This window comes from Clytia hemisphaerica, unplaced genomic scaffold, assembly GCF_902728285.1.
Source record: "Clytia hemisphaerica strain Z4C2 unplaced genomic scaffold, Clytia hemisphaerica genome assembly, whole genome shotgun sequence".
NCBI lineage: Eukaryota > Metazoa > Cnidaria > Hydrozoa > Leptothecata > Clytiidae > Clytia > Clytia hemisphaerica.
The window spans coordinates 104,130-176,218 of NW_027104528.1; the positions used below are offsets into that span (position 1 = coordinate 104,130).

Below are 72,089 nucleotides of genomic sequence, written 5' to 3' on the forward strand. Positions count from 1 at the left end.
CGTCAGTGTAATTAGAGACTTATTCCTTAAGAGTGGTTTCTCCATGGTAGCAAAGAAGAGTTCACACTTAAAGGCAATGGGCTTTAATTGGCCCTGCAAAGCATTTTCTCTACGCACATGGTATACACAAGTACTTTAACCACTTGTAAAATATTGGTGATAAGGTCAACATGATAAGTCTATCGTGTGAGTTTTATTGTATTTACATACTATATCTAAAAGGGTAAGAAACTTTATCAGGTCATCGAGTTTACTGCTATTGAAATAATTAAGAGTTTATGCGATGCTTATGCGAATAATAGACCTGCTTGGCCACACGACCTTTAAAGATGAAGCTTAAAAAATTGATGTCTCACAATGGTGCTTACTACGTGCGAATGGGACCTCCGAAAGCCGACCTTTAGAGGGAACAAATCCTTAGAATCCTTAGAGATTTCTTTGAGAAATTTTCTTCGATTTTGAAAATGTCTTACCCTTTGAGAGATTTTTTTCTCCAATTTCTTCTCTCGAAATCAAAAACATTTCCTAAAAATCATAAAATTTTCTAATTTTGTATCCCTTAAAAAGGCTTTGAAAGGTGAAAAAACCAACCTTTATCTCTACACATAGGAAGCACCTATTTTCGCATAGGCATCTCCCCGGAATACCAAGTAAACATCCGGTCAAATTCTCGAAAACTGCATATCCTTAACCACGAATAAATCAATCACTACATTACAGTAATGTCTGCTTTCGGTGAAACACATCAGAACCAACTGAAAAGACCAGCATATTTTGTTTTATGGGTAGGTAATGTAATGAGAAGTAAGCTAAGTAGTAAAGTCAATAGAGGAAAATGAGACGCTACTGTCAAGAATAAGAGAAACACTTGAATAAAAAATTTTGAGAATCATTTTTTCTCGAGACATTAAGGAATGTGTTAGTAGAAGGAACCAAAAAGAACTGTGTATTTGAACAGTTGCACTGTTATTTGCCAACATTCTAAATACCACCGATCCGAAATATTTATGATTTGTATGGCTTTTTGGCGAGGTTTTTGTTGCCCATTGTTACAGTCGCAGCTATAAGTTATTTCAAGTAATTTAGGTAGGCTAATAATCTCTCATAGAAGAAATATTTGGATTTATCTACTCTCTCAATGAAATCATATTTGAACTAAAGAGCTGTCAGCATTGTAAGACCTCCCACCAGATCTAACTGCAATTACGGTCGGTACATTTGACTACTAGTATATCCCAATATCTACTAGTATATCCGAATATCCCAGATTCTAAAAACTACACCCCTGACTCAAAAGCCCAGGTGGAACTTCTTCCCATAATGGGGATGGAAGTTGATTTGTTCCCAGCCCAAAAATCCAGTGGGATGGTTTCATTGTTCAATTTTCTAGGGTCAATAGGGCAATTTTCCCACTGGGGAACAAAATTTTAGCCAAATCTCCCCCTTACACTCTTGGCCTTAAGGTGTCTAAATCATAAAATGTTTCATTGACAGAACAATGAAAGTTAAGAAAAGAAAATAATTACTTGCTTAGATATTCTTGTTTTAATCTTCTTAATGACTTGGTTGCATCATGTAAAGAACTAAAAAGGTATATCTTTATTTTGCTTCAATTCCTCTTTTCTGTTTGCCAATTTTGTATTGCTGTTTTGGGTTGGATTTTGAAGAAAATTTTTCTCCAAAATTCACTATTGCACTTTCTGTCTAACAGACTTTCCACCACACTGTCTATATTTTATGGTCAAGGCTGCCATTCTAAACTGATTTATCACTGCTGGGGTACCATCTTGAAATTATGCATGTCATTATGTGCATACATTTATTTGCAGCCATGGGATTCATGCAGGAAAATCTGTCAACAGGGGTTCACCTGATTTCTAGGTGAACCAAGCTCTATAATTTTAGAACTTGTCTGGCTGAGGTAAAACTTATTTTTTCTAAAATTTTGAGATTGGATATCCAGGCTAGCTTGAAGCACGATCACTCGATCGTGCAAACTTAGCTAATAAGAGACTAAAGGAGAAGATCGCACAATAGACCTTTTCAAAAATTACGTCACGAGCAAAGCTTACATCGTTCTCAAAAGATTGCTATGGTAATTGATTCCCAGAGGAGTTCATAGAAGTTTACTCTATTTATAACACTCCAAAGCTCAAGGGAGTTAATCACCCTGGTAGTGGTTTCAAAACGTAGTCGTTGCACTCAAAATAATTTGTTAAAAGGCCTATTCTTTGTTCCCATTTTTTCAAGTATCTTTCAAGCAACAGTATGAATACACCAACGATTCTCTATCGGTGACTCTTATTTAAAAACGTTGATGACATTTTTGAGTTGTGTTTTCAACGATGCGAATAAAAATATTAACTTTGAACTTACAAAGATATTGGATTGTCGTAAAATTTTCTTTTCTCTGTGTTTATTACGCGCTCAATAAAATCGCGATTGGTCGTCAGAGGTCGTATGTGATTTTCACGGTAGGTGAATGGAATTTGGCATGGCAGAGCTTTGTACATTACTTAGACCATGTTCAGACGTTACGGTTTCTTATCGCTCCGGTATGGTTTCCGCTACGGATCGAGAGTATTCATATTAGTTTCGGAGCGTTTCGGAGCAAGAAAACGGAGGAGTTCCGTTTCGATGGAAATAGTGGAGCGAAACCGTTGCAATCTGTTTTGCTTTACAACGTCTTCTTTTTTGACGTTTCGAATTTTGACGCTCACACTTGTTTCGGAACCGTTTAGTTTCGGAACGATACAAAACCGGAACGTCTGAAAATGGTAATAACTTCTGAAGCCTATAGAAACGCAAGTAGTCTTTAATTAGCTCATAATAACAACAATAACTCCTACATACTCACCAGTCATCAAAATTAATCCAGTGCAAATCCACCTAAATATATACAAGTGTGATTTAAGAGACTTCACTGGTGTAATCCCTCTATTTAAAAGGTACCGTCTCTTAAGTACATCATCAATTGCCTTGTTCAGTCTACGTGACAACCCCAATAGAACTTAATGATGAGTACTTGTTAAAAAGCAACATTTCTACATGAGACAAACTTGATATATCCTGAAAAAGAGCATTTGGTTTCCGCCGACGGAGAGTGCTTGTTTGAGGCATGTTCTTATAAGGAGATGACCAACCTCCATCCTATGTGTTTTTACCTTATCTCTTTTATTCGTCAGTAATAAGTGTCTTGATCGAGAATTCCTCTTTGGTTTTTCGATTGTCAAACTTTGTGGCTTTTTTCCATCCTGTCCGAAAGTCCTTTAGGCATTAATCTATTTGCCGACATGATACTGGACTTCTACTTAATTAGCAATCTTTTGATTCCTTTTACATTGTTTACACCTGCCATGCTACTTAGTCGACATAACCCTTCCTTTCCCATCCGGAGAGTTTCATTTTCTAGCTCCAGTTGGGTTTTAAACTCAATGGATATTAGTACAACCCCTTCTCACAGACCCGGTGGGATTTTTTCAGCCAGTGGGGGTAAAAATAACAGACATAAACTCGATGGGGATTGATATTCCCATATTCTTTTGTGGCTGGAGAGTTCCATTGTTTTCAAGCCAGAAAATTCAGTGGGGATGGAAAAACTAGGACGATATTTTGCAGTGAGGATTTATTTCCTTATCTAATTATTTTCAGTGGGGTTAACAATTGGAGTATCATTTTCCACTGGTGACGATATTTTGGCCGATTTTACCAGTGAGAAGGGACGGTCCCAGTGGATCTGTGAGAAGGGGGTGTATTAGTGTACACCGTTGTAGTCGGTACTCAGAAAATTAACCTATGGATAAAATCATGACATTCTAACTGTTTATACTGTAGTAGTATTAAAAATCAATACTTTGTACACAAAGATAGTGTTCAGTCATAGAAATGGGACACCACAAAATTTGACACATCCGCCTTTATGGTCACTTAAAAAATGAGGAATAATTTTAAAGTGATGATTTCCTTAAAACTTAAGATTATTTATTGTACCCCTTTGATAGTGATTTGAAAACATGACTAATAGACAGAAGAGTAAAACCACATCTCAGAGAGTGCGCTCTATCTATCAAAATTTGTGGATTTTTCACACGACATGTCATTATTTTCTAGACGATCGCAAAATACTTTCTTTCGACGTTTAGCGGATGTTATGTTGTTACCAATAGCGATTTGAGAGAAGTAAAAAATTCCGGAGTACTTTGCGAATTGAACTGAAAAGTACCACAGGTACAAAAGATAGTACGGAAAATTCAATCCCGTTGAACGAGCCTCAAAATTCAACCGATTGAATTTTTCAACTTTGGAACATCATTTTCTAAAGAAAGTGGAATATGCTGTGGGGTAAGATTTAGTTTCATTGAGTTGTTTTCTCTATCAGGAAAAACATGTTCCGCATCACTCACATAAGGTTTTCGACATTTTTGGAACAGTTCTTCTGGCAGAATGAGTGAAAAATTTGCGAAATAATTTGAAACATCTCTTTAAAATTTTCAATTATCCTCAAAAAGTTCTACAAGAAATAAATATATCAAAAAAAAATTATAAACCAAATTATCTGAAAACAAAAAATTCAAAAAAAAAAAACAATAATACAATTAGTAATTTCCAAATATTCAAATAATACAAAAAATATATCCAGAACGTAACTAAACAGAAAAAAGTTTTCTAAAATTACCGAAAAAGGTAAACTATCTATCATTTTCACTTAAAAAATAAGGAGTAGGCACAAGTATATATCGACATGTTTACGGCTCTTGTTACTCGCATCTGCCGTGGTGATTAACTAGGAAGGAGAAAGTCACTTTCCTGAGGGATAAGAGTTTCTTAGAAAGATTTTGGTGGAGTGGCGTCGAAAATTAAGACGGAATTGAGAGAAGGAAAAACCAACTAAACTCAAGAAAGAAAATATTATAAAAATAAAATATATTTTTTAAAAAGCGTACATTGAGCAAACCAAAGACCACCCTCTCTAACAATTATGATACCTAATCAAAATATTAAATTTTCCTTCCTTTACTTTGGTTTACTCTTTTAGACGAATTATCCTTGCTCTAACTGGCTGAATAAAAAGTGACATAAAAAATTGTTACATCTAGCTTGTAGAATTCCAGAACACGTAACCCGTGTGTTTTTCAAACAAAATTTCTAAACGAGGGGCAAACTTAAGGCTTCACTTTTTATTGCTTGAGAAAGGTTGAAAATTCCTCTCTAGCCCCTTCTAAACTTCAAACTCTATCCTTCGTATCCAAACAAGGACAAGCTAAGGCACTACTCTTTCCCTGGATTCCCCGACTTAGGTTCACATATCTACTGGCTAAATATCAATAGTAGCAATCACCTGATTTATGAAATATATACATTCATTCATTGTTACATGGAGTTTTCAAAAAGTACCCAAAAGTGTGTCAAGAACCTCTGGACCAATACATTTGTAATAGCGAATGAATTAATATGAACATTAAAACCATGATACAGTCACGTGGTTGAATCCAAGCGTTCTCATTGGCTCTTGAAATATCTAAACATTTTCTTAACTCGTGACGCATAGCTGTTATTTGTTTATTAGTTTCCTTTTGTTCAGTTTCGATAGGTTTCATGTATTTCTCGAGGGCGGATTCGATAGCGTGTATAGCACTCTTTCTGCTTTGTGTATCCATTTCTTCGTCACTTCGGTTTGACTCAAGTGAGGACCTGAAAAACAAGGAAAAGTCACGTTCATTAAACATGTCTTAATTTTCTTGGGTATTTTTCCTAGTTTTGACTAATTGGTCAGCCTAAGCTGAGCATTCAAATAGGTAAGATTTTCTTCTTCTACTACTTCTTCTTCCATAAGACGGCAAAAAAAAAATCCGATTTCCCGATCTCACTTTGATTTCTAAACTTTCTTCCGATATCGGGTTAACTTTTTGGGTACTTTTAGCGTGCGTTGTTTTTACAGATCATAATGTGGTGTTTCGAGATGGCGGCTCAATAAGTCAGATGTGATAAGTCAGTGTTGTGCCAAAGTATTTCCAGTGTAAATCTGTTGCAAGCTTCAATTTCTGTCATTTATTTTTTTAACTCGGCAAATCAAACACATGATTTTCATCAAGGGGATTCTTTTTCTACATCTTTTGAAGGTTTGAAGCCTTTTGCTCAAGTTTTTGTTTATGTTGAATTTTCTGATACTTTTTATTGCTGCTTTTTATTATAGTTTTTGCAATAAAAACATATTTTTCTTGTTTGCCTCTAGGTGGGATTGATGGTGTTATAATGTTATTGGAATTTGATAAAGTTTACAAAAGTACAGCTACTGTCTAAATTTGATAAAGACTGGATGCAATCGTGCTTTTTTGGACTTGGTTTGGACGTGTTTGATAAGGCGAATCGCCAAAAATTGTTTGGTTCCCGTCATTTCTACTTTAAAAAGTGGTGGTCATTCGGTCGGTCGGTCGAAAATATTTTTCTTTTAAGAAGCAGCTGCATCTTGTTGAAAGGGAATCCGTGTGAACTGATCCGAATTAAGAAATTGAGAAACCGTGGATATACTGGTTTTCGGTTTACTCCATTAGCATGCGGCTCGCTACTTCGATTTGAAAACTTGTAAACACAGAGCGTGCAGAGGTTGACAGTGGAAATCCAGCAAAGCAGCCGAAAAGCTTTCCGACTCTCCAACTCTACCTGCTGACCGTAAATCAGGGTCGGTCAGATGACGGGAACCAAATAATGACATCACATCTCCTATTATTGGACTTGCAAAATTATGACAAATGGTCTTTGGAATTTGATCAATTATATTAATATTAATATAAACAGTTCTTGTTGAAATTGATCAAACTATTTTTCACGCAGTTCCGGACGCAGATTGTGTTTTTCTAACCTTTTCTAACCTTGGCGCACGTTTTGACTGAATGATGGAATGGAATAAATGGCGATAACAGTTTATACATATCTCTTATCAGACTCGCAGAAAGCGGACTGCAGAAAGTTATGAAAAACACTCTCATCACAACTTGCACAGCCATAACAAACAGATCCATCTGGTCTTCATTTAACATTGTTTTAAAGTTTAAAAAACACTGCCAGTGCTTGGCACAGAAGAGAGGACTCCCAGTTGAAATTAATTGCTACTCCGCTGCCCTGTTGAATTTATTTATTATGGCCGTGTGTTTATTCCGCCAAGGCGGTAAAGCAATCACCCGAATTCATAGACCAATCAAAAGCGAGTTTAAAGCAAAACGGGGGGAAAATGAGCTTCCTCGCATAGCTATGAATTTTAAATTTTGCTTTCGATTATCATTTGCGACCAGCAAACTCTTCAAGATGGTTGTGTGCATGTTGTGTAACTTGACGGTACTAAACTACCAAAAAAATTTACGCAGACTGGATGCAAATTGTGTTTTTCAAGATTTTGTCATTTTGCCAAATTAGGCCCAAAAATAGGGTTTTTGTAGAAAATCTGTTCATGACAATGAGATTCTCCGGAATTTTTTATGCAAATTATGTTTTTCTGGAGTTTGTGCTTTGTGACTTAAAGTTTGTAGCTTGTTGGTTTAAAGTGTTATTGGAGTTTTATCAAGTAAAACAAAAAGTACAGTTTCTATGTATATTTGATGGATATCTTTATTTTGGTACTGACGTTTTGGCAATTTTCTTATTTTTTTCTAGTATAAATAACACTTTGGTCAGATAATGGATATTGTCTCTGATTGTCTACATCCAACAGAAAAAATGTATCATAACTGACTGGAATGAAATTAACAAAAAGTTTAATTACACTATGTTTCTCTTTTATTTTATAGTAATGAACTATAGCTTAATTGTTTGATGTCATAGAAACAGTGCTACAATGCTAAAGAGAAGTATACTTTGAGCTTCTCGTGGGGGGGGGGGGGGGGGTTGGAGGAGCTCTCAGGCTTGTTTTAAATAATTTTAAATCAAGTTATCAAATGTTTCACAATTTGTACATTATTCAACATTTTTAGTCTACTCTGTTTCAGTACATCTCTTACATCTGTTAACCCACTTATTAAAGCTATCTAGCTAAGCTCTATGGCTGACCTTCCAGCCTCGGCTGGTTTATTCTTCATCAAATTTGATTTTTCATGTATGAATTCCGAAAAAAGGGGATTAATAATACCGAAATTTCGAAGCAAAAATTCATGGATTTCCGATACCGAAGCAATTTCAGAATTCCAAAAAACCGAAGGAATTTTACCCGATTTCCGAAATTCCGAAGAAAAAAGGGTCGATTTCCGCAATTCCATAATACCGTACGCCCCCACCTCGCATGGCCTTAAATTTTAATTTAAAAAGGAGATCTTGCTGAACAGAATCCACACGACGTCATAACAAGGCCCATCTAACGCTCATAATGTTCAAACTAATGACGATAAAAGAACGTTGATTTGTTTACCTATCATAAGAATTTCTTCTGGACGAATCAGAAAATTGCGATTGTGGTTCTTTGATTGAAGGTAACCGCACACCACCGTCCATGGATCGGTTGAGTGGGGTATTGGAACTAGGCGTGATGTTCAACTGACTCATGGTGCGTTTGACCATGGGTACACGGTGACGCGTCCGTGACTTAATGACACCGTTGTGCTCAAACTGTTGCATATCCGTGACTGGATCCCAGGCCCTCAAACTATTATAAGAAAACACAAATTAGCACTATTTTATTAGATTGTTGCAAAAATAATTATGGTCCCATCCGTCTGACAAAGTCCTCGAATAAAAAATGGATTTACAAAAGTTTACAGCTTGACCAAACCATTTTGGATGAATATACTACTGCTACATTTTAAATGAAACTGTACAAAATTAATGAAAAAGAATTTTCAAACGATTCATTTTATGCGCCATTGCAAAGTCTTCTGACACTATAACGAACCCAACAGCCGATTGATTGTAAGTGAAGTATTGGCTGATCTTACGTCAGTTACAACCCAATCAGCTGATGGGTCCGTGGAGAACATTGCAATGGCGCACAACATGAATAGGACAAAATTGGGTTGAAAATAAAGATTAATGAAAATTATGGAAAAATGATAAGTTCAACTTACTCCTTATACTTGTAAACCCAGGCGTGCTCAAAAGCCACAGACGTATCACGTTCGAAATATTTGGGAACCCATGACGTATCTTTTTCCTTCATCTCTTTATGAACACGCCTCTGTTCGTCCTCCAAAACTAACTTTTCGCGCGTTGCACCACTCTAAGAAAAGAAACTTAAGTATTTAGGTAGGCAGGAAATGCTGGTTATCATATTTCAGTAGTTTCAGTTACTTTCGATCAAAAGCTTTTAAGACAGTTAAGGTCCAGGGCCACTTGAAACATTTGAAACTGAAACACGAAAAGTGTTAAGATTTCATGAAAAAATCCCTAGTAATTTATTAACAGTTTCTATCTAGACAGAAACACGTGCATCTTTATAATTACGTGACAGTAGACAAAAATTGTTTTATTTAGATTTCTCTGAGGCGGTTGGGGCACTCTAAACAAAATTTAGCAATTAAACTGCAACTTGTTTAAGTTTTATTTTGATAAAATTTTGGGCCTCAGACCTTTAAACATTCATGGAGTAAAATAGTATAAGCAACAATCTTTACCTGGTCGGCTTGTTGTATAGCTTCAGAGACTTTCGCCCAGAGCTTTTCAGATTCGAATTCCTCTTGCGATTCAAGATCGATATTGTATCGTTTTAAACGTGCTTTCTTGACGTCCGCAGTGGGAGCAAAGAAGAGTTCCGGTAAAACTTCTTCTCCGGATGACTTGCGGTACTCTGTGCTGTAAATTTCACCATCCTAGAATATGAATCAAATTAAAAAGATTAAAATATGCCTCAAAAGTATATGGACACTTTAGTTTTTCAAGGTTTAAATTTTCTAAATAGCCTGATGTCATGATTTTTGAACCAGTAGAAAAATTTTCATTTTTTTTCTTCATTTTTTTCGAAAATCTTTTATCCTTTATAGATCTTTCTCCTTAGAAATATCTTTCCAACGGTGTATAACTTTCGAATATAGCATAAATGGATGCTGAAAAATGCTCAAAAACTAAGTGTACCCATACTTTTGAGACGGAATTTAGGTAAAGTTGGCTATTTTTTTCGACGACTATTCCACTCCGGAACATCTTTTTTTTAAACGAGTACTGAACCGCTATCTAATTCGAATTATATAGCCTTTTTTGCCTCCGTTGCATATCATATTGAGACAGCCTAAAGTAATAATGTATTTTCGACCTTTCTTTCGGAATTCTAAACCATTGAAAATCGGTTCAAAATCACGCAAAGCAATAAAAAACCATCAATTACAATTAGTGATTTTTTACAGAAGTCTTAGTTACAAGCTCAAAAATTTGCACACTATATCACACAAAGTACAGGGTGTCCCTAATTAAAGTATCGAGTCGAAACACAACTATGAGTAGAAAGTTTTATGTGCGTGTTCACAAAATTGTATTTTAAGCTCTCCCTCTTTTTTCTTTGTCACTACGATTAATTTATACGCTGTAACTACCTTTTGTAATAAGCCTGTGTGATGGAGAACGTTCTTATATTTTAGCGATAACACACATTAACTTTCTACTCAATCGCATGTTCAAACTCGATACTTTAATTAGGGACAGACACACTGTATATCAGAATCAAGAAAATACTTACCCAACGGCCATCGATTTTACACAACACATCATTACCCATACGTATTTTACCAGAAACAAAATTGCATTCGCCACTCTTCTTCCAGAATGGCTGCAATGTAAACAAAAACTGATGAACCTAAAGCGACACTTGAACAAATGAAGACTTAGCCTGTAAAAACAAGTCATAGCGGGACCAGACGGAACTTTCTATGTAACGCCGATGCAGTTTTCTTGTGTTTCAAGAAAATCGAAAAAATAGGTTCGCTAGCTTCTCTGAGGCGAAAATAAAAAAAGGTAGTGTTTCCGGAAACCGGCCGGTGAATAAAAAAATTCTTCCGACCCGGCCGCAGATTATGGGTTCATCTGTATAGTTCATTAAGAAAATCAAGTTGATCGTTCAAGCTATCAACCAACTATCAAGCTTTTTTCCGGCCGGCCGCATGAGAGCTTTTTTCCTTCACCCGCATTCCGGAAATACTACATTTTTTTATTTTCGCCTGAGCCTTAATCAAATCATTCCATTCATCCACTGGGAAGTTTTTCTAAATGGCAAGCTGTACATAAAGCCCTCCTCGACATTACAAACCCAACTATGAACAGCTACATTAAAGTAGTAGCAGTAGCACTAGATTTGGTATAGGCTAATGCAAAAACGAGTGCGTCCATATGGCATTCAAAACCAAAAGAAGAATGCTATTGTATAAGTGATTCAGGACCTCATATGATTTGGCAGTATTTTTATTGTCTTCTATTAATAGAAACATCATTTTAGCCATCCATAAAAATAATGTACCTTTAACTTGAACTCAATTTCGGCATTATAACCAGTCTTCTCACATCGAATGTTGACCACACCACCAAGTTCCATTGTGATGGAACCAATCAAGAGTCCTGCATATAAATAAGGATGTCATTTTGTAAAAAAGTATTTGTTCAGATTTAAGGTAAACACCCCTGTGTCATAGACCCGCTGGGACCCCAGCCCCACTGGAATTTTGGCAAAAATTTAACGTCTCCGGTACTAGAAAAACACCCTGGAATTTCAGCCCCACTGGAAAATTGACTTTGATTTCATCCTGATTCAAAATTCAATGTTAACCCATCCCCACTGGATTTTTAACCTTGGGACAGTAGAATTACTATCCCCATTGGGTTTTCAATAAGAATTTTTATCCCCACTGGGAAAGACAAGTTCCAGCGGGACTGTGGTAACAGGGGTGTATTTTAGTTATCCGCATAAGGAGAAAGAAGAAAAATCTGCAAGAAATTCTCAAAGGCGGTGGTCCAAAATCTAGATGTACTTGCTTAAGACACTTTAACAAAATCATAAAAACAAAATCTTTTCAAATACAAAAAAGTTCGAGTCAAGTCAAGTCAGGTTTGGTTCTACGTTTTCTTCCCGGGTCTGCTAGGTAATTATTGTTTTAAAGTTAACCTTTGACATGTGCATAGGGCATTGTGACTGTGTAATCCTCTCCCAATTTCAATAATGTTAATGTTGCTGTCCCATCTAAGATGGCTGATGTTGAGTTGCCTGTTGCGTTAAAAGGAAATTCGTTTATACAGTATTACAATGACAATGTTAACAATCAACAAATCTCACTTTCCCTTTAGTTTTTGTCCGCAGTGTGAATCAGGACCCCTCTTGAATTTTTTTTGACTTTGTTATCTTGACGTCCCATCCTATCAGGACAGAATGCTCTAACTTAGTCGGCCCATAGATTTATAAAGCCCGAAAGGCTAGATGTCGTGCTTTAATCCATCGCAGGCAAAAAGAATTGAATATCGGAAAAAATATTGTTACTATTGTTTTTGAAAACCCGCGAAGCTTCTGATTGGTCACGCGCTGAAATTCTATTGTAATGTCACGTGACTTAGGAAGGATTTCCTACCTAACTACGGCACACTTTTCAGCAAAAGTCCGACATCTAGCCCTTCGGGCTTTTTAAATCTATGAGTCGGCCATAGCCCTGTTGTGCACAATTTATCATCTGTTCAAAAACTAGGCGAGATATAGTGGCTTTTGTTTTAAAATCAGAGGAATAAACACCTTTAGATTTGATCACATCAACTCCAAGGTACAAAGAGTATTCACAACTGGCCCACAACGTTTATAAAACGTTGCACGAATGTTATGGATGTCAGATGGACGATATTTTGACGTTATGGTTGGGCTATCATATAGAACTTCCAGCTTACTCACCATAGAACTTGGATTTGGCGAGTATAGATCCACCAATAACATAACCGTCTTTTCGATTTGAACAATAGAATGCTGAGACGGGAGGATGATGGGATACTTGTTCCGCCAAAAAGAACGTTTTTGATTGGTTCTTTTCATTTGGCCACATGCATCGGAATACTTCACCGATGATCGGGTTATAAGGCTTCTTTAAACCCTGTAAACAGAATACCGAAAAAATTAAATTAAAATAAAAGAAAGTCAACAAAAACTTTTCTATTCAGTAAAAGCTTTTCGGTATACCACCACGTTTCAAATTAAATATACGATAGTGTCAACCAGCTTTATATCAGAATATCAACACTGGTAAAAAGTGAAAAGTCAAACCTTTGGTTTTTTGTAGAATCCAGAGAGATACCATTTCACAATTTCTTTGATTCGATGATACGGATTTTCTTCTTTTGCAGCGCTGATAGAAAATGGAAAATGATTGAATTATTGAAAAAAAAGCTTGTAAATTGCATGGCTTAATTCTCATTGCTTTTGGGCACTATAATTATGTATCGTATTATTTTACTCATCATCTTATTGAAAATTCATAAAAACAAAGACGTTTATTCGCTTGAAAGAATCTTGGGGTACTTTTGCCTATTAAAGGTTTTATTTTTTAAATAAGAGTGATATCGTTTGCTTACTCGTCGATTTTAATTTACAAGCTCTTTCACATTGGATTGACACGGATGTGAAGCAAGATTGGTCAGAAAGAGGAAAAGAAAAACATGTTTTTGTTTATCCAGCACAATATAACAAAAGGGAGACACCGTCCTGGTATGAAACATGTGCCTGATATGAAACGAAAAAGCAAATATTGGTGGGAATTTAATTTCTAAAAAGCTGTACTTACTTCGCAAGGAAATCTGCATGGTAGTAATAATCAGCAAGTTTGTCCAAAAATGAGCGCGGTTCCAATATAAAGGTAGGTAGTGTGACCTTGGAAAGATCCATGCCTGGTCGAACCTGTCAAAAATAAAGAAGCAAAGGGTTAGATACAACTAATAAGATTTTTTAAGATAATTTTGATGGTCGCACTTTTTACAAATTTTAGAGGAAGAATCTTTTGCGGGAAAAACTTTCGCTTATCAGCCTTAATGGTTAAAAATTTTTGCAAATTGGCCTAAAATCGCTCAAAAAAACGTCCGATACTGTTCAATAAAAATTAATTAAACTTTTTCATAACTCTAATAAATGGAAAAGCTTTTACTAAAAGTTGATTTAAATTATGATACCACTCTGCCATTTACGACATTGAGCACTCTGTTGAATTTAAAGTCAGATGTATAATATTCAAAATTTTGATGGAATCGCATTTATAATTGACAAACCTGTTTCAACAAAGCCCAAAGAATACTTTTATTTTCTTCTTCCATTTCTTCCGTCGTTTCCCCACTCTGTGAAAAAAACAACAACAGAAAATTCAGGATATTAGAGAGAACAATCCGTTACTCGTTATTTAGCGCACACCAAGAGTAGTTGCCAACTGCCAGAAAGTAGATAGCATATCATGCCTACTTTTTATGACAATATCTATATTGAAGAGGAATCCTGGGGATTAATAAAAAAGTATCCGAATTTTTTAGGGCTGCAAGCTGGAATTTCGACTGAAAATCTAAACTCCAAACAAATTCTAGTTAAATTTGAACAATATTAGACTCACTTCGCCAAACTCTTCACATTCCGACGGTGTTCCATAAGGACTTTCTTCGATTGGTTCATCGAGGCTGGCTGACGTCCCAAAAACTACGGAAGTAAAATGTTGTAAAATGAAGTAAAATCGATGTTTATCATGTTCAGAAATAAAAATAAAACGTCGTTTGTATAAGTAGGAACTACTAGTAGCAAACCGGAACGAGCCAGAACAACCCGGAGCAACCCAGAATGAGCCATAACGACCCAGAATTCGAGAGAAATTGTAGACTGGATGGGACCACTTTGAGCGCCGTCGTAGTGACTCCTTAGAATTAAGCTATTTTGAGATTTTGACACACCCTTGTCTTTGAAAGGACTTTTATAATATTTGTCGCATGGTCAAACTGAGTTCCATTATCTATAGCGAGTGCTGAAGATTTTCCTACAGTCAGAAATGTGCCGAAAAAGTCCTTTCAAGATCCTTAATTCAGTCATGTGATGAGTGTTCCCCTCTATGAGTAAGTCTGGTAATGTATTTTAACTCTCAGCTTCCAACTCTCTGATCGGAACTGATAATATTCAAACCCGTATTCCGATCAGAATGAATTTTAGCGATTGAGGGGACATTACTTATGATGATGATCCGATATGAGTTCTTTCTCTTGTAAGCAAATGGAGCAATACAAAATAAAATTCAAACTTGTAACAGTGCACTTATAAATTGTTCAAAAATATTAGCAGTCTTATCTTACTTACTTCGAGTGTCAACATTTCACTGCCACCACTGCAAACCGAACTTAGTGGCGTCATCCAAAAACCTATTCGCCGAAACCTGGTTTGTTCTGGGTTGTTCCGGCTTGTCAAGGGTCGTTACTACTAGTCCTTACTTTTACAAAGTTTCATCTAGAACAATGACATGCACAATGGGCTATTCTAGAAATAGTCTGTACCTCCTATGTTGAGGAGGTGTGACGTCCAGGGTGGTATGGAAAATAAAAAATCAAGGGTGGTCTGTTTTTTGAGTGTAAAAATCCAGGGTGGTTACCATATGTTGAGGAGGAAAAATTCAGGGTGGTCGTGTTTTCAGAGGGAAAATATCCAGGGTGGTCCAGTTTATCATAGGAAAAAAATCCAGGGTGGTCGGGTTTTCATAGGGAAAAAATCCAGGGTGTTACCTTTCCCGAAAAAGACCTCCTCAACATAGGGGGTACAAATTTTTCCTGGAATAGCCCATTGCTTTCTTTCAGGCTGTTGATTCTATTTTTGTGTTTTTTTTTCTGTGAAAAGTTACTTTTCCAGATGAAGTAAACTAACCTTCTTCTTCATGAGGTTCTTCACCGCTTGAATAATCCGATTTATCCTTAAAAAAGTTGAAAGTAGAAAATTTATCAGCCTATCCTAAGTAGAGCTTTAAGTGGTAAACAAAAAATGTTGCACATTCTACAGAACTTTCAGTAAACCTCAACACAAATTTCGCAAATACCCTTGACAGTAGTCGTCTACTTCTGACTGAACTTTGCTTTTTGATAATTCTTTATGACGCTGAGTCCAGTTAAGTAATCTTAATCGCGCCATCCAGTAGAAATAGCGAGTTTATGTATTCGAGATAAATCGATGGGGACGGTATAAAGCATACTTGACATATCTCCAAAATCACCGTCCACCTTGCTCGACGACGGTAAAAACACCAAAATACCGTCGTCTATTTAGGTGAGCAAAGGCGATATAGAGCCGTACATCAACTATCGACTTTGTTTTGTATCATTTCACTTACCGTCGCCCTCGATATCATCCGATACATAAACTCGGTAATAGCTTTAAGTGGACTCCGGGCGACAAATACCCTCAATCTTCTCATTTAAACCCGTTTGAAACAAAGGATTTAAATAAAATTTCAAGCGAAATCTTTTAAAAACTTACCCCGTTAAATTCACTGTACATTCCCATATTTTCTTCATGTTGAAGTTTTTCATCTTCATCGCCGTAAATATCACTTTCGCTGTCAAGAAAAAATACGTGATAATCATCATACACTTCAGGTCTTTTGTCTTTAAAGCTGTTGTAATTATAAGAATATAATATTAAGTATAAAGAAATATTTTAAAAACCTAAAAAACAATTTCAAATATACAGTGCTAGAAAACCATTATGATCAAATTTCCTTTGGATTTTATGTAATACATCTGTTTTTAGTCATGCATACCCAATAAAAAAAGTTTTGCAGAATGAGATCATAAGGAAATGAAAAGTGGAAAAAGGTTACATTTTCAAGGTACTATCAGTGACGTCTTGTTCATGTTCAGTTTGAACGAGAGATGAACGTTGCGCAACTTCAATCGCATCTAACCAGCAACGACCTGTGATGAAAGGAAAGCAAAGAAATGTTTAATTACTAAAGCTACAACAGCACGAATGAAAGCTTTGAATTCTACGAGTTAAGGTCCGAAACAAAAATGCAGGTCTCAAAATTTAAAGGCTACAATATGTTTTCCCAGTACAGGTTTACTATCTAATTATGTAGTAATCGAAAAAATGCGATAATTTTCTCTTTTTTTCGTTGAAGATTATCAAAGGTCTTGAAGTATTCATTGAATTCTAAATTGAATATTGCGCTATTGAAAACTATATTGACACTACATGATAGCTTTTTGTCGATAATAAGAGGGAGACTATAGCAGCATTGGGCTTTACAGAAAAAGATTTCACCCCCACTGTTGAGGATATCAATTTTTCGAAGTATCGAACCCCCTGGATATCCACTGTTAAAAATATGGTCAACCCCCTGGATATCCTCTCTTATGAAGATGCTTACCCCTGGATATCGTATTTTTACTTGAAAAGACACTTAACTCCCTGGATATCAGCTCCCTTGTAGATATTTAACCCCCTGGATATCTACTTTTGAACAAAAATTGTTAACCCCCTGCATATCCGATATCCTCAACAGGGGGCACGGACTATTTCTGGAAAAGCAGCATTACGTGATAACTCGGATTCGAGAGAAGAAAACTGTGCTATCTTACGTGCCACCTTTCCATTCTCCATTTCAGACGAAAAACAACCCAGGAGAAAAATTTGAAACAAACTTCTTTAAATTAGAATGAGTCGGATTGACTTCAGCATTTTTTAAAATTGGATATGAAGATAGTAGAGTTTCACTTGGTCAAAATATTGAGCTCTTAAAGGTCTGTGTAAGCTAAACATTGGAAACTGTTTATGTATCCAAAATATGATATTGACAAGATAAATAAAAGGAGAAAAATCTGTGATCGATTTATTAAAATCGTCGAAATTTAAGCTTTTTCATTACGAAAAACTTTGGTTGGAATTCTCACGTATCCGACTTCATGTGAACCATATTGTGTTATTCCAACTGATTCCATAAATAATAACAATTCAAAGTTCAACCTTTAACGTATGAACATGTCAACTGTTTTTTTTAAGAAATGACACCATTAATCTAGAGACACAGTGGATGGAGCTTGAGAAAGAAAGGAAAGCAACTTACCGACTTCCTCATTAGATGCTCGGAGAATCAAATGATCTTTCGGCATCGGTTGTACCAAGTAACCAGTCACTTCACCCTTTGGACCCTGAATAATAGCAATGAATGGATATACAGTTAACACTCTTTAGTTCGATTTTAGATAGGATATATCTTATATTTACATCGTATAAAGGGAGCAAGCGTATCGAATAGTAGGTTGTCGAATTAGAGAGCGTCAACTGAACATTAGCATTGGGGTAACATAAGTAACCAAGATGCAGGTTCTTACCTTAGTGGCCCAAATGCTTTGTCCGTAAGGTTGGAAAATCTTGAAACAGAAGCCATCTTTGGACGAAGGGCGTTCAATGTATTCACAGGTGTTGATGAGGATGGTGCCAACCCAATGATGTAACTGGGAACGAGAAAAGGGGATGAATGAATGGAGGAATGGATGAATGAATGCTGTCAAAAGAGTTGTCTGACATTTGATGTAGAAATTTTCTTCCGACACGCTAACGCTCTAATGAAGGTCAGGAAAAATTTTCAATATCTGGAAGACCACGTCAAGGGTTTTGCATTGGGAGGCCTGAACCTCAGCCCTCGTTTTCGGGGATCGTCGGGTCCCATCAAAATATTTTCAGGCTCACGCATATGGATTGTTGAACCCGACTGGAGATGCGGTTCATCAAAGGCCGACTATCATTTCTCTCTGATGGGAAATTGGCCTGCTCCTTTAGAGCTTTAGCGTGGGCGACTGCCAATCTATCATCGGAATATTAGGTAATCAAAAGAAAAACAATGTTCGTGGTTATGTGCTCATGAAACTTTAGGCCTTAAAGAGCTGTTCTTTTAGGTTATAGGAATTGTGCGCGTAAGGTTACTTTTAACGAGACTTACACTGTTGCTCTTATAAATGATGATGACTTCGGGTTTGACCACGCACCAATACTTAGCCCAACTTTTCAACGTTCCTCTGATCTGTGTAGGAAGAAAACAAAATAATAATTTATGGACAATTATGAGGGACAGTCTCATTGCATTTTTTTTTTCAATTTTTGCTTGTGTTTTTCCCAGTTCATTATTGGATATTCTCAACTTTTGAGGGAAAATTATCCTAAATTCTTACGGTATTCTTTGGTTAGAAATTCAAATTCAACTGGAATTTGACATGTAATACGTACCTGAAGCATAAAACGGCATTTGTGAATACTTTGAGACTTTCAGGGGGACGGTTGGCGATTTACAGTTAAAACGGTTAAAATTCTCTAAAAATGACATTCTTAGCTTCTGTAGTCTAATTCCATGATCGATTTGTTCTCAATATTCTTAATTTTTTGGCCAATTTCATCTTTCAAGAATATTAAAAAAAGACACTGTATTTTTAAGTTAGGTTCTCTAAAGAAGCTCTTATTACTAAGGTACCTCGAAAGCTAAACTGAAGAAAAGAAAACTGGGTTTGGGTATTTTTTCAAATTTCTTCAAAGCGAATAAAAAATACCTTGAGCCAGGACGAAAGAATGGTGACAGATTTATCTTTGAGTGCAGTGGAAAATTCTTTGGCCACCTTCTTCTTTTTGATCTTGTACGTCTGTTTACGAGCCTAAAAAATGTGAACATTGAAAAGAAAGATTTCTAGAAAGAAAAGACGTCACCATGGTTAACTTAGCTCTAGTTTAGACGGCCCACTTTTCGCCCTGCCTATTTTAATTGTGAATTAAAGTGGGCATGAGGTTGGCTGTCTAAAGTCAATGCATCGCCCTCTTTTGACGTCAATGCAATGACTTCTTTCAATCTTTCCCAAGCAAATGTTTTAGCTGGCAACTTTGTACCCACTTTCTGCCTACTCTAACAATTAGAATAGTCAGAAGGTCGGCCGTCTAAACTAGAGCTTAATTGAAAGGTTACATTCTAAAGAATTCAAGAGATAACGGTTATCTATCCGTTTCAAACCTTTCCCCGACCCTTCAAACTTCACCTATGATGAGCTCATTTTGCAGCACTATTAGAATTCCAGTCTTTCGAATAGAGTGGAGTCTCGACAACTCGGGAATCCGCACGGGGAACACGAATTTGTTCAAGTTAAGAAGATTTCGAGTTATAGAGTAAGGAGACATTGCTAACTGAAGGGACAATAAAACTTGTTCGAGATAAGGAAACATTCAAGTTAAAAGAGACTCCACCGTACCTACAATGTAATATATTTCGTATCTGGTACGAATATTTCATGCTATGATATTTACGGTGTGAAGTTGGTCATTTTTTTTAATAAAAAAAAACAAAACGGTGTTGCGAGTCGTTGATAAGTTAAGAGTTGACAGTTTATGAAAAGTGAAAGAAGACAGAAAAATCGCGTACTGATAGTCTCCTACGGTTCGACACTCGATTGATCGCGCTCTCCGAATTTGATGCATACATCTTCTTTCAAAAACCAAAATTATAAGCAAACCAAAAGGAGTTTCAACGAAAAGCTTGGTGCCCGAGGCTCTCAATAAAATTCAATAGAGTGTAAATATTGAGAACAAGTTATACTCTCAGATGAAATATTATATCAAGTATTTCAAACTAGAAGAGACAACCTTTTTTTTTTAATTGAATAAAACAAAAACAAAACAATTCTTTGCAAAAAACCCGAAACTCAGAATCTATTTCATTGAAATGACTGAGCTGTGAAAAAAATGGATTATTAAGAAGTGGGGATATTGAAAATAATAATTTGAATACATTCCGTTACTACGGTATATTGGAAAGATGGATTGAGAAAAAAGGATTGTTTTCATTTATGAATAAATTAAATATTTTGAAATAGTGATAAAAAAATGGGAATGTAACGATATCCATGAAATATTGATGCAAGAATTTAGATGAATGTTTTAGAATAGTACATACTAAATACGTTTTATGGGAAAAATGAAAATTCTTCCCTTTTTTACGATCCCAATCATAAATTTCCTGAAAACGCGTGTGACCGTTCAGGTATTAAATCTAGATACTAGAATGAGCTTTTGGAGAGTGTGATTGGCTGAAGTATAGAGAAGCATTACATCATATAATTAGATCCCTAATGCTTTCATTTTCAGGCAAGATGGCGAAACGGTTTTGATTGTGATTTCTAATCCCTTATAATAGAGTAGATCGTGTTGTAGTACCATTAGAAAAGTTTCTTTTTTAACGATTTAGTGTATACCCTTTTAAATTAAGTGGTTATGACTATGAGCTAAAGCCTTAATCTGGCAACACAATTTGAATGAATCGGCTGAAAAAGCTAGCCCAATCATCATTATTTTCCACATCATTTTAGGGCAGATCGTGATCTTTCAAATGCAGAGCATAAAGTAGTGAAGTATCTACAATCTCGATCAAGATATATTGAGAAATCTGTTTAATTCCTCGTTTTTAGCAATTTAAAGTTCGAGCGAGAAAGTCGCTTTTGGGCTATTTTGTTAACTTTAATCGAATGTTTCAATTCGGTAGTGGTTTACAGACTTCCAGGCTATATTCTGAGCCCTATTGGACCGTTCTTGAACTTTATTATCCTCATATGCTAAGTTTGCGAGTCTTAAAGTCGAATGTTAAAACTCAGAATTAAAACTCTATCCTTACAACCTAAGTTAGTTAAAGCGCTTCCAAATTGTCTGTCGTTATAAGATTTCGTTGGAATTTCCCTTTTTCTCAAATGTTATGACTTTCATTGTAGTTCCACTTTTTTTTTCTTTTTTTTTTTTGGAAAGACCCGGGCGGCTCTGGGTTCAATCGTTCCTAAAAATTTGCAACAAAACCCAATGTCTTGGAATCAATTAGATTCCTTAGTCCAAAAACTGCGTAACAGCTTGTGGCCAGCAAGCTAGCAAACCATATAGGCCATCTAGATCACGGTTTCTGAGAACTTTCAATGATCAATCATCACCAAATTCTTAAGCATTAGAAAAAGTGAGTGAAGTATAGAGAAAATAGCGAGAAAGTATCGTAGAAAATACCTAGAATTGCGAAAAGCCTTCAATGATGCATCACCTCAACATCCTCTGAGACATCAAATTGCCTACCCACTAGCTGATTAGTCGTATTGACTGATTTTATGTCACTTAACTTAATAAGGCAACTTTTGACAAAAAATATTTTTGATGACGTCACTCATCATGCCGAAAGTGAGCAAAAACCGGAAATTTCCTTTGTTCTTTTAAATAGCTATTGTAATTGTATTCTAGCAAAGAATTTAGAAAAAAGAAAAGTTGCCCGAGTCTAAAATGCTTGTTTTATCCTAAATATTCAATAAATTACGGTTTAAACGATATGTTTGACATAAAAAATAAATTTGTATAGGAAAAGTGTCAATTTTTGTGACACCTTACTGTCAGAAATGTCATCATGCTCAAGGTGTGAAAAATTTTAGGTGTCAATTTATTTTTTATTTTGAAGCTAAATAAAAGTTAAGAATTCACAGAAAATTTCATGACAAAAACTCCCTTATTTCAGAATTACCAGTAATCTGACCTCTGAACAGAAACAGCCATCCCCAGGACGAATAGGGCTAAAATCAATCAGCTGTTGGGCCCATTGACTTCCAAGCCCGAAGGGATGGAACATGAAGCCACTTATTTCCCATCCAGAACACTCGCGCGTGGTGTTTACATAAACGCCGGATCGAAAGTAAAATCTTTCACTAGATTTCAAAAAATACAGTTCTCAAAAACAAAGGAACCGCTAGATAGTATCCGTCGTCATGATTACGGCGCGTTCTAGGCGCGTTTCTGGACGGGTTTTAAGCTCAATGGTTGGGCCTATGATGTAATCTTAGAAGACATCAACATGACGCATATAATGGATAGGCTTGTGTGAGAGATCACCTTACCTTGAAACTTTCTTTCTTAGTAACAGAAGATGGGTTGTGTTTATCTTCTAAGACGGGTGAATATGAGCCGCCCTGACCTGAAGGGGCAGCGCCCCCATGATTGGTTGAAGTAGGCGAAGAAGGGTGGTTACTTGAGATGGAGGGCGGTGCACTGTATTTCTGAAAAAGAAAAGAAAAAAGCTTCATTTTGCAAAAATGCAAAAAAGAAAATTAGCATTCATCCCTCTAAAGAAACAACACCCGACCCAGTATATCTTTTGTCGTAAAACTCGTCATTTCAAGACCACCCGTGACGATGATACCCGTGATGTGGTGCTACTACTATTCTTCATTGTTGGGACGGCAAAAAAGCTATAAAATTCAAATAAAGTTGTTTCAAAAAGTTGTTTTTGACCATATAATTCTGCTCGTTTTTGAAACTTGAGGTGAAGTCTGTCTCAACAAATTTGCAGCTGAGACAAAAATGACTGAAACTTTTGATAGAATTCGAATTAGATAGCGGTTCAAAATTTATTGCTGGTTGACTCTATAAAGTAGTAAAAAACGACAAAAAACAGCTTTTTGTCGATGATCAACCAATAACAAACTTTGTTTGATATCTTTTGATTGAATGAATATTTTTGAAAAATTTTTCTTATAGTAATCTAAGATTGAAGAATCACTCCTGTGAAAATGGTAATTATACCACATTTCTACAAGAAGTTGATTTTTTTGTTCTTCATTTTTCTTTTTCATTTTTTTCTTCTAAATCTTTTACTTGATAATATTCCACTCACAATTATCTTTTTAAAAAGCACAGAACCGCTATCTTATTCGAATTCTATCAAAAGTTTCAGTCATTTTTGTCTCAGCTGCAAATTATTTTGAGACAGACTTTAGGACACACATTTTAATGAGAATTTTCTCTTTAGAGATCAAAATGACTTTTGATACAGTTTAGAAATTAATGGTAATTGGCTTTATTCAGACTAAAGTCGACTTCTGGCTGAGCTTCGCTTTCTGATAAATTCTGATGACGCTCCAGTCCTGTGCGTAGATCGCCTTTTTGAAAGAAGGACACCGAAAATGCAAAGAAGCAACAAAAAAGCTACTTGGAGTTGAAAAATATAATTAAGAATTGGAAACCAACATGCGAAGTGCCTAATTAAAAAACGATGTGTGTTAAAACAATGGAGGCGTACCCGATAAGCCATTTTTTAAATATCTTGGCACTTCATTTGAAACTTCTACCAATCACAAACGAACAAATGCATTAATGTTTTCATAACCGATCAAAAAGGAAATTTTTTCAAATCAAAAACATGATAAAAATCAATCGAAATCGTACCACGAAATATCAAAATGTTTCCGTTTAATAAAGGTTTCAAAAAACGCACGCAAAAGGATAACAAAATGAAATTTTAATGTTTGTTGAAATTTATAATTGAAACGTTCGTTGCACACTATTTTAAGTGGTCATGCTAGTAAATTCGATTCAAGTTGGAAGTAACTGCACAGAATTGGACACCCCGAAAACCTCAATACATCCATAAATATTATTCAAATGTCGATTCGATAGAAACCCATATCTAGCGGTGACTTATTCATTAAAAATTCTAAATTTTGAAAAGAAAAGCTGAAGAAAAAACCTTGAAAAACAAAATTCTTTATTGACCAATTCTTTTCCCTCGTGAAAAGTCTTTGAGTTTGGAGCAAATAAGATTTCCTTTGAAGGGAAGATCAACAACAGTCTCAACTCAACAAGAGTCTTAGGGCTAATCCAAAAGTTCCTCGCCTATAAAGTTTTACTCTGTTCCTTGGTAAAATTGGTTTATTCATAATATGCACCACTGGAGAGTCTTCTGATAACTTAAGACTTCCCACCCATACGTCACTTTTTCTATTGTTTAGCTAACTAGCAACAATCCTTCTTTTAACTAACTGCACTGCAAGAGCTTTAAAAGTTAAAGTGAATTAAAAATGGTCCTGCAAGAACCTCTGGGCAGAATGTTCCACCAATCGTCAACACAGTAGACGGAACAAACACTACTTGGCAATAAAATACAATCATGGTCAAAATCTATTGAGAATTTAGCTTATTTCCTCGTTTTTCAAAATTTTAAGTTCGGGCGAGAAAGTCGATTTTGGAGCATCTATTAAATTTTGCACGGGCTTGTAGACTTTCATGGTATATTCCTTTTATTGGACCATTTTTGAACTTTTGGATCCTCAGATCCTAATTCATAAGTCTAGCGTTAAAACTCGGAGTTAAAACTCTACCCTTCCAACCTAACTTAGAGCACTTTCAAATCGTTTGTAGTATTGAAAATTCGCTGGAATTTCCCTTTTTTCTAAAAAATATTACGACCATGATTGTAGTCTGTGAGCGCCTAACATCATAGCTTATTATTTCATTCATTGTTGGTTTTCCTCGAGTTTTACTGTAGGTATGGCTTTAACGTATTAAAATTTAAGCATCGTGCTCTTTGAATAACCTAACAAAAAGTATAGTGAAGGGAACCCAGCCAAAGAGCCTGAACCTATCGTGGTTTTGATTTCCAATTCCAAGACTCTACTTAACTTGATTTCCAATCAAGTAATTGTGATAGGTTAATTTTGCTCAATATACTGATTAGCGCTCTGAAAGCATAGAAAAGTTTCTTGGATTCATAACCATGTATCTCCCTAGGTAGAGAGTCTTTTGAGAATTCGGAAACTTCCTAAAAATTAAATGGGGTGAAGCAGTGGAAAGGCGATCGGAAAGTAAAAAGTAACTTACCTAATTTAGCACCGGCCCCTTTTGCGCCGACCCTTATTACGAAAAGATGAAGCCAATAAAAGCCGGTGTAAAATGGGTGGATAAATTATATTATTCACGCCTGAAAGAATCATTACCTCATTCACGATGAAAACTTTCTTTGATCTTCTTCTCAAAACCATTAGTAATTTTTAATAATCAAAATATAACATTGACTTCTATATGCTCTTTCTTTTTTTAAACTCAATTAGAACACAAGACTCGTGTCAATACTTATTGGGCGGCGTTTGGAAGCCTGGTAAGGAGTTTACATTTCGATGACAGTGTCGAGAAAACAAAGTCCAGGAGTGCTCTCGTGAAAAACGTAAAAAAGTTTTATTACCGTAATTTCTCTAATTTAGTGCGTCCTCTAACTAGTGCGGATAGATCATAATTAATACTCATATTTATAACTAGTAGTAAAAGTCTACTTCAGCAGTAAAGTTTACATAAAACAAGTTTTGAAAAAACATTTGATCCCCGTCGATAGTTTCCAAGCTACTAAACCCGGTCGGCACAAAATGTTATATGGACGTTCATTAAATATTATTTGAGCGTATGTGACTTATAGGCAAGACAAATATAATTTATTGCTCTACCGAAAGACCTTCATAAAATATGGGTAGGTCGGTCGGTATAATAGAAATAAATTTCTTAAAATCTAATTTAGGAGTACAAACTTTCGCGAGCAGAAACTTTCGCGAAGTAGGTATACTTTAAGTAGAAAAGTTTTCGGTACATAAAACCACTGTTTTGATCGTTCAAATGTACTCAAACCACAATTGATATGGACTTTTGCATAATTTCTACACTAAGTTTTATCCTTGTTATCATCAAAGAGGAAAGTTAGCAATAAAGCAATGTCGGGAGATGAAAATTTAAAAAATCTGCGACGTTTCGAAGAAGCAGACTTTTCCTCTCTTCGATGAGAGATTTTCGTGTCATTTCCATTGTGATATTTCAAATTCAAGTTCCGGGATGAATTTAAACTTTCTCAACTTGTTCATTTAAAATATCTGCTTCAAAATTTACAAATTCCATCCTCAAGCTTTGCAAATCCAATAATATATTATTTTGTTCGATCTTGGAAAAAAAAAACAGGATCGATCGGGCCCGCAGAACAATGAATTAATTTGGTCTCGGCTTATAGAAGCAAGAGAATTTCCATGAAAGTGAGAAATTTCTATTAAAACAATGCTTAACGAAACAAGACATATACTGCACTAACAAAGGCACTGTTTAAAGTGGCGTGCGAAATTCTAGAAAAAAATCTTGCACGAATTTTTATACAAAGCCTGAAATACTGTAGAACGCACACTAAGGTTTCTTTTGAGCTGACTTATTCGATAAAAGAACCAAAGTGCCTTGGGGAAATAAGACATATGGTCGGTCATAATATTGTTTTTTTGGAAAACAAAAAAAATGAAAAGGGAAAAAAATATAAATAGAAGAAAACAAAAATAGAAAAGGTTCAATTCTAAACACTAGGTTCAGTCATTTATCAATAATTTACTACGTTTTTCTTATTTTTTTCGAAACTCGATGACGTCAAAAGGGACCATCAAGAAGCGAAAATAACTTTTGCTCATGCATAATCTGCAAAGGATATAATTATTGGTACAAAGTGTCTTATAAGACTGTAGTATGTCTCGTGACATCTGCCCGGGGGGCGTACGTTCGGCCAAAAATCATGTCTCTAAAATCGGCCAGTTACAGTGCAGGAAAAATTTTGCTGAAAATCGACCCTTATAGTGCAAGTTTTCAAATTTTACCTCAAAATTTGGTATTTTCTCAAATTTGACACCCTTTCAGTGCACTTTTTCCCACTTGCTCGCAAATCAACCCTTACAGTGCACTTTCCAAAGTTCGAAAAAACCCATTAAGGGCCGCACGTCCGGTAGGTCACTTACCTGGAGTGCCCCCCTGGGACATCTGACGTTGGAAAAACTTTAAAAAAACACGAACAAGGAAAATACTTGTTTTTGTTTAATATTAAACATAACACTCACAGGAATGTTGTAATCCCATAAAAGATAATCCATTCTGCGCATGCCACGCTCTACTCTAAAGGGATATGGCGAATGTGACGATCTGACCTGGTTGTTCAGCCAAAACAATCAATGTTGCTTGAAAACCACGCTCAAAAGTTCATTTAATAATTATTCATCCAAAATCTGGATGGAAAAGATCAAAGCGGCGCACCAACTTGGGCAGATTCTCTTACGGAGCCATGACCTTTAGAGTGAATACGTGTCATGCGCGGAGGGTTTCTTTTACGGTCGTAAAAAAAAAGCCTCTCCACTTTCAATAAGGAAAATTTCAACTAAAAGATATCTTTAAATTAAGAACCAAAAAGCTAGCCTTTCTAGCCTAACACCACTATAAGCCCTCAATAAGCACTGACGAATGCCTTGAAAATAGGCCCTCTTCGCCTAACGACTTTCTCATCTTGGCACCATTCAAACAAAGAGTAAGTGATAAATGACGTCGTGAGCTAGTGTAGGCTAAGGCCTTTCCCACGAGATATAAAGCACACAAAGGATCTGTAAAGGTTCAGGCGGATGGGGAAAAGGTTAAAAAAAGTGACGTACCTTGATATCCTTGTCTAACTTCATAGAATCTACAAAAAAATAAAAACAGTTTTTTAGTAAAGATTAGGAAAACCCCAAATACTGCTCTATGTGAACTTGATTTACAGACTCAATAGGTTCAAGAGCCTCCACACCTCAATGTTGACTTAGCCTTTTGAAGCAAAATTAACGTTTTTATAAGAACATTATGAATTATAAAGCCTGCAGATGTTCTTATTTCCATTTTGAGCATAAATGTTATTCTTTTCAGCATTTTGTAAGCTTTTTTTCCAAAAGTATGCTTTTTTTGAGTATTTTGAACCCTTTAATGTTCAATCTATCAATCTTAAAATTTTTGTCAATAAGAATAATGTTCGAGTGTATTTTTTTCTTATACAATGAAGTCTCAATAACTCAAACATGTACGGGGAACACGACTTTGTTCGAATTATAGGAATTTCGAGCTATGGAGATTTAAAAGCATTGTTAACTGAAGAAACCTATAAATTATTCTATATATAAGGAGACATTATAGATATAGAGGTTCGAGTTATGAAGACTCTACTGCATTTAAAAAAAATTGTCTTCTAAATCCAGGTTAGCAGACGATTAATAACAATCTAAAAGCTTGTACACGTTTTTTTTATATTAGAACAAACAATATAAGAACACAAGAATTCGATGGCCAAAATTTAAAAAACAAGTTAAGAACATTTTTAGGCTTAAACTTTAAACGTTAAAGATATCCGAAACCTTCAAAATTTTTGGATATTCTTATAAAAAAAACGTAATAAGCATAAGTTTATAAGATTTAAATATCAATACAGTGCTGATGTTTGGTGCCTCGCAAATTTGGAAGTTGGAGGTTAGCTTCGTAAGCCATTCTTTATTTCACCAAATAATTATAAAATTTCCTCTTCATCATGTTTTCGCAGTTCAATTAAGTAAAAAAGTAAAAATTGTGTACAAAGCGTGTACATAACGTGACTTAGTAGTCTCTCCCAATCAGACCAAAAAATTAATATATTGTGTATAGTAAAGAAAATGTCATATATAAAAAAATATGGATCAAAAAATATTTTTATTTTTACTTCATATTCTCTTATATTATTTTTTTTGGGGGTTTTGTGTTTTATTATATTTTTGTGTTTTTTGTTCAAAACTTCGACTAGATTAAACAGGGGGTACGAAAGACTAATATCCAAGCTAACATCGTTAAAAACCTTTTGCTTTTTTTCTCACCATCATAAAAACATAAGTCCTCTAGCTCTCTATATAGCAGGTGAATTTTTCATGCAAATTTTCTTTAGTGGTTTTTCGCTTATTAATTCTACTCCTTTTCTTTTCATATCATATTAGTTAAAACTGATTTTCAAAGTCTACTAGGCTTTAAATATTTTCTTTTTATTGAAAAAATTCAAAAATCACATATTTTAAGAGCATAAACCCCTTTCTTTTTATAAGAACCAAAATAATTTCTTAGCTCTTCAGGTATTTTTGAGCCTCTTTTTTATCGAATAAAAATGAATCGAGTTCACTTTTTTTATAAAAACAATGAGGCTCAAAGGAAGGCTTAAAGTACCAAAAATAGGAAAACCCATGATTTTCACAGCTTTATAAAAAAGAGAGTGAATCTTAAACAATATTAAAATCGAGCGTGGGTTTCAAGGAGACTGTATTTATTCAAAAAAATGAAATAGGAATCTTCCGTTTTTTGAAAATTTTAAGAAAAGTAAACAGACATAGAAGGTGAAAAAGGTTCAGGCGGGGCAATGGGTTTACCAACTGACGGTATGTGCAGCAAAAAATCGTTAAGTTCATACCCTTACAGTGCATTTTTCTTAAATTTTAATATTTTTTTCCAGAGGAAAAAATCATAATTAACAATTTTTCCTGGACTTGCTGAATTTCCACACTTACAGTGCATTTTTGCCGTCTTAAAAACATACTCTTATAAACTGCCGCACAACCATCAGTAAACTTGCTGTCCCCTCCCGAAAAAGGCTTGCAAAAACTTCCTATTTAGTTTTAATTAAACTCAGATGCTACTGGCATCATTTAATACCACTTGGAGGGATGGATTATTATTTTTATCATGTTCTTGTTTCTAAAAGTATTTTAGGTTCAATACCCTTTTATCATAATTTCTGGCATTGTTTGTTTAAAATTCAGCTATTCTGGGCTCTGCTGTTCTTAGATTGTTCTTATAAAAAAAGAAAACAGTGTATAACGATAAAAGAAAATTGACTACTGTTCTTATATAAAAAAGTATGTGAACTAAAATAAATTAGATATTTTCCTGAAGTCTGAAGATAGATTAATCCATCTACACTCTTTTTTTTATAACTATAAGAAAAATTCTATAAGAAACAAAAATCGCCAAAAAATAGGAACAATTTGAGGACAATGCTGAGCCTTGAATTACTCAATTTTACGCAATTTAGGGGTAAGTATTAAAATTCGGGTATAAAGCCTAAAATAACCCAATTTAAATCACAAATAAGAACAGGATAGGAACAATCTAAGTGTCAAAAAAATAAGAACAACTGAGCCTCATCAAAATCTACTGGTTCTTTAAAAAAAAGAGTGCAATCAACTCACCTGGTCGTTTTTGGTCTTTATTTTCAGCCATGGTTGAGGATGAAGATTGATGTTTCACTTCATATCACATCACCAACCCATTACTATATTGCAAATTATTTTTCTATAACACTTTGCTTTTTTGTTTCTAGAATAAAGAGTATATAAACAAAACTTAGTTTGAAATCAGCAGAAAACTGAGGGAACAAAAAAATAACAATGAAACTTGATATCCAGCTTCTGCAGAATTATAAAAGTTATACTAAGAAAAAGGCACCCATCCAAATAGTTGTCCAAATTGGTCATTTTCATTATAACTGTTATTAAATAGTAAATCACATTTTGGTGTATAATTGAGGAAAGCATATTTTTGTCTTATTTTCATTGCTTTTTACAGACTGCCAAATGCTCAAAATTTCAGTATTTTTTTAAAGTTTTGAGAATTTCATGTTCAACTATATACCAATGAATTCGAGCTTTTTGTGTCTTTTTATTTTCTATTTCCCAAGGAAAAGGTGAAGCAGAGATAAGCTTCCCAAAATCAAAATTTGAGCAAGTGACGCCACTCAAACTTTAGAGCAGATTGACACCAGCATGTAGCACTATCTTCTTTATGTGATTTGTTTTAAAAAGTGACCAAAACACATCAACATTGTATTCACTTTCACTTTGTTTGTAATGCTGTGCTCTTAAAGAGTAGTAACAATTATTAACTTCTCAAATTCTTCTTGACCAATCAGATTGCTCCAATTATGTAAGGTTGACAATTATTTTGAAAATTACGCTATAAAAGTTTTTGCCACAAGTTTTTCCGGGGCACAGAGCTGGGTTGAGGGAGGAATAAGTACATAATCCTATTGTATAATTTTCAATAAAATTAAATCTAGTATAATATATTCCTCATAAAAATTGTATAAAATACCTATCTAAATAAATTACAAAAATCCATACCAACTTTCCTTAAATTACCATAGCAGATCATGGAGTGTTGACACAAAAAACAGTGCAGATTTTAAATCCAGGTGTACTCAGGTGTACTCTATATTTTAATCGGATTAACTTTTGCGTGATTAAATATCACAATTTTGCAATTTTTTTGCCTTTTTCACAGAATTAAATCCACCACAAAATTTTTTAAATTGCATTTTTGGTGGAGAAACCAGTCCAAAGTCTCCATTTGTGGCAAAAAATGGCTGTTTTTCAGCTGTTTTCAGGCTTATTCGCGAAATTAAATCCACGCAAAATTTTCCAAAACTCGGGAAATTAAAAGTAGTAGTTATTTATGATTGCAGTTTGGCTTAGGCAAAGTAAAATTTTCTCCTAAAGACAGACAGATTGCTTCCAAGCCAACTCTGTCTTTCCATTGTGAATTACGTTTGTTTTATCTACCTCTTGTCTCACTATTAAAGTATCAATTCTTTAATTTTTGTGGATATGTTTTAATTATTGCTCCTTCTTCGACTCCTTATTGTCTTGATCGTCTTGATTATCACTTTTTTTACTCTGCTCCAATTCATACATGAACCAAACAAGTGAGGCAAAAACACCAACTGATAAAAAAAACATCACAAGAACGTGGATATTGAAATTCGTTAAAAACAGCATGCCAAACAGTACCAAAATAAGAAGAACGAATGCGACACATGTGAATAAACGAACTGAATTGTTTATGCCAGGTGTAAAGATTGAGTCAATAATTTCTTGTAACATTTTTAATGTTAAATTGATATTTGCCTGTTGTTGTTAATGTATTCACTAAAGAGAGTAGACAATTGATCAATTAGTTCTAAAAATGGCGCCGCACTTGCCTTGGTTGGCCAATGATAAAAAATTACCAGAGGAAAGCTTGACAGAATTCAGAAGCTAGTTAGTTCTCTAAGATTGTTTTAGAGCCAAAAGGTCTATAGCACAATTTGACTGGCTGTATTATAATGACTGACATTTGGAGTTGGCAAATTCAAATGCAAACCATCATTCTATGCATTTTGCCATCAGTACATAAAAAGGAACTTAATGTATGGATTTCCAGCCTAGTTGGGAACAACTTTTTGAATTTCTTCCAAAAATAGACATTTTTGTTTTTCCTCCCGCCAACAAAAATAGTTACAAAACGACAAACGTTTTTTAGAAATTGTTCTGAAAGACATACCATACTCTGTTTTAACGCCATTAAAGATTCCACAAAGACGGAGCACACACACCAAACTTTCAAAACATGCAAATTGAAAATGGTAATTCTGATGTCATACTTTCTTTCTTATGCAAAAATATGAAAAACCCTGTTTTGATCTACGAATTCCAGCGCAACACATTAATGAAAACAAGAATCTTGCTGCCATAAATCAGGAGGTTCCGTTCAATTTTTCTATCTCATGTATGACTTTATTTTGCTCTGTTATTCCTACGAGAATAATTTACCGTCAGCTGAATAAGAATTATTCTTCCAGATTTACTACTGAATTTTCAGTTTTTGTAAGTTGCATAGTTCCACAGCACTGCAATATTCATATTCCCCAACGTTGTGGTTTTTCACAATATGCTTCCACATGGCCATGGAGTGCGCTTCTATTCTACACAATTCTTCCAATTGAAAAGTTTACTTTTGGGTAACTCTACAAGATACAAGTATGATTTTGAGACCCTGTTTGTCACCTTGCGACCCTGTTTTTGGGTTAAAGGCAAGCAAGCCTCTTGTCAAGTGATGGAACCACTGCAAAATTTAACAGCATTATAGAATTTGGACATAATCAGTGCAGCACTGCGATTCTTTTATGCAATTTGTTGAAGGCTGGGTTTTCGAATAATAAAGCATGGCTTGCATTGGGCTATTCCAGAAAAAATTTGTACCCCCTATGTTGAGGAGGTCTTTTTCGGGAGAAGTGACACCCTGGATTTTTTTTTCAAATTTTCAAGACCCCCCTGGATTTTTTCTCATTTTTTAGACTACCCTGGATCTTACCTCCTCAACATATAGTTCTGCAGTCCCACAGCCCCCTTGGATTTTTCTAACACTAGACACCTTTCTTCTCAATTTTTTAGACTACCCTGGATTTTACCTCCTCAACATATAATTCTGCAGTCCCACAATCAGACTAGGATCTTAGATTTTCAACCTTTTTCTGCTGACCATGCTGGATTTTTGAGTTTATTTTACTGACCACCCTGGATTTTTTACCTCGTTTTACTAACCACCCTGGATTTTTTACCTCATTTTGCTAACCACCCTGGATTTTTGACCACATTTTACTGACCACCCTGGATTTTTTACCTCGTTTTACTAACCCACCCCTGTTTGAGTTATTTTACGACCACCGGATTTTTACCTCATTTTACTAACCACCCTGGATTTTTGTTTATTTTACTGACCCACCCTGATTTTTTACTCGTTTTAATAACCACCGGATTTTTACCTCAAGTACTACCACCCTGGATTTTTTTTTAACCTCAACGGATTTTTGAGTTCATGGATTTTTTTTTTTACCCACCTGGATTTTTACCTCATTTAGCCACCGGATTTTTGACCCACCATTTTACTGCCACCCCTGGATTTTTACCTCGTTTTACTAACCCCCTGGATTTTGACATTTTTTACCTGGATTTTTTTTTACTGACCCATTTTCCTCATTTTTGTTACTACCAGAATTTTTTACCTTAATCTACTGACTACCCTGGATTTCTGACCTCGTTTTAATGACTGTTCAGTAATGATTTTCGATCTGTTCTATAGCTTTATTATGGAAACTTCTTCTGTAGACGATGTTATCGCCGTTACAGAACTCGGCCAATTGCCTAAATTTGGTTGTAGAAAAGTAGAGATAATTATAATAACAATAAAATAACGAATGTTTTATGTGGATGGCTCCGAAAAATCCTTGAGCTTTTAGACAGTTCAAGAATTGTTTCCACGAAGGCCCAGGGGGGTTACTTAGGCAAAATGGGTGCCGGGTATGTGCGAGCCATAAGGGTACCTTTTCTCATTCCTCAAAAGTCTCTCAAAGGGGTACAAATTCAAAAGTTAGTCTCTGAAAGGGTCCCAAAATCACGAAAATCAAAAAATTTCTCTCACTTTTCTCAGTCCTCAAAGTCTCGAAGGCTACAAATTCAAAAGTTAGTCCTGAAAGGGTCCCAAATCACAAAAAATCAAAAGTTCTCTCAAAGGGTCACGATTTCCAAGAATTTTGACCAAAATCTGGTGAAAATCAAACCAAAATTTGGAAAAAATGGACCAAAATTTAGGAAAAAGTCTCTCAAAGGGTCCCAAAATCACCAAAATTTTGTCTCTCAAAGGGTCGATTTTCGATTTTCGGCTCGGACATACCCGTCACCTCGCAAACCTAGTACCCTCCCCCCGGGCAGTTATCACAACATATCCAGGTCACTAAGTCAAATGGAAAGCGAAAGTGTTATTTTATTGTAAGAGGCTCGATAACCAATTCTATGTTGACGGCGCCCTTTTTTTTGGCCGCTCATATCGGTCCTGTGATGTCATTGGCCCGCTATTGTTCTTTTGTTATTTTGACATAAAATCATTTAAAAGTTCCTGTCAGAGGTGTCCAAAATCATTCAGCTCGAAGAGAGCAGAGAGGCCAGGCCAGACGATGAAGAGAATATTCAGCAAAAGCGAATGGAAAGAAATCGATAGAGCCAGCGACAAGGCAAGGCAAGAAGACTGAAACTTTAGCCAAACGAACACGGTTTGTACATATGTCCAGTCGAGAATTGCGACAGTGACAGCTATAAAAGCCAAAAGGGCCGTAGGAAGAATGTGTCCATTAAGTACGCCTGGTTTTATTATTTCGACAAGAAGCCAGATGTGGAAGAAGCCTTTCCTCAAACGATGAACCCTCCTGCGAAAAAAGTCTTGGGACATGCCTTCGTTTTCTAAAAAATGTCAATTGGCAAAAGACTTTGTCATTGGATTTACATCGTTGTCACATATCTTCATCAGTAATTCAAGGCTGCTTATTTTTAAACTGCACTTTTTTGTAATTCTTACATGGTCAGTGTTTTCTTAGACGTATTTGTGTAGGTTCCAATAAATGATAGCTGAGGCAGGCTCAAAAATGGAAAATATTTTCTGTTGTTCTGTTGTTCTTATTTTTATAAAACTGATGTTTAATGTTTAATCGTTTGTTTCTCCTTCTTTTCTCTTTAGAAGAACATTTTAAAAAAATAAAATATTATAACCAATTAAACTATGGCAATCTGCTTCTTTTGTGGTGAAGAAATATCAATGGATGAAAAAGAATCCCACATCTTGAAACATAAACCCGAAGATGATGGGTCAGCCGGATGCCACATGTGTGAAAAACGTTTCCGTGGAAATTATGAACTCAAATGTCATGTGAAAGTTGTCCATAAAGGTGAATTATGGAAATGTACGAAATGCCCAAAAGAGTTTAAAAGAAAAACGGTCTTACTTATCACAACAAATCTGTTCATAAAATGGGCAAACTGTTAAATTGCGATTCATGTGAATGTTCGTTCCCAAGTCAACAGAAACTTCTTTTCCATCAAAGAAAAGAGCATGGGAAAAAACCGTTGTTGTGTAGAACTTGCAACACTTGTTTTGCCTATCCTTGGTTGTTTAAGAAACACAAGCTAAATTGCAAAGAAAAACCTGGAAGAGATGTCAGGATATGGTTATGTAGATACTGTTTTAAGAGTTACAAGACTTTGAAATATAAGGAAATACATCAAAATAAATGTGAGTCAAGAAGATAGAGGGATCAATTTTTATTACTGCAATTTATTCTTATAAGAACAATGAAATTTTCGAAGCCTTTGGATGTTCTTAACTTTTTGGATTTTAAAGCATAAAAATGTTCTTGAATGTTTTTGAGTATTTTGATGTAATTTCCTAAGAATTTGGCGTCTCAGTGTCTATAAATACTTAGAATGTTCTTATAGTATTGTTCTTAATTTTTTTTGAAGCCTTATTTTTCTTATAAAAAAGTAAAGTTGTTAAAACAAAAGTGAGGGACACCCATACTGGGAAGCGTGCTCGAATTGTTCATGATTTTTTCTTATTATTTGTATTTTAGGTCATTTTTTACCTATTATAATTTCGCTGTTTTTACCTTTGATAGTAATTTGTAACCAGCTTTTTTAGTTTGATTATTTAAATTGTCTCTTTATTATCAAAACAGTAAAAATCAACACCGCCTAAATATCTTTTTTCATTGAATGGAAAGTTTAACAAAATTTCATACCAAATGTTCACAAGTAAATACAATTCATGATTATGACAATCGAAGGAAAAAATAATGATATGTAATTTTTGACACTATTTTCTTTTATACTTTCGCTCTTTTTACCTTTGATAGTAATTTGTAACCAGCCGTTTTAGTTTGATTATTTAAATTGTATGAAAACTAATTACGAATGAAATCAACACCGCCGTCTAAAGATCTTTTTTTCCTTGAATTAAATATTAAAATAATTGCCATACCAAATGTTAACAAGTAAATACAATTCATGATAATAGTTGTATCATTCTATCATGCTGTTCATGCTTTCGGCTTGCTTTGTCTTTTCGACGTTTTTTGGCTTTTCATATCTGACTAATATAATAAAAATTTGAGACGAAAAAAATCGAATCCATCCTATTTTCTCTGACCTCTCGTTATGCTTTGATTTTTTTAAATCCACTTCCCATTAATTTGAACCCTTCCCATTTTTGACCACCAAGATTATTAGTAGCTTTTGCCATTGCAATAAAAAAATACATAAAATGCAGGGGGTCATAATAAAAGCCTTATTGAATGTTTTTTTGGCAAAAAGTTATATAACGGGGAGTAGAATCGGCAGTTTTTTAATGAAAATTAACCAGAAACTAAATAAGTACCGGCCAAATAAAAAAAGGTTTTAGTATAGAAATTCTAATTCTACGTAAAATTAGCTTATTTTGAAAATTTGAAATGAGTTTTAGCGCGAAAATCTTTCGACTGCTAAATAGAATCCACACTTTAAATCGCCTTGTGGCAGCCGCGCGGTTAAAGACAAATAATTAAGCAGGGCCGCAAAATAATAAGACTACTTCTTTAGAAGGGCGTTCAGACCACAGATCTGTAAAGCCCGAAGGGCTAGATCCGCGGCTTTTATCGAAAAGTGAAGCCTAGGTTTAGAAGGATTGCCTACCAAAGTCACGTGACTAAAATATGCAATTTCACCGGTTTGAGAGATGTGAAATAGCGTTTGCCGCCTACTTTTTTTGAGCTCGCGCTCCAAAAACAATTATAATGCTAGATCCTATCCATCGGCACGAAATTTAAAAAGTCAAATTTTTAATTCACTTTTTTTTGCTGGAGAAAGCTTAAAGTTGCCTATCTAGCCCTTCGGGCTTTACAGATATCTGTGGTTCAGACTCCCAGGTTCGAAAGTTACCAATACCAAATACGCGAAAATTGATAGGGGGTTTCAGGGGTATCAAACACCGAAATACCGTCAAAAGTTCGATCAGATACCGTCGTACCGTCAAAACCGAAAAAAAACGGGTTTCCCGAAAAACAATTATTTTCGGATTTCCAGTTTATTTCAGCTAAAAACTACGAAATACAGGAATACCGGCATAAAAATGAGCGATTTACCGTCCACCGTCAGAGCTTGAAATACCTTAACACCGTAGTTTTTTTCGGCAAATACCTCCATACCGGACAAAAAAGGCCCACATACCGTTACACCGGAAAAGCGTGAAACCCCCATGATAGTAGTTAGTAGATGCCGTAAAGAATCAAAACATTGGGGTGGTCACCCTACCCGGGTCGGGGCTGTGGATGGAAAATTTGTCGTTCTTTTTGTCGTTTTTTTGGTGCAGTTTGAGACCTTTCTTGACCTCCTGAAAAATAAATTTTGCTCGTGCACGAAAATTTTTGTACGTGCGCAAAAATCAATACGCACAAAAACTAAAACACCAAATTTCTTAGAAATTTATTTTTGTGGAAATTTATTTTTGCCTAGCTCACTATTTAGCACGACAACATTTTTGAACCATTTTTCTCTTCTGGCCGAGTCACATTTTCTCCCGAAGTAAGTTTTTCCCGAAGCAAATTTCTCCCGAAGCAAGTTTTTCCCGAAGCAAATTTCTCCCGAAGCAAATTTCACCCGAAGCAAGTTTCTCCCGAAGTAAATTTTCTCATGAAGCAAGTTTCTACATAGACACAGACGCAATATTATTCTCCCAAAGCACGATTTTAGTTCAACGACAACAATCTGAATGACAGGCGATAATCTGAACATTACTTATTCTTGAAATTCAATTTCAGGAGAACTAGAAAATTATTATTACTAGAAATTTTTTGGACTTGTAATGGGTAAAATTGTAGTCCGAAATGTTAGTCAGGGTAAAGTCACTCACAATTTGGTCAATGAGAAAATTATACATGACAATTCGTAGAGAAAACGAGCACTTAATACTGGGATCATAAAGTGCCGAAACTTTTAAAACTGGATTGATATGGAAAATATTGATTTTCAAATGTATCGTTATATCTTTCTCTTTTAAATCTTGGTGTTCTATCTAATTGTTTCAAAACAAAAATAAATATATATTTACATCTTATGAGTAATCGCATGGGTTTTACTACAATTATATACATAAATTTAAAAATTCCAAGGTAATGAAATAATAAACGCTCCGCCTTATAATTAATAATACTTTCTGAGCAGTTCTGACATAAATTATATACATTTCTTCTACCACACCCTTTTTTAAGCACAACCCTGCACAGCCAAACGTCAAATTTTGAAATAAGGCTAATAAAATGAAAATTACCAAAAGGCTATAAAATGCTTCCAGGAATAAATCTACGTATAAAAACACTCTCAATCAGTTTCTGCCCTGTTTATCTGTGCTTGTACCGTCGAATCGATTGCTTCGCCATTTTCGTCGTATCGTTGGATTGTGAACCCAATCATTATCTGGCTGGTTTTATATTCAAAAACCATCTTAATGGGTGTTTCTGAAGTAATGGCAACGATTGCCTTACCATCATCCCGGGGGGGGGGGGTACCAGGGCAAGATGGGTTACGGGGATGCTCCGCTGGTCAGGGTTCCTTTTCTAACCTCCACGAGTCCCAGGTAGGGTCGCAAAAATACCAAAATAGAAAAAGTAGAAAATTTTGGAATTTCAGTCCCATTCAGGGTCACTTTTTTCGCAAATTTCGAGTCCCACGTAGGGTCCATTTTTTGAACCTCAGCGGAGCACCCCCGTCGGTCGACAAGGGTAGTACCCCCCCCCCGGGACCATCATACACAAGTTTTTGTCTTCTTCCTTGTATTTTTTTACGACGAAAAACACGTTTGGCAAGATAGTTTGTTCCATCAAATCTTTCTGGGGCAAAAGGCCTTCTAGAAACTTTCTTTGATGTTATCCAAATGAATGATTTTGAAGGTGGAACATTTTTTGTTAGCTTTTCTAATTTTCTTCTTAGGTTGGGCAGTTGGTTGCCGTCTTTTAGGAAACACGTCATGTAATTCACAACCATAAACAGCAAAATAACGTAACATAATTTTAAAAATTTCGTTAGGAATGAATTCTCGGTACGTTTGTGTGTAGCCAGTTAAATGTTTTTGAAGCAGCTTTTTATAAATCATTTGAGCAATATGTTGTAAGTATCTGTCGACCAGAGGACCAGCAAGTAGCAACTGGTGTCCAAAAGCACGCTCAACTCCAGCGTCCATTTCAGAGTTGCCTTGGTAGTCAAGCTGTAAAAAGAGAAAAGTACATACATTAAAGCGTAAAATTTCTGAGAAAAAGATATAGAAGCATATCAGTTCGGCAAATTGCACAGATCCGCAACGCTGCAAAATTCTGCATCTTTAGCGTTGTGATATTCTGCAACGTTGCGAAATTCCGCAGCTTTACTACTGCATAATTTCGCAGCTCTGGCATTTGGACCAAAATCGGCATTGCAGGGCCTGGACAGGGGTCCCAAAATAATGTGCATTTTGAAGAACAACCCAAAAGGAAACTCTTCACCCTAGCATTTTAATTTCCTACCTAGCGATTATTCACAATCATTCTTGGAAGAAATGCTACTTCGTTAAAAAAAGCGCTACTTTGTTCAAGAAAGCAAGTTTATACCTGACTTTGCATGTGTTTAGAAGAAAATTGGTAGGCGCTCATAATTTTAAAAATCACAAGCTTCAATTGGATGTGTTGCGTAAAATAGCAGCGCAACCCTGGGGAAACGCTGCGAAAAACCGTAACGTGGGGGAATATTGCAGCGTTGCGTATCTGTGCAATTTGCCGAACTGATATCTACCTTTCCACTTGCACTTTCCCTGCAATGCATAATGTTTTTAAGATAATTTTTTGTCATTTAGCATACCATCACGTTAATCTTTCTCTCAATTTAATCTATCGTTTAATTATTGATTTTAATCGATGATCGATGAGGAGACCTAAGATAATTCTGTCAGACTGTATAACTTCAGTATAGTATAAAAGCATCAGTAAGTTAAAGGTAGGCCTCCATAGATTCTTTATCCTTTAGGATTTCTTCTTTAAACCATTTGTTTTGAAGAGTTTCTTGCCTTCTTGTATGCTCCAAAACACGTTGTTTCTTTCCATGATAAAAGTTGTAGAATAACTTTCCAAGACGAAGAAGTATCAGTATATGTTAGGAAAGGAATGAAAAACAGAACTCTTCTATCACTTGTTTGCTCACATGTTCCATCATTATGATGACGAAAAGTACAAATGGAAACCAGCGTACTCAAAAGTATTTAAATTCAAAGCTTCATGTTAAAAGACGGTTTCTATAAACTCTAATCTTGAAAACCAGCGGACAAATAATAACGCGCGGTGTGCTTTAGAATATTAGGATAACCTTAGGTCATTAGTAAATTCGAAACGGGAGATTTTTGAAGAAAAAATTCCGCCGTGTTCACGTATCCCACAGTGAAAATTCTATTGTTTTCCAGCAATAAATATAAAACAAGTAGCCTGTAGCAAACCCTACTATTTTGATGTGAGTTTGAAGTTTGGTTGACTAATGTTATAATAATATTTTCCAAAATTTGGTGACTCAGCAAAAATCGTTTAAACTCGAATATCTCGTGATCTAAAATTCACAATCCCAAACCATACCATATCCACAAAGTTTTTTTCAAGGCCCATCTAATCTGGTTTGAAAATATATAAACTCCCGGTTAGCCGATGAAGTCATTAAAAGATATAGTAGATTTTGGGTCATTTTGGGATCTAAATGAAGAGATTTTACATACATGAATCCATTTTCATCATCTACTTTTCAAGTTAATTCATTCAGAAACGCAAATACATCGGTAGAAACTTTATTGTTACAAAATATGTTTTCAATGTCCCCAAAGGGTAATTAATTGGTAAACGCTTTTTGATCAAAACAATGTTAAGGGAAAATGCTCGATTTGATTGTCGGAAAAAAATACTTAAATATCATTGGATAAACCAAAATCTGGTGCAAGGGAATTCGTCTGCGATCAGGCGTTAGGATAAGATCAGAGAAACTTGTTGAACAGAGGTTATACACATTGGCAACTCGATGAGACTCTTGGATGGGGAATGAATCCGTCTTTATGATTGCGTCGCGTTCTAGGCACGTTCTGGATGTCCCCAAATAGAAACACAGGTAGTTCCTATAAGTTTTCAAAAGAATAATGTAACTGCGAAATTTAATCCCTGCGAATATTTATCCCATTAAATATAAAACAAAATGGCTCAAAAGTATTAAGTCTGAGTATGTATCAGTGTCAAAGTGGCTGTTACATCTACATCTACAAAAAGTGGAAAAGGAAAATTACTTTTTAACAAACCTTTCATTTGCAATTGATTTATATTGTTTTACATCAACTATTTGAAAATTAAGTTAAATTAAAAAGCGCAGAAAAGTAGCGTTAAAAATTATACCTTTGAAAAAGCCCAATTGCATCTTGGTCAATTTTTTCTACAGGAATTCTACTTGAATCTTGATTTTTTTATCCTCTCAGTTCACTTGAATTTAATTTTTGTACAGTTTGTGATGTTACAAATGTAGTAAAGAAGGGAATTGAAAAGCTTAGGTCCTTCTTCAGATAATATGCTTCTCTAAATGTTTCTGCGCTTTGAATTAACTTCTTTAAGGTAGCAGTTAGCAGGTCAGACTGTTGTACTTCCGTAGGATGTGGTTTCTCTAGACGATCTTTTAACGCCCTAGTGAGCTCTGACTTCGAATACTTTATGATTTCTCCATCTTTGGTCAGGTAAAATAACGTTGAAACAATTTCGTGTTTGAGGAGCTCTAAGACGTCAAGATTTCGGGAATAATCGATCATTCGAAGGAAGTGAATAGTTTCCTTGTTTACGTCAGGGGGTGTCCAGTTCTTGCTTCTTCTCTTGGATTATCTCTGGTCTTTTGAATTTTGTCAAATAGCTTCACAACTTTTTTCTGTAAACATTCTTTGACAAATTTGCAGTATGCCTCCTCGCCCTTTAATAACAAATAAATAATGTCGTACCTGAAGGTATTCATCAAAAAACTCATAACATTTATACAGATGAGGAAAAAGCGCCAACAGAGACAGAACGAAAGCAGTGTGTATAAATATTAAAACATTGGTTATGATAGACGAAGGGCTTTTACTAGTGTATTTGAAATATTCTATAAGAGTATTTTATATGAAATGAGGCAAGGTAAAACTATTAAAGAATGATTGATACTAGTCAGAAAATCTGCCGTATACTATCTTCGCTTTCTGATTTGAATGATGGCGCTGCAATAGGACGTCAGAGGGAACCCCTCGACAGTTTTCTGTCGGCGCATGCGCCAACTTTTGAAAATAATTCAAAATTGCGCAATATCTGTGGTTGTTTAATTAAAAATGAAATGGCTATTTTGTTTGTCTTTAAATAATGTTTTTATCTTAGTGAGGAAAACCACAGCTTAATTATTGATTTTGACTAACTGCCGTTCAAAACAAAATCTAATTCCGAGAATCTGAAAGTTTATGAAGCAATTCTACAGTGAAGATCTTAAAGAAGAAAACCAATCTAATGAGAAAATAATGGAAGTCTTTCCTTTTGCCATTAAGAAAAAGTAATATCCGATGATGTTGCTAATATGGTAATATGTATACTCGCTTTCTTTTTCATACGGCTGTCTTCCTATAATTATCTACTTTATCTTTTATCTACGTTGGAGTGTAATTTCTACGCTAATACGGCAAAAAGTATATTGAATACAATGCTCTCTCATTCCTTGTGTTAAAAACAAAACAGAGAGAGTTTCGTGGTCGCATGGCTTTTTTAAAATATCCTCTCAATATCTTGATTTTGTTTGAGATATAGATCTTTAGTAGATATAACCAAGGGGATGTAAATAGACCTTCGAGAAGTCAAAGGCAAAATGGTAGATAAGATACGATAGAAATGAACGAAGATATTAGTCACTACAGTAGGATCAGTGGTAAAATATGCTTGTTTATTTTCAAATATTGGTGATTAATTTTACACTTTTTGAACAAAATCTTTTGGTTTTTACATCTGAAAACACAAGTGAGGAAGACATTGTTGTTCATTATGTTTTATATAAAACAGGAAAAGAAAAAACACTTATAAAATAGTGATTTCTCTTCTCTTTTTAAAAATAAAAGTTTATGTTAAACTTTTATGGTTTTTTTTCTGCCATTTTAGAATAAATAATTATGGTGTCAGCCCCTCTAATTATGCGAAGACCTTAGTTATAAATTAAAAAAAGTGGGAATTCTAATTGGTTTTAAATTCAAATTTGGTGTGACAGATAATAGTTTCAGTTACATAATTTGTGGGTTCCACTGGACTCTCTACTTTTTCCCCCATCAGAATTAGTAAAGGCCAAAAGTAGTTGAGTTCCAGCTCCTGGACTAGATTGATACCTTTTTGACACATGTCAACAAAAATGCAGATGACTTGGTTTCAAGAGTAGCACCGGTTGCAAGTTTTCTTATTGATTTCAACCTGGATTTCATTCAAAAGGATTGCCACGACTGCAGATGTATGAAACGACTTGAGTTATTCTCTCTTGATCTGTTTCACTTTTCTTGGTGGAGAACTCATGATGTAATGAATATTCATTCCACCATTAACGCCGGAAGATTTGCAAAGCAAATTGGAGTAGTTGGACTTTTCGTGCTTTATCAGATCCCATTTACATGCTGCCTCTTTTCGTCTCATCGCAAGAATATTGACTAGTTTTTGAACTACGAAACCTCCAAAGCCAAAGTCACTAGCATCTGAATAAACTATTTTTGTAATGATGTGTTTACTTTAATTTGAAAACCGTGTTGTGTCTTTAGGTTGTTGCGCCAAAAAAGGGTTTCCTCGAGAAAAAGACCATGAATTGGGCGAAGGCTATCCCACGAAGAATGTGGCCCTACGTGGCTGACGTGCCTACGTGTTCGCGTGCCTTGACGTGCTCCCGTGCCTTCGTGCCCTCCGAAGTTTGACGTGCCCTCAAATTTCGACGTGGCCTCAAATTTCGACGTGGCCTCGAATTTTGACGTGCCCTCGAATTTGACGTGCCCTAATATTTTTTTCTTGAACATATCTGTTCTTTTTATAATTAGGTTACCTTAGTAACTTAGAGAAAGAATGAAATTAGATTATGACCCTTAGTGGGATTTCGAAGATAAATTACACACACTTCTTTAACCAAAACAAGAGCCGCAAAGATGCGGATAAATATTTCCTTTACAAATGATAAGATAATTGATGTACTCAAAAGATTTCAAAGTGCTTAAAATCTCAGATAACATCAAGCAACACAAGCCCTTAAGAATTTCAAAAATCTATTTATGTAATTGCCAGTATTTACAGGTTATTCATAAGATGACTGTAGGTTCAAACCTACAGATCACGCAATATCAAAGCTGAACCGCTGAACAATCATAATTTCCAAAAAAATGTCAGGAAAGAAAGAAAGTTGTCATGCCAGGAATTTACTTGAGTTTTCTTAATTTTTTAAATGCATGTGGAAGAAAATATTAAGTTCACGACAAAAGCTTTCCACGTTTTAAATGCACATAAGAAAATCTCCAAATTCACAACTAAAGTTTTCCACGTTTTAAATGCACGCGAGGAAAAAAACCTCCAAGTTCAAGAAAAATTTTAATTGTACATGTGAGGTGATTTCCAATTGATTACATCCATATTCAATGAAATAAACATTTTCAGTAGTTAACATTTTTCATATTGGCCGTGGTGTTCCGGTTTATCAGCTTAAAAAAGTCTGAAATTAAGCGCAACAGAATTATTCTCCCACTAACTCTCTCTAACTGTCACTAACCAGTTAATTCATTGTTGTAGATAAAAAGACCAAGGGAAATTCAATCATTAACCAGTCAATTTTGATCCATATTTAAATTCTTAGCTAATCAGTTCATCAACCATTGTTGCATTGTCGCATTGATTGGGTGCAAACTTTTTTGATGTTGCAAGTATGTAATTTTTCAGGTATAACATGACGTTGCCCGATTGGTAAGGAAAATAGTGTGCCGTATGCATATTTTCCACAGACGTTTCTCGAAAAAATGACGTCTTCCGCCTCGAAAAAAGAACATTCTACTGTTTTTACCGCCGGAGCTTGATTTAAAAAGAGACTCACGAAATTGACCAAAACCGGCGTTAGACTTTGAGAAGAAAAATTACCGTTTTAACAAATATTCCCCTATAATCATCATCATCATCATCATTGCTCGACCGCAGTCGAGACAATGGATTCCACTCGCTGGCGCCAGGAGTCGCGGTGGCGCATAGCAGTGCCCAGGTCGCTAAGATCAAGGCCTGTATCCCTGCTCACCACTTCCGGAAAGGTAAGTTTTCTCGATCTCTGAGCCACACGTTTAGGTTTCCAAAGCAATAGGGAGGAAATAACCTCAGATGAGGCACGGAAACAATGACCAGCAAATTGAACGCGCTTGGCTTTAAGGAGGAGAGAGATTGGTTTCAAGGAACCGTATATGGTACGTTTTGTTGGATGGTCACGCCAAGAGAGATTTTTAACCCTTCTCAGAAGTCTGGTATAGGTACCGTCTAGTTGCTTTTCAAACTTTTTGGTAAGGGACCAGGTTTCTGAACCATACATAAGAATTGGCTCAATAGTTGACTTGAAAATTTTAACTTTGAGACTAGAGTCGATGAAGGAAGATGACCAAATACTATGCAGCTTATTGCATGCACTCCAAGCTAAACCTTTGCGAATTTTAAAGTCTTTTTCAGAAGAAGAGATGTAAGAACCAAGATATTTGTAGTCTTCTACCTTCCGTAGGTTTGTACCAGATATTGTTTTAATATTGTCTGATGATTCGTTAACATTAAGAGTCAAATATTCGGTTTTGGACTCATTGAGGTATAGGCCTGTACAGTTTGCAGCAGATTCAAGAGCAATTAGAAGATTTTGTGCATCCTCTAGGGTAGAGCTGATAAGTGCTATGTCGTCGGCAAAGTCTGTATCTGTTAAATGAACGGCAGGATTACGTGGACCAAGCCTACGTTGAAGAAGAAAACCGCAGCTAGATATTTTATCAACAGAAACGCGCATAAGGTAATCGACAACTAGAATAAAGAGAAATGGTGCAAGGGTATCACCCTGAAGAATACCAGCTAAAATAGAAAAAGTTGAAGTCTCACCATCAGGTGTTTGTACTGAAGATTTTGTATTAGTGTACAGAAGTTTTATGGCATCAATGATCTTTTGAGGAATGCCGTAAAGAGAGAGAATATCAAACATTAAGTCGCGATCAACCGAATCAAAGGCTTTCTTGAAATCAACAAAAATCAAAATTGCTTCAAGATTGAAGTTTCTAGCTTCCTCTAAGATTCGTCGAAGAGCAAGAACTTGGCTTAAAGTAGAACGACCACTTCGAAAACCGTTTTGATTTTTACGAAGAATGGGTTCAATATGAAGCCGTATTCTATTTAGAAGGAGCTTATTATAGATTTTTGCTGCGATTGGGAGAAGAGAGATACCACGATAGTTTGTGGCAAGACTAAGGTCTCCCTTTTTTGGTACTGGAACGATGGTCGATTTTAACCAGTGTGTTGTACAAACTTTGTCTTCAAACGCGAGGTTGCAAAGCTTTAAAAGGATATCATGAAAATTTCTGTCCTTCCAGATAATAGGTGGTATGTTATCTGGACCGAGGGCCTTGCATGATTTTGTTGTGGAAAGGACCTTTGTCAACTCTTCCATGGAAAAAGAAAAAGTAGATATATCTAGAGGGGGAGAAATTTGCTCTCGTGGAAGAAAGTTATTTGTTGCTAACACCGGTTTTTTACCTAAAAGATTTTTGAAATGCTGTAACCAATTATCTAAGCGTTTTTTATCCGAGCCACCTTTCAGCTGGATGGACGGTTTTGAGTTCTTGCCACTTAGTTTTTGTACTACTTTCCAAGCATCGCGATGAGAATTTTTGGAAAATTGCTCAGACATGTCCTTCAGCTGAGTATCAATAAAAGAAACTTGAGCCTCTAGGTAGGCCTCGTCAAGTTTAATCTTGGCAGAGTTAAGTTGCTCCTTGCGTCTCCGCGTTGGTGCTGCATTATACAAAGAGGAAGCTTTTGTTAGATTTTCTCTTGCTTTCTTGACTAAGGGACATTCTTTTGGGTCTGATTTAGCTCGTTTTTGTTTTCTTGGAAGTTGCTCTAGGGCAACTTTTTCTGTGGAATCTTTAAGACAAGAATACGCTAGCTCAACATTATCTTTGGTCAATTCTTCGTTGAAAAGAGTAGAGAAACGGTTAAAGACCTCAATTCCAAACATGCTACAGACTTCAGGATTTGTAGAGGCTCTTTTCCAATCTATTTGTTTTAAAGGATTAGGTTTTGAAGGTTTGGAAGAGCGAAGACTAAGTTTGACCTTAGAAGATACGATGCGATGATCAGTACTCACAGTAGCAAAGGAAGAATATGCTCTTGAGTCCTGTATGCTATTACGCCATTTTTTCCGGAAAATGATATAGTCGATCTGTGCTTTATCGCCGTTTGGATATTTGAAGGTCCAGAGATGATTAGCACATTTCATGAAGGAGTTATTTGAGGAAAAAAGGTCAAATTCTTGTAGAAGATCTAAAAGGTGTTCACCGTTACGATTTGTAGCCTTGTCAAATGAAAAAGGAACATCAGGGTAGGCAAGTTTGGCATTAAAATCACCGGCTATGGAGAGAAAATTATGCCTTGGAATATGGCTAAGCAAGTTTTTAAGTGACGAATAAAACTCCTCGACATCTTCCTCGGGAGCACTGTTGTGGGGGCTATAGGCACACACTACTGTTAAAACTGGGTTGCTGGAAAATTCAGCAATCACGATTCTAGGTGTAATCTTTTCAATTCTTATTAAGTTGCTGGCTGCTCTAGATGAAAGAAGAAAGCCAATCCCTCCAACAGAAGCGTTAACCGTGTTTTTTGTTGCAGATGAGGTGATAAGTTGGGAGGAAGAAATAGAATCGTAAATTAAATCATCGTCAGGGTGAAATATTCTTGAAGAGCAATGATGTCTATAGAGTTATTAGACATGGAGAGTACAAGTTCATTAAGTTGTGTTGGTCCGCTTAGTGTGCGAACGTTAAAAGTACTGATTTTTAAGAAGTTAGAACATCTTAAAAGTTTTGTAGGTTTTGATTTTGATTGATCAGGTTCCATCTTATCTGGAGAGACCCTCCCATTGGGGTTTAAGATCTCACCTTCATTGGATCCCAAGGTGGAATCAAAGAGAGAAGAATGATCGAGAAAAGCAGGGGCTTGACCGGTAATCAAAGGCTTATCCCTGTTAGGGACTACCAATTGATCCCGGACCCTGGAGCTGTATGAGAAATCCATTTTCTTTTCTTTTCTTTACACAGTATTTCCCTATAATAGGGAAATACTTAATAAGATATTTTTCACAGATAAAAAATCTATCAAAAAAGAATAAAACATATGAAATATAAAAGAATATTCCAATCTCGTGAACTACAGTATATTTGGGTATTGCAAGTCACCTAGAAAGTCGTACACCGTTCTAAGTCGTACAAGATCTAACACCAAGTTCTTACAAGAAACTTCAAATAAAAACTTACGAAATCTTGTAAACTCTTATATAAGATTTTCAAGTTTTTTGACCAGGGCTATACGTTATAAAAAGGTATTGACGGACTTTTTTGCGGTCGCACTAGAAAGTGACTTCTGAAAACTCGCTCTTCTTTTAAAATATACCTTAGACAGGAGACCCGTCCTGTATCTTTATAATCTGATATATACAGGACGGGTACGAGCTGTGAGGCAGATTTCTGCCTCAAAAATTTTACAGAGAGAAATTCGAATCTAGCGCTGTCCTCACTTACTAAAATAAAATCCAAATTTCTGAACTTGCACTTTCTCTATGAAAGTGAGACTAGTAAAAGATTAACAAAATTTGATTTGCTATGTTTTCAACCGCAATCAAATATAGTCTTTATAAAAAAGGCTGATTGCTGGGTTGATTCTGTCATATTTTTTTCTTCCAACCTCTTTTAACCTCAACATCTTATCTACATATGTAGTGTATAATCTATAATAATGAAAACAGTGTTGTTTATTGCACGAGTTAACTTTATTGCTTGCTTCCGATCTGGACACATACTAATTTCACAAACGAGTATATTCCTTCGAGATATACAGTTGGTTGGAACAAAATCAAAAAATATGATCTAGTGGGTTTTTTACCATCTAGTTTGTCCCAATTGACAAAGAAAACAAATTTTCTTTTTATTCTATGAAGTTTTGGGGCCACATCAGAATTCCAGAACATGTTAAAAATTGAGGGGACGTCAATACTTTAAGAAAGGCACGTCAAAATTCGAGGGCACGTCGAAATTCGAGGGCACGTCAAAATTTGAGAGCACGTCAAAATTTGAGGGCACGCCAAAATTCGAGGGCACGTAAGCACGTCGGGCACGTCAAATTTCGGAGGGCACGTCGGGCACAAAGGCACGTCAAAAAATTGAGGGCACGTGGGCACGTCTAAAAAATGAGGGCACGTGGCCACGTCATTTAGCAGACTCATTCCTTAGATTACACATGTTCTCTTTCCTTTTCTTTATTTCCCTATTATATGATGGTCAGGTCAGGAACAGATTGCTTAGCGGATCAATGTGTTCGTAATATTTACTTCATAATGTGGACCCATACTATAGCTTGACTGACATGACTGTATAGTAAGGGACTCTTTTTTCCAAAGGAGAAACCATTTTTCCTTTCTCTAAGATGTTCCTTCTCAAAAGGAACGATTTGTTCAGTTAGTTCATTTGAAACCAGAAACTGTTGATTTTGCGGTTCGATGTGTTCACGATATTTTCTTGAGAATAGGGACCAAAAACTAGAGCTTGCTTGATATGGTCTTATATTGCGGAACTGTTTTGGAAAACGAACGACGAATAATTGGTACTTCATGGACATATAGTATAGGATGAAGTGATCAAATTAGCCCGAATTTTATTTACATTTTCGAGTTCCTTTTTAAAGATTCCACATCAAAAATACAAATAGGAATTGTAGGAAACAAACTATGAACCCTATAAGTGAAGGGCACTCTTTTTCTTTAATTTAGCTATCGTACCCTTACCACACATATTAGTATCCATAGTTATATCACAGCTTGTCTACAGTTATCACAACATATCGAGGCCACTAAGTCAAATGGAAAGCAAAAGTGCCCAGTCTAATGTCTTATCACACCTTATCCCACGTATCCTTCGTTTTATCACAACTTATCACTAGTTATCTACAGTTATCACTACATATCAAGGCCACTAAGTCAAATGGAAAGGCAAAGTGCCGAGACTAATGTCTTATCACACCTATCCATAGTTTTATCACAACTTATCACTACTTATCTACAGTTATCACAACATATCGAGGCCACTAAGTCAAATGGAAAGGCAAAGTACCGAGACTAATGTCTTATCACACCTATCCATAGTTTTATCACAAATTATCGCTACTTATCTACAGTTATCACATCTTATCACACGTACGAATAGTTTTATCACAACTTATCACTACTTATATGCAGTTATCACAACATATCGAAGGCCACTAAGTCAAATGGAAAGCGAAAGTACCGAGACTAATTTCTCATCACACCTTATCACACCAATCCATAGTTTTATCACAACTTATCGCTACTTATCTACAGTTATCACAACATATCGAGGCCACTAAGTCAAATGGAAAGCGAAAGTGCCCAGTCTAATGTCTTATCACACCTCATCACACGTATCCTTCGTTTTATCACAACTTATCACTACTTATCTACAGTTATCACTACATATCAAGGCTACTAAGTCAAATGGAAAGGCAAAGTGTCGAGACTAATGTCTTATCACACCTATCCATAGTTTTATCACAACTTATCACTACTTATCTACAGTTATCACAACATATCGAGGCCACTAAGTCAAATGGAAAGGCAAAGTGCCGAGACTAATGTCTTATCACACCTATCCTTAGTTTTATCACAAATTATCGCTACTTATCTACAGTTATCACAGCTTATCACACGAACGAATAGTTTTATCACAACTTATCACTACTTATCTGCAGTTATCACAACATATCGAAAGTGCCGAGACTAATGTCTTATCACACCTATCCATAGTTCTATCACAACTTATCGCTACTTATCTACAGTTATCACAACATATCGATGCCACTAAGTCGAATGGAAAGTGAAAGTGTCTATTCTAATGTCTTATCACATCTTATCACACGTCTACTTATCGACCACCGGAGGCGGTTTCTTTCATAGTGGTACGCTAATCTCGTTTTGCCTTGGCTCATTACTTTGTCTGGCATTTACTTTCGGTTTTTTTAACTAGATTACCCAGGTGTTTCTCCTTTTTTTTCCCTGGATGTCTTTTATTCGGAATTGAATAATCGAGACATGAAAAATGACTATATTGTAATCTGTTTTCAATGAATAATCTAAAATGTACTGGAGATGACATGTAGGCGTTAATAATGTGCGCGCGCTTTTTCGCGAGCGTAATGCGTGATGGAAGGCGGTCGTTTCAGTGTGGTTTAGATCCACACTGTGACCTGGTCAACAGTTATCACAACAAATCGGGGCCACTTAGTCAAATGGAAAGCGAAAGTGCCCAGTCTAATGTCTTATAACACCTTATCACCGTGACAGGACAATTGCCCACCGGGATAATTGCCCCCGGACAATTGCCCCCAGACAATTCCCCCCAGGACAATTACCCCCAGACAATTATCCCCTGGACAATTATCCCCCAGACAATTACCCCCCGGACAATTGCCCCCCCCCCTAAAAAAAAAAAAATTCAGACAATCACCGTTGAGACAATTCTTGATCGGGGGTGATCGTTAGTCTTTTTGACAATTTTTCTTGTTAGACTTGAAAAGTGCATTCAAGAATGCTATGCTGTATGATTTTTCCAAGAGAGACTTTTTGACGATTACAGAGAAAATAGTCTGCATAATATACCCACTGTAAAACAATCACGTGTGACCAAAAACAAATAAAGAGATAACTCAAAAAGCGATAATTTTTCTGGCAAATTTTCTTATAAAAAGGTGTTTACTGAATTCCCATGCACATAAGCTGTTATTGAAAAACAAAATGAAAATAAAACGCTCACTGGAAAAGTGGGACGTGGGGCGGTGGCTCAGGTGGGACGCTTAAGTGGGATGATGCTGGGACGTTCAGGTGGGTCGATGCTGGAACGCTCATGTGGGACGATGCTGGGACGCCCTTTCATGTTGTCGCTTTAATATTCTTGGCTCCGAGAAAACCCAGGTGCGATCTATTTATTCATTCATGAAACTTAAAAAACGTCTTCAAAAATATTCAGGATATTTCAAAGATGAGGTTTTTCATAAGAACATTAAGGCTAAAATCGAGTTACTCGATCACCATAAATTTTGACATCATCTTTACTTTTGACATCTAGTCCGGGGGCAATTGTCTGGAGGGATATTGTCCAGGGGGGAATTGTCTGGGGGACAATTGTCCTGGGGGTAATTGTCTGGGGGGTAATTGTCCGGGGGCAATTGTTCGGGAGGCAATTGTCACGGGGGGGGGCAATTGTCCTAGAACCCTTATCACACGTATCCTTCGTTTTATCACAACTTATCTACAGTTATCACAACATATCGAGACCACTAAGTCGGATGGAAAGTGAAAGTGTCTATTCTAATGTCTTATCACATCATATCCCACGTACGAATAGTTTTATCACAACTTATCACTACTTCTCTACAGTTATCACGACACACCGAGGCCACTAAGTCAAATGGAAGGTGAAAGTGCCGAGACTAATGTCTTATCACACCTTATCACACCAATCCATAGTTTTATCACAACTTATCGCTACTTATCTACAGTTATCACAACGTATCGAGTTCACTAAGTTAAAATGGAAAGGCAAAGTGCCGAGACTTATGTCTTATCACACCAATCCATAGTTTTATCAAAACTCATCGCTACTTATCTACAGTTATCACGACATATCGAGGACACTAAGTCGAATGGAAAGTGAAAGTGTCTCTTCTAATGTCTTTTCACATCTTATCAGACACGTACGAATAGTTTTATCACAGCTTATCACTACTTATCTTACAGTTATCTCTGGGGGGGGGGGTACTTAGGCAAAATGGGTGCCAGGTATGTGCGAGCCATAAGGGTACCAAAAAAAAAACCGAGTTGAAAAACACCAAATAACTTGAAAAGTTAATAAAAGCTAAAAAAAAATTATCTAGTCATATCATTTTTGTGGTTACGTCATAGAAACTGAAATCATGATGTCACATGCAAAATAACCCGGGAAAAAATAACCTGGAGAATTCCAGGTCGCAGCTGCGACCATGCAGAAAATGTTGTTGTCTGCACCTGTAAAGTGATGAAAAAGTTGTAACCCCTCACTTACCTGAAGGCAGTCAAACTCTATTCGCCTGAACGAAGACAAGAAAGATACATGGTTATCTACACATGGAAGATCCTTGAAAACTTTGTGCCAAACATCAACCTGTTAGATGGTTTATGAACTGTTTTTCAGACTTGACAGGTTTTGTTTTGTCAAAGCTCGAATTCCCAGAACATCAGCTGCCTCAGATTATCCTCAGACTATTCGATATAATTTCTTGTCTACCTGTGGGCCAATCTTGTTCAACTCCCTCCCAAAAGAATACACCTTTCCCGTAATTCAAACTTCTCAGAAATGACCTGGGAAAATGTTGCATTCCACCGTTGTGAGTTGGCCTAATGTCGACATCTCTCTTCTAATTTCGACATCCTTCTTAAGAGATAGCAATAGTAGGAAGGTCTGAATCACTGATGGACTCCTCTACTGATTGCTTAGCAAAAAAATAAGTTTCATACACACGGTTCCGACCTTCCTATCATTCATATCTTTAAGTAAGGATGTCGAAATTAGCAGAGGGATGTCGAAATTAGACCAACTTACGCAGGGGCGTATCTAGAATTTTTAGGATACCCTGCAAAAAAGATTCAGCTATTTATAGTGATTCAGCTATATATTGTGTCTAAGGAGGGCCCAACGGTTGGGCCCGACGGGCTAGAAAATTTTTGAATTTCGACCTTCTATATTGGCTAAAACAGCCACCTTTTTATGCCCAATCTACCATGAACCAGAGATAAAGAATTAAGATTCATTTCATTTAAACACAAAATGAAGCTGGTAAAACTAAGATAGTTTTTTTGGGTTAAAGAGTTTTAAAAACCAAAAAAGAGTGGCCTCTAAAATATGGAAAAAATGAAGGAAAGAGAAAGGAGGTGTAAAACATTGGCAATTCATTAAATCAATGACAAAATCATAACTATCATGAATTTTTTTAAGAACTTTTTGAACTTTACACAAAAAAGTGAAAAATGATAGCAAAATAATACAATAGCACACAAAAGATTATAAATTATACAAAAATCTTTATCTGATCGTGATAATAGCATTAACAATAATAATAATATTTACCAAACTGTCTAAAGTTTTTTAATATAATTTTGATTCTTATTATGGTCAAATTTATTTATCTTATTGCTGCCAAAATGTGACTTAATAATTTCAAGCAGATTAATAATAATAGCCTTTTGCCATTTCAAATGAAAATTTAGAGAAAAAGAGCAAAACTGTTTTATTCAGACTGCTCAAGAAAAGAGTATTTCATTAGAAAATTGATTAATGTGATGCATTAAAGTATCCAAAACTAGAATTTGTACTGAAGCTGAAATCTCTATAGTTGGTTCATCTTGAAATTGTAGTCTAGCCCCATTCTGGTGTCTCGTTTGGAACTGTTTGCCAAATCAAGCAGGGAATCCTGTACCAGGGGTAAAAAGCCCCCAATCCGAATTGAAAAGAAACCATATGTCATCAGAAACTCATTTATTCATTATGTACATAATATAATGCAGCATGGTTATGTTTGGTATCAAAATTCAGTTGTTGTGTTATAAATTTTATACATTATATAATATACATTATGCATCCAAATTCATTTGCATTGGCAATTACATGTCAAAATCAAATCAAGATGTACTTCCCAGAGATGATTTACATGACAAATATTGATATCCAGTTTACAGGAAAAATTCTGAATCCAAAAACCAAGAAAGTAAATGTTAGGTACACATCATCATTTTGATTGAATTATTCCATTCTGTTGTTTCCTTAAAGTTAAATATGGTTCCACTCATCTTATTAGCAGACTTTGTCAGTGTTTACAAAGATTTCGTACCAACCACATGAAGGTGCAAAATAATCCATTGATCTAGGGACTACTGGACAGTATGATGGCAACTAACCTGAAAGTATATAATGAAGAGAGAATTAGGATCTTTGCAAGCTACACCTACATTAACAAACACAAAACAACAAAATTTACGTCAAACGACAACTGGACAACCAATGAAATTAATCTTATATAATAACCGGCTGTATGTATTTTCACATCGATTTTTGACCTTTTTTTTCAATTCCCAAACTGTTTGGAAAATAAAAATTTCCCACCCAAAGATTTTTCAAGGGCATTGGTTTATTCTACAAAACCTATGGGTAATTTACGTTTTCCAAATCAGATTAAGGTAATCGCTCAAATTTCCAACCTTCAATTATAAAACCAAAATTTCCAACCCAAAAATATTGAATTTCCAACCTTGGAAATCGAAAATTTTTTCCTGTGCACGCCATCACGCAAACCGCCTCTTTTCTTGGTTCTGAGAATAATACTTACAATTCAGGAAATGTTCTGCACACGTGCAAGACATCAAAGTGTATCCATCAAAGAATTTTTGCACACAAGATGGAGAGAAATGGAACTGTACAGGCAATTTCCATTTGGAAGAGAACTAAAACAAAATAGAGAAATCATTTTTAAGATTGTCGTGCAGTTTTTATGACCAGTACTTGAGTGGCAGGTGCTGGCCCGCAAACTAAACATAGTCAAATACAATCTGTTTGTGTACCTCAAAATAGTGTGCGAAAAACCCACCCAGCTCTTTCTCTGCCCAGAAAAATATTTTAACCGGCCAAAATATATTAAAAACATTAGGGTGTCAAGGTCCTCAGAATCACAAAATTTTCAATGTTATTTTTTTTCTCTTATTTCAAAATAAAACCACAATAGGTTGGTTGTCCCTTTGCCTCATAAATTGCCACAAATTCATCTCCTGTCTTCAGCCTTTTCTTAGCCAGAGTGATTGGCCAAACAAACAGTAGCTACGTACCCCGATTGATCAAATATCTTATAAATATTTCATGATTGGCCACTCACTCACCACTCACTCACCACACACAACAAGTGGTTTTGTTGATTACCAAAAATTATGACAGGTCATAGTAGGCCATAGGCAGATAAGTAGAGAAAGAGGGGGAAGGGAAGCAGTTTTTCCTGCACTTCTCAGATTATAATTGATAACATGCAGGCATGAAAAATAATAGAAAAAAATACCACATACCTTACAGATTTGACTTTCCTTGTTGCAATGGATTTCAGAAGATAACCATAAGAAGAAAAACAAACATTGAGATGACCTTGATGGCAGCCCTCAGATGACGAATTTGGAGAAGATCGAAAATGTGCAGGCTTCAAATTCTACAGAATTTGCGACAAAATAGATAAAATCAGGACTGTCTATTCTGTTTTTTCTTCTCCAAGCATCTAAAGCCATTTGACGAGTCTTGACTTTTAACGTTTTGACACTAACAGCCATCAAATCCCGGGCAAATCCTGCATTTTGACCTCATCCAGGTTTTTCTGCAAAACTTTGCAGGGTGCAGGCCTGCAAAACTCTTTTGTACACAAAATCTAAAATACAGACTCGAATTCACGCTTCTTGTAACGCGACTTGGTAAACAGTTTTCTTATATTTACCGCGGACTTTAAGTCAGTAAAATAAATCTAATGACACTAACGAATGATCCGGAAAAACAACTCCGGGTAGGCTAAAAAAAAGCTGCGACAAAAAAGACTCCGGAGCATACCCTGCGAGTGCGAGTACGGTATAAAATTGTTTGGGAGGTAAACGAACGCGATTTTGCCTGCGAGGGGTTAGGGAAAGTGGGTTTTCAGCTTCTAACTTTTGATAGCAATCTTCTTTTGGTAAAAGATTTTCAGGGTGGTATAATATTATGAATAGATTGAACATACTAAAATTTGAGAGGATTTTGTTTGGCAGAACTTAAGAAAAGCTCAAAAAACCAACTTTCCCTAAGGAAATGCAGGCAAAAACGGGTTTGTTTACCTCCACAGACCAAACAGAAAGGAAACAGGAAAGGTGTATAGAAAATAAAGTTACACAAGTTCCTTGCTTCCGTTTCAGATGAACCCTGTGTTCCAGGGTTTACAACCACGACCCTGGACACCGCCGTACATTGCGCGATGGAGTCCGGTGGGTGAACATTGGGCAGAGCCTAACCCATTTTTACCACCGTACATGTCCCACCGTACACGAAAAATACCGCTGTACATTGTACGGTGAGTAGTCGATCGTAATAATTCCGTGTACGGTGGGATTTTGTACGGTGTTTTCGATCTAACCTAAAAAACTTCAAAAACTTCGTAAAAAGATCAGATTACGAGCACGTTTTCTTAAGAATGAGTATCTGAAAACAGAAGCTGAAAAATTGAACCAGCTAGCAATTAATCGCAACCTACAAAAACTTTTCAAACGGGCAAAAGAGCAAAGTAGCACTCTTTCAAATATTCAAGCTTCTTGTCCAACCCAAAGTCTTCTCAATCACTTCAAATCTCACTTCAACCCTACCCAACGACAAAACAGGCCAATCGAACTATCGAATGATGATCTTCCCCACTATGTTACACAACTTCGACAAATTTCAGCTACAACAAACATCAAAAGTGAACCCCCTGATACTGACGAGATAAGTCAACAAATTACGAAACTTAAAGTCGATAGAGCTTTCAACGATATTGACCCTACTCTAATCAAACGGCTCGATCATCCAGTTATGCTTCAAGAGATACACAGAATGTCTTCAAATCTCTGGGAAAATTTTGACGTCCCGTCTGCAAGCCATATGGAAAAAGAAAGGATCCAAAAAAGACCCCAAAAAGTATCGTGGGATAAGTATTGGCTCAACCGTTTGTAAACTCTTGATCAATTTAATTCTCGATCGACTTCGTCCTTGGTACGAGCTACAACTAAGCGACGAACAGAATGGTTTTCGGAAAGATAGGGGAACAACTGAAGGAATATCAGTGGCGTAGCCAGGATTTTCAAGGGGTGTCGCAAATTTCAATTTTCAAATGGGCGGTTAGAGGGCGGTTGTTAATTTCATTAGGGCGGTGTTAAAATATAACGCCCAAATACTTCCAAACAACCGGGGGACGTTATGGGCTGCAGATCCCAATACCTGTGAACCCCAAACACAGGCCACGTTGCAGGTGGTTAACCGGCAACTCACCATTAGACGAGTTTACCATTTGTTGCATGGGTGGTGGCTACATGGGTGGCAGAGCCACACATTGGATCGAAAATATACAAAGACTGAGTGTCTCGTTCGTAATAATAGCTTGTGGTTTCTAAAAGAATGATATTGCCCTTTGGGAAATTCCTTTTGTCCTAGGGAAATTCCCGGATAAACAAACTCTCCGTCTTACAGTTTATGCGCTCCTTTTGTAAAATATAAAATGAAATTCTATTGTAAAGTGTGCCGATGGAGAGTGAAGGAAAAATTTTTTCATTTTTTTCAAAAAGTTATGTTATGTTCGTGTTATATAACAAGAGAGAAATTCGTTTCTTGAGTGATAATTTTGTGATTTGACATAAAAGTATTTTGTATGATTTTTACAAAGCTCATCATAAAAATAACCTTCAACAAAATAAATAAAAATTACTTTAGACTAGCAGGCTAAAATACCGTATACAAAACAATGTAATCAATCCCCCCCCCCAAAAAACATTTTCTTGAGTCTTGATCTCGTATAGCTGTCACTGAAAATAAGCACCGACAATTTTATGTTCTTCGAAAACGAAAGATGTCATTGTCTGTAAAGTCTCAAATTCATAAAACAACAAGAAACCACAACCAGTCAAAAACCAATAAGTGTCTATCATCTATCCATTACAGTATAATACAATATCATGTCATGCAATCCAATCAGAATACAGAACTACAGCATAGGATCTGTACAAGTACTCTCTCTTATATATTGCCACATACGATAGTCAATGTTCAATCAAAAATCTTTACTTTATTATTTGCCATTCTGGAAACAAGCAACTTTTGCTGTCTTTACGATGAATAGCATTCTTTTTTCTTCATCAGTACAATTCTTCCCAAAAACAAGAGAAAACTTTTTCTGATACAGTATTCCAAATATATCTCTCGGCTCTCTCATGGTAATAGTCTCACATCATAATATAATCGAAGAAAGATCTTGCATTCAATGAGTCCCCTCCTCTGCAGCCTACATCCTCTTCTACTCGTTTTCTGATAAAATAATTATAATTTACGGTCACCGACGAGACCTCTTTTGTTCTGCTAATAATTTAACAAAGAGGATAACAATAAATATTAAAGTCGGTAGCCGTGTCATTGTTTTTGTGCAGACGATGAAGGCCAAAGTGAAGAAAAATTTCTTATTTTACGGTCCCGGAGCTGTCTTCATTTCTACCGAGCTCTACTAAGCTAAGGAATCGCAATACTGAATTTTGATTCGGTGCCGTAAATTTATTAAAATCTAAATATCTCCGCCAATTTAAAACATCGCCGCCAATTGAAAACCGCCCATTGAAGGCGACGTGATTTTCTAAAAAAGCCGCACGCCGCGCGTGTCCGTACGAGCGCTAGTCGCCGCGCGTCGTCCTCTTACCAGCGCTTTTTATTTCTTGTCTTTCAAAAACTTTTGTTTGTCAAAAAAGGGTGTCGCTGAATCTTCAGGAGCGACACCCTAGTGACGCCACTGGGAATATACACAATTAAACGGATCCAACAGATTACTGATCGAAAAATACAGCCCCTTTTTCTCCTTTTCGTCGACCTGACGGCAGCATTCGACCACATCCCTCGAGACTGGCTTTTCGAATCGATTCGTTTGCGATTCGATAACCGTCAATCACCCCCACTATTCGACATTCTTGAAAAACTTTATCAAAATACAAGTCTAACTTACGAAGATGCAAATAAAACGTTTCAAACCTCATCTGGTGTTCGACAAGGAGGACCAGAAAGTCCCTTCTTGTTCAATCTCTATATTGACTTTGTCATGAGGCTCTTCAAAGAAAAATCAAATGATATCAACTTTTTCAAGCACAAATATCGCATCAACTTGAAAAGTCTCACCCGAACACAGCGGTACCAAATACGAAATAAAAACATCCAAACGTCTGGACAAGCGGAACTCTCATGGATTGGGTATGCAGATGATTTAGTACTTTTCTTTGCTGACAAAGAAAGTCTTTTATCTGGTTCTGAACTTCTAAACCAAGTTTTCGAAAGTTTTGGGCTATTAGTTAACAAACTCAAAACAGAAACTATGGTTCTGAATCACCAAATTCTTGAACAACACTATCACAACACAATCATTTCACTCGACGAGACACCAATCAAAAACGTCACCAAATTCACATACCTTGGATCGATAATTAGTCATGACGAGCCTAATACCGGAAATGCAGAAGTCAATAATCGCATTCAAATGGCATCTGCTAAATTCAACGAAATGTCTAATCTCCTTCAAAATCAACGAATCAACCTTCGCACCCGAATCAACTTCCTCAATAGTTTTGTGAGAAGTCGGCTTACGTACGCGTGTCAAAACTGGAATCTAAAAAAAATCAATTTGAAAGATTGAATGTTAGTTATCGTTCTTTTCTTCGACGAATGATACGTAATGGTCGAAAGTTTGTAAATCCGACTGAAAACGATTATCGTTTGATTATATCTAATCAACATCTGCACGAAATTTGTCAGACACGTGACTTAGAATTTTTTATAAGAGATCAACAAAAGAACTATATGTCACATGTTATGAACGCGGAACGTTCAATCAAGCAGCTGGCTTTTAACGATGATAAATATACAAAGAGAGGAAGGCCTGTGAGAACTCTACTCGACCAGGTCTTAGATAACTTAGATATTTCTATTGATGAATTTTGCACTCTTGCCCTTAAGGGCTAGAATTTGATGGAGAGATGTGTGACTGAGAAAACAGGGACTTATCCCAGGTTTCCTCTCCTTGCACATTTCTCCATCTCTGTTTAACCTAGGAATAGGGATACAGTAAATTTTATATATATATAAAATACCACCATACACCCACCAGACTCATCCGCGCAATGTACGGCGGTGTCCAGGGTTGTTTACAACCAATGCTGCATCCAAATCAAATTGAGTTGGACCACAACATTGAGTTACTCAATTAAACACCAAATTAACAACATGCCATGTGGACATTAGATTGCTCACCTAGACTAAGGGAAAGACCATCGAATGCAAGCAAAAGCACTTCCAAGTATTCCAAATAAAAGTTTTACCGTATGAAAGTAACCCCAATTGGCGGTAAAGAGTCAGTTAATGAAGAGAAAACCCCGGAAACCTTCAATAACCCCGGAAACCTTCAATAACCCCCTTGGAAAATCTGAAAAAGGAACAAAAACCCTTTGGAAAATTTCCAGAGGTTGAAAAAGGGACCCTGCCCCAGTGCCATCCACGTCCCCCTTATAAAAAAGTACCCTAGCTACATTTTTCCCATTTCAAAGGACGAAAATATACAACCAAGCTGCATTTCATCAGTCCAACGTTTATGTTTATCGTACATCAAAGCATCATTACTACTCTTTTTCAATGAAAATAAAATTTCTATGTGTATCTATCTACTACCATGTGCCATTACTGGCCTTCACTCCATGAAGCTCAGGTTTGAAATGACACACGATTGGTCGGATTGATCAGCCAACGAGCGAGCTAGAAAGCTCGCTCTAGGTCATTTTGGCTCTTTATGGGTCATTATGGCTCGCTCTGGCTCTTTCCGCGGTTTAGAAACACCGGAAATTATTATGTTGAAAAAGGTCTGCATTTTGCATACCAGATATATTATAAAAAAATAGTTTACACAGAATAGTTTTACGATGGAGGCCGGGATAAGGGATAAGGCGGGATGGAAAGGGATCTTGAAAACAAAAGTACCCGATTTTAAGAGCTACATTGTAAAGAATCGAATTAATTCTTTCAAATTTCGTCCGTATCCAAGCTACCAGTATTGCTGCAGTCTTAGATGGCTATTTAAACAACCGTTAAGAGCAATTATATTCAAAATTTTTCATTTTTACATTTAGGGTTGCAAGGAAACTTATCAGGGAAGAAAGAGGAAATGTGATAAGTGTGGCTCAGCAGTTAGGAGATTGACTGAGAAGATTGAAAAGAAACCACAAACTATATCGAAAGATGAAAAATATATTGATCTTGGGGAATCAAAAGAAATCAACATCAAATCCACTCGTGTCGGAGAACCAGTCCTCGTGGATCCATATTCTTATGAAAATATCAAAGTGATTTTAGATTCCTTAAAAGCAGAACCTTCAAATTGGTAGTGAAAGGGAATGGACAATCTTGGGCTGTGATGGACCACCATATTGCCTTGCCAGCCGACTGATCGAAAGTGATTTTGATTATGACTGGTTAACAGTGACACCTGGACTTGGCCATCTGAACATGAACCAGATGAAAGGTTTTTTCAAGGTACAACTTTTACTCCCAAATATTGAACTATTTCAGCTAATGTCGTGTTTTGTTTTCAAATTTTTGGTCATAATTCTTACTTGAGTCTACTTCGAAGTTCATAAATTTTAGTGGATAGATTATTATATTGGCTCAGTTCAAGTAATGAGGGAAAAAGACAAATTTTTTTATTCTACTGGCAGTTCAGTGCCATCTTTAGTAGCAGTCATAAGGCAATTGTACTTGTTATTATTAATGCAATTTGTAAACATTCATGTTGATTTAAGTGTTAGTTGAAAATGCAAATCCAGTTGAATTGTTCCAGTTGATTATCAACACTATCGTATCCCCGTTCCATATATTTATTTTTGGGTGCTCTTCAAAGTATGTCTTGAACCGCTTGGCACATACGTATTAAATTTCAATTCACCAAAAGCGAAAGAATTTTTCTTGAAATGTAAAGGAAATCATAAAGCCTGGCAAGCCTTTGAAACCTTCTTACATGGTACAACTTTGGAATTAATTCATTAATTCATACCTTCAGCAGAAAACTTCTTGAAATGGCAAGCAGATCAAACGTCTGCAACTTTGAAAATGAATTTTAATATTGTTTTTAAATATGCTCTGGGGATATATACCCAAAGAGTAGGTGATAAAAATAATGATACCGTAGTCAGTGAAGCTGTCGTTTTGTATTTATTGATTGGTTTTACGGGTTTGATCACCCAATTTACAGAGAAATAGAGTATCGTGACTTTGATGAACTAATATGTCTACCCTTTAGAGAGCTTTTATCAAGAAATCTTTCTTTTTCTACCAACAATTTGAAAAGTACGAATAAAGGAGGTGACTTTTTGCTGGAGCAAAAAGTTCAAAGACAACCATTGATACTTATGATAGACCTACCTGGTTATCAAACTAATCAATGAACATTGAAACAATGAAACGCATAAGATTATGTCTGGTCAAAATACAAAAAAATAAAGAAAATGAAAGCATATCTATCGAGAGAAACTATCAACACTATTGAAAAAGATTTTTGAAAAAGAAATTAAAAAAACTATTAAACGCTTTTCTTTATAAAAACAATACACTATCAGAAAAATGCACAGGTTAATAAATAAGTGTTTCTAGAAAACTCAAACCATCGCGCTCTAAGGTGACATTTTCTTTGTTTAGAAAATATAATATTAAAATAATAATTTGGCTAAGAACATTGATCTATGCTTATAAATAGTGGTTCTTATAGATAAATATTTGTTTTTTTCTTTGAAAATTGGGCTCCGTCACATTCGAGGATTTATAGTTATGCATCTTTGTGCAAAAAATCATAAAGAATCAAAGAGCCAATCTCGAGAAAAGCTAATACCTAAGTAATTAATAATGTGCTTATAAAAAAATATCGAATGTTGCCAGTTTCTCTATAAAAACACGTCAAGTAACCGAAATTTCATGTCTAAACACACATATTCTTCAAAAGTAAGCCCTTATGAGCTAAAGAAACATCTATCTCATAAAGAAATTGAGTAATTTGACTAAAAACATTGATGTATGCTTATTAATAGTGATTCTTATAGATAAACATGCGTTTTTTGAGCCAACAAAATTTTTTTGCAAAAATCTGCTTGAGCCATCTTTTACCTATGATGGTACCCTACTTTCATGCAAAAAATCAGAAAAAAATTAATGATCCAATTTTTAACAAAGTCCAAAAAAACCCGTTTTTTAGCCGTTTTTTGGCCCAAATTTGCCCAAAATTTTTTTTTTGAGAATCGTGCTCCGTCACATTCGAGGGTTTATAGTTACACATCTTTGTGCAAAAAAATCAGAAAAAACTAATGAGCCAAACTCGAGAAAAGCTGGTAACGAACGAACGGTCAGAGGTGAATTTATAGGACCTCCACCGGGGTAGGTCCAAAAATTAATTGCTCCAAAAGGTGTTGTAGAGAAAAGTACATGGCAAAGAATTTCAAGGTCCGTGGATAAGATTGATGAAATTTATAATTGCTTTCAGCATTTATGGAGAAGTATGACCAGATTATTTTATAAATTTGCCACAAAGTTTAAAGGCTAAACGAAAAGCATTTTGGAAAGCTCATGTTGATGGATCAAATTTAGAAAATATAACATATGAGCGTTTGAAAATATTTGAGGCTGCCAGTGTTGATGATAATTCCGATAGTGAAGATGAATATGGAACAAGTGAGGAATCTGATGAAGAGGATGATTGAATTAAACCTTTCTTATAAGCATTAAAACTTTTGAGATATACACCGGTTCGAGTCCAGTGCTGACATCGATTGTACCGTTAATGCCGATGGTGAAGTGGCTTCTAAAAAATCGTCCAAATTGTTCCGTATTCCAGCATTTGCACGTATCGATCTTCTAACCTTTTTAGGAGGTGTAGTACTAGGCTCATTTCGAACATTTGGATCTTGCATCTCCTGTTCTTGTTCTGTTGTGGTCGGCGTTTCTGTTTTCATTTTGTTGGGGATCCAATGTTCGCTCGATTGCACTGAGTGCAGTAGAGAGTGGGCTTGAGTCACACATATTTTGATTTGAAGTGGATGGTCGATAATCAGCAGCTAGAGGGAATTGTTTTTCGAACATTATTTGGTGGTTAGTGGAAAGTTTTCGAACCATGTTAGTATCTGAATTTTTAATTTCTAGGGACGATTCGCCATGTGTCACTTCTTGGAGAAGCACCATAGCATTGACCATACCCAAATGTCGTTTGTTCTCTACTGTTATACTCGTCCTTGTTCTTCTCTACATAACCATCACCACGCTGCCTCTTTTTAAACGTAGATTCGGTTTCTTCATCATTTTCTTTGTTCGTTTTTTTCTTTGAATTTTTCAGATACAATTTATTTATATTTTCATCCCAGACAAATTTTTGCGCCATTTCTATTTTGATTATAAATTGTAAAGAAGAAGAACAATAAATGAAAACTAGCTGGCAAGCCAGCATCGCAAGCCTACACGTTTTTGATTTTCCGTTCTAGTGTTACACACAGACGGACGGACGAACGGATTGCAAAATACGGCTATTAATAAATGAAAATAATGTAATACATAAGGATCTCTAAGGGTTTTGAAAAACAAATCCACTCTATAAAAAGATCGTAAAATTAAGAAAATCAAGAATTTATTGTCTCAAAGGGTCACGATTTCCAAAAAATCGGACCAATATTTTGAAAAAAGCTTCTCTAAGAGAGTTCGAAAAACCTCAATTTTTATTCTTAGGGAGATTTGCAAAAAAAGATTTCATGCACCATATGATAGAGTTGACAGCTATGTACTCGACGTCACCTCGCAAACCGTATACCCCGTCCTGGTTTCGCAGCAGAAATTATTCCCCCTCTAGAAACCCAAAGAAACAAAATAATAAAGATATTTTACTAGGGTTAAGGTGTTTCGATTAATTTTACTGTGCTCAAACCGAGCACGAGTCTATCTACAAAAATATTTCTTCGAGTACAATTCTCAAAACTTAAAAAATAAATGCGTTTTAGCTTTGGTCCCTCCTCAAAGTTTGCTGTCGGTCCATGGTGCATGGAACCGAGAAAAAAACACATGAGCTGGTGATATAGCCAGATTTCATAAGGGGTGAAACAATGGCACACAAGTTTTTTGTCATTCGCCCAGCACAAACATCTTTATTCACCATAGTTTTAATTGCATTTGTGTCAATTTTATTTTCTGGTTCTCTCAAACACTCCATTGCCGATCTTAGTGCTGGTACTACACCGAAATGGGTACCCCCACTTATTATTGCATAGATACCAACATAAGGGATTCTATGCCATTTCCTTTCAAATCTATAAATATTGTAGTCCACCACATCTTGTAAATCGCCTTCTTTGTCGATCTCCGATCCAAGCAAACAAATCCTTTTGTCCATCACGACACAACAAATGAAAAAAGTTATACCAAATGAGAAATATTAAAGAATAAGAACGTGTAGCGTCAATAGCGTGTTGTTGTGTTTTTTTTTTAATCTTACAAGAGCAAAAACCCATTAATCGAACTTTTCGTAATCGTTCGATTTTTTGGCGGGAAATTTCATACTCGCGAAAATCAAAGCTCCCCTGACTAGCGGGGCATTCCCTAATTAGGAAGTTTTTCAGGGAATCAGGCTATAGTTTTTATTTTCTCTGTCCAAGGTTGATGAATTGGTTATAAAAAAATCCGCCTTCTTTTATTCTTTACATTGGGCGCTTCAAAAACTGCCGACTATTATGTTGCGGGCAAATATAACGTTTTTTAAGTTTTGAGCTCCCATAATTAAGGGATGATCCCCTAATTTGCAATGTCCCGTGACTGTTAGAGACTTTGTGTGTTGAGATAAGAGATGCAACAAATTCCCAAGGATAGGACATTAGCGATATTGCCTTACAGCATGGTTTACATCAACTTATTGATGAGCCGACTCACCTTCGTCCCTACTGTTCACCTTCTTGCATAGATCTTATTTTTACAATTCTCCCAGGCTCTTGTTTTTGACTCCGCGGGGTTTTGCCTTCGCTCCATGCCCGTTGCCACCACCAGATAACTTTTGTAAAACTTAATTTTAAGGTTAAATTCCCTCCAGCATACAAACGAAAAATTTGGGATTTTACTAGGGCTGATGAGAGGGGAATCATGCTTGCTCTAAATGCCATTGAGTGGGATACTTCTTTTCGAGGTCTAAATGTGGATGAGCGTGTTGCCCTTCTTTCTGAATATATATTAAACATTTTTTTCCAATTTCGTTCCCATTAAAATAATTAAAATCAGGGATAAGGATGCGTTGTGGATGACTCCTGAGCTTAAACAAATGCTCCTCGACGAAGCTAAAATTTATCGCCGGTGGAAAAAGCGGGGGGATCCCTTTTTTATATATTCTTATATATTATATTCTTATATATTCTTATATATTCTTATTCTGCCAGCTGAACAATTCCTTACCGACTTAAGGTTGAGTCTTTAATAAAATCTTTAAACATAAACAAGGCTCATGGATGGGACGATATTTCTACACGTATGGTTATGATTTGCGGTAAATTTCTAGTCAAACCTTTGTGCAGTATTTTCAATCTTTCAATTCACTTAGGTATCTTCCCTTCCCAGTGGAAGAAAGGCAATGTTGTTCCCGTTCATAAAAAGGGGGACAAAAGCATTGCTAAAACTACAGACCAGTGTCTCTTCTTCCAGTGTTTAGCAAATTATTTGAAAAGTGCATTTATGATGTACTTTACAAGCACTTTGCAAGCAACAATCTTTTTACTTCGTGTCAGTCAGGTTTTCGGGAGGGTGATTCTTGTGTCTCTCAGTTGTTGTCCATAACGCATGACATCTTCACAGGGTTTGTAGTAGTAAGTCTGCGACCGCAGTCGGAGGCGACCTGAAGGCTCCTCTTTCGATGCCATCAAATTCCACCATCAAATTCCACCATAAAAATCTTCAGTTGTTAGCAATAGAACTTTTCAAATGTAAAAATAACATATCAGATCTAACTAAAGAAATTTTCAAACATGATGAAAATATCAAAGTAAATCGCAAAACGCCTTACTTCAGATCAAGAGAAATAAACTCTGTTTTTCACGGTTCAGAGTCACTTTCATTTTTAGGGCCAAAAGTTTGGGAATTAATTCCAGATGAGTATAGAGATATAGTTGATCTTAGTATTTTTATGGAAAAGATTGAGCAGTGGAGGCCTACATCATGCCTGTGTAGAAACTGCCGGACCTATATTGACGGTGTCGGCTTTTTGTAATCACCTTACAAATTGTAAAGTAGCGTTGACTTTTATTAGCCTTTGTTGCTACCTGTTCGTCAACTTGAAATAAACTATTACATACATACATTTCGATAGCTATCTACCCGAAGGTAGGGGAGGGCGCCACTCTGTCTCCCTGGATTTCTCCACTTACCCTTGATCCTTCTCTTAGTTGCTGAGCATCAAGCAGAGAGGCATCAAGTACCATTTTGGGAATCTTTGGTATGACCCGGCTGGGGTTTGAACCCACAACCTTGCGAACTGAAGCAGGATGCTCTACCACTGTACTACGGTCGCTATTTTGACACTGATCCACCTTCTGACATGAGGGGAGTGTTTCTTGATATCTCAAAGGCATTTGATCGAGTCTGGCATGAGGGTTTAATTTACAAACTCCAATCCTACGGGGTAACTGGTCTCTTACTTTCCCTTTTGAGAAATTTTCTATCAGGTAGGTATCAGAGGGTTGTTTTGAATGGGAAAACTTCTGAGTGGAAACAAATCAAGGCAGGTGTTCCTCAAGGCTCCATTCTTGGTCCTTTGTTTTTTCTACATCAACGACCTTCCCAACAATCTCGAGACCAAGGCTTCGCTGATGACACGTCTTTATTTTCATTAGTGATTGACCAACTTTTGAGCAGTGAGGAATTAAACAGAGATCTTGCAAGAATAAGTGAGTGGGCTTATCAGTGGAAGATGTCTTTTAATCCTAATCCCACAAAACAAGATTTGGAAGTTTACTTTTCCAAAAGGCTTTTACCAGCTAATGCTCCTGTTTTATATTTCAATAATAAGAACTAGTGAATGTCAGAAGCATCTAGGTCTTATCTTGGATTCAGACTCATTCAGCCACCATTTAGACGAGAAAATAAAAAAGGCCAACAAAGGTATTTGCCTCATTAACAGACTTACCAAACATGTACCAAGAAAATCTCTGCTTACTTTATACAAATCTTACATTAGACCACATTTAGACTACGGGGATATTATATACGACCATCCTGGAAATTCGACTTTTGTTCGTAAGCTTGAATCTATCCATTACATGTTTCTTTTATAAGCATAACGCTTATAAGCATATGAAGGCTCAGGTTTGCAGATTTCCTAAGTATAATATAAGCATATACGCTAGCCTGAAATATTTTTCAAGTAGTCAATCTCTTTCTATTCAAAAAGGTTTGCAAGTGGTCAAGTAAGAAAAGACATTCCACGGCTAGTCACATTCCATTGCTCAAAAATTTAAATGCTTTTTGAATCCAATATTAACAAAATTTTAAAGATTTTATCAACAAATTTGGTTGGGTGAATCAAAAGCATAATAATTCTTAAGCATATAATAAGCATATTATGTCTGGATGCTTTGAAAGCTTAAGCATACTCGAGCCTGACCAAGGGGCATACACTTGCTTATAAAAAAAAACATGTATAATGCCTGCCTTGCTATAACAGGCTGCTTTCGTGGAACGTCTCAAGAAAAACTTTATTCTGAACTTGGTCTTGAGAGTCTTGCTTATCGTCGATTTAGTAGAAGAATGATCTTCTTCTACAAAATTTTAAACAATTTAGCCCTCTCTTATTTACGTAACTACTTACCAGCAAGACTTGCGGCACCGGGTAATCTAAGAACAAGAAATCCTATTTATCAACTTAATATTCGAACTGAGCGTTTCCGGAATTCTTTTTATCCATACTGCATAACACAGTGGAATATTCTGGCTGGTCGTATAAGAGATATGCCTTCAGTATCTACCTTCAAAAAAGCAATCCTCGAGTTTCTAAGCCACCTTCTCCTGTTTTTGGAGCTCGTGACAACCAGGGTGTGATCCTTCTCAATCCTCTTCGAGTAGGATTTAGTCACCTCAATGAACATAAATTTAGACACGGTTTTCGTGACACCTTAGATCCATTTTGTGCGTGTAGAACAAATTCCATCGAAAACTCTCAACACTTTCTTTTGCACTGCTCTATTTACTCTCAGGCAAGACATCTTTTATTCAACAAACTCCTGAACCAAGACATAAATATTTATCCACTAAGCCCTCCTAAGCTCTTCAACCTTTTGTTGTACGGTGATCCAGAATTACCTTTCAACATAAATAACATAATAATTAATCTTGTCATTGAATTTATTCTCGACTCTGAAAGGTTTAGTGGTGCCTTATTTTAGTTTAATGATCTTCTTACACAGCTCTAATACTTTTTAATATTTGTGTTTATCCTTTTAGTGATGGTTTTCCTTTAAGTTTTTTTTTCTTTTATTCAATAGCTTAGTACCCTTGGCGATATCACTTAGTGCCTTGCGGGGGGGAGCTATTTATTTTTTCTGTGTTTGTTTTTGTAAGTAGTATATGTTCGGAAGTGTAATGTAGCTTTTCAAATCATATATTAAAAAAAAACTGAGAT

The 72,089-nt window shown here is 35.9% G+C and overlaps 2 protein-coding genes across 6 annotated transcripts; one reads left to right on the forward strand and one right to left on the reverse strand.

Annotated features, from left to right (window-relative positions):
* Positions 1-4,455: 4,455 nt before the first annotated feature.
* On the reverse strand, positions 4,456-30,901 carry LOC136822085 (oxysterol-binding protein-related protein 8-like). 5 transcript variants are annotated; one of them, XM_067078296.1, is made up of 22 exons: positions 30,778-30,901; positions 28,198-28,226; positions 22,831-22,989; positions 19,483-19,584; positions 18,882-18,962; positions 18,274-18,396; positions 18,006-18,090; positions 16,761-16,854; positions 16,418-16,496; positions 15,812-15,857; positions 14,526-14,608; positions 14,194-14,259; positions 13,716-13,828; positions 13,199-13,280; positions 12,833-13,028; positions 12,065-12,163; positions 11,423-11,520; positions 10,649-10,738; positions 9,594-9,788; positions 9,048-9,199; positions 8,396-8,629; positions 4,456-5,691 (listed from the first exon to the last, which is right to left on the reverse strand). In XM_067078296.1, the coding sequence occupies exons 1-22, from the start codon at positions 30,806-30,808 to the stop codon at positions 5,406-5,408; spliced, it is 2,523 nt and encodes an 840-aa protein (XP_066934397.1). In that variant the 5' UTR covers positions 30,809-30,901; the 3' UTR covers positions 4,456-5,405. The 5 variants fall into 5 exon arrangements, with proteins under 5 accessions (XP_066934397.1, XP_066934396.1, XP_066934398.1 ...); XM_067078295.1 differs by lacking the exon at positions 30,778-30,901 and adding an exon at positions 29,002-29,162; XM_067078297.1 differs by lacking the exons at positions 28,198-28,226; positions 30,778-30,901 and adding an exon at positions 25,705-25,776.
* A 30,571-nt stretch (positions 30,902-61,472) lies between these two features.
* LOC136822090 (uncharacterized) lies at positions 61,473-62,060 on the forward strand. Its single transcript, XM_067078304.1, has one exon. It carries the CDS (start codon positions 61,473-61,475, stop codon positions 62,058-62,060), a length of 588 nt encoding a protein of 195 aa, XP_066934405.1.
* Positions 62,061-72,089: the final 10,029 nt, after the last annotated feature.

Bases quoted from the DNA above. Each gene is read 5' to 3' on its own strand.
- LOC136822085 (XM_067078295.1), bottom strand. From the start codon at position 29,059: ATGGCTTACGAAGCTAACCTCCAACTTCCAAATTTGCGAGGCACCAAA. The intron at 18,397-18,881 runs GTAAGTCTCGTT...TCTCGTTCCCAG, and splicing joins TCATTTATAAGAGCAACAGT to TTACATCATTGGGTTGGCAC. The intron at 14,609-15,811 runs GTTAGTTTACTT...TTACTTCCGTAG, and splicing joins AGAACCTCATGAAGAAGAAG to TTTTTGGGACGTCAGCCAGC.
- LOC136822090 (XM_067078304.1), top strand. From the start codon at position 61,473: ATGAGGCTCTTCAAAGAAAAATCAAATGATATCAACTTTTTCAAGCAC.